Here is a 72,089-nt window from a genome sequence, read left to right as displayed (position 1 = left end):
GTCAAGTGAGCTCCACCCATATGATACCATCAGACTAAGTGGAGGTTAAGGTCTATTTCCTGTCCAATCTTTGACTCAGACAGTAGATATTTGATGTTAGAACAATAGTACTTGCATTTTCTTTGTGGTGTAAATAGCTAAGTAGCAATGTAATCAGAGAAGAAAATGCACCTCAGAGACACGGCATGTTCAAAATAGCATACTACCATAGCACACACACCAATTTTGCAGTATGCAGTATCGGTCAGTGGTGTACCGCAAATCTTAGGGAATTGCCACGAACCATAAGCCAGGGCCCCACCCATAAGTTATCATGTCACATCAAGCATTTGAATCATGGTGCCTCTGTGCAGTAACACACTGTACTGTATTCATGACACTTTGATGCAGCATGTATGCAGTATAAAAATTACAGTTACAATTTATTTTAAGGTGTCCGTGTTACAGTGAATTATACATTTAAGTACTGAGTAATACTAATTAACTACATGTACTTACTATTAGGGTTAGGGTTTGGTTCAATGTCCCTTTAAGTCATTTCACTCGGTGGCCATCTTTGAAACGCCTCTCGGGCATGCAAGTGCAGCTCCTATCTCTTTGAATGGGGAAACATCAAATTCTGCAAAGCTCTTTGCCAAGCTTTCAATTAAATTTCATATTTGAAATCACCAATGAAATCTGACAACAACTGTCTCATAAATTTTGTTTTAAACCCTCGAATCATGACAAAAATGGCATTTTTCAGACTGGATCAAGCTAATGCACATGTGCAGTCCTAAGTGTGCGTCTCTATAGGAAGTGCGCGTTTGACTGTTTCTATAGGAACCGGAGCTTCTAACGGCAGCTGCAGTGATGCGATCACTTTACCAATCAGCGATTGGCTCTTATATAGAAGGCGGGACTTATTCCGCCATGATGCACGTTGCACTTTCTCCCATTCATAATAATACGAGTGCACCGTCTTTCTATATATAAAGTCTTTGGTTTGATTTAGGGTTAGTTGCATGTAATTATGCATAACTTATATTTGTTATTATATAACATTACTATAATATTACTATAGTAATGTAACATTTGTAACAAGGACACTCAAAATAAGTTACCAAAATGACTCTAAATACAATGTTCCAAAATATTGTCTGGAAGAATACAGGCTAAGAAAGAAACAGTGAAACTATATAGAGTCTCAAGGGGTCTCAAGATCAAGACCACAAGTTTGAGACTCACTTGCCATCATGTTAACTCAATGACTAAATTTTCCCCATAGTCAATTTGTCCTTCTTTTCTCACCTTTGCATTAAGAGTCAAAAGACAGACGATTGTGTAAGGTAACAAAAACACTGGATTACAAGCAGAAAGAACCACGCCTCAGGGTAACATTCAGCTGCATGCTCTGCCGCTTAAAGGTACTTCTCTATACTGCATTTCTGGACAAGCAGATGGGCTGCCGTAACCCTGTCTAACCCTTGGATTGACCCATGTTCACATCGACCTTCAGTGGAGGATTTAGGTAATCCAGCGAGTAGATGGTTTCACTCATGACAGTGTGTGACCCACATTCATGCCTGTAATCCTTTTGTTCCTAAGTTCCTGATCTAATCCTTTGTGTCCATTTCTAGTGGGCATCATGTCCACTTACACATGTAACAAAGAATTGCAGGTTTAACTACTCTTAGGTAAAGATTTTTCAGCATATTTGGTATCATCAAAATCCCATTGTAGCAAGAACCCAGAGAGATGAGAGATTATCTCCAAAAGCTTAAAGCGTGACATCACAATGCAGCTCTACTTGAAGCTAAAAATATTTTCTCAAATAGAATCAAAAGGAACAGGAAGATCTGTAAGGCTTGGCAGCACTACACACAAAACAGTCTCAACAAATTTATGCCCCTCTTGCAATGTATAGGAGCCACTCAGTCAACAGTTTCCTCTTGATATGCATTGAGGAATTCACGCTCCACTTTTTGGCATCCAGAAGTGGTGTAACAGTTTCACATTTACATCTGCTTTTCTGCTGCTAGAGAATCCTTCTGTGGTAATAGCATGGCGCTGAACCTTTGAAATCATCCTTGTGATGGGTGGTGACAAAAGTTGAGAGAAATGGACATGCTTCCCACTGTCTGCCCAGCAGACATCTAGACTGCAAGAGTATGGGATGAAGTGGAAAGACACTGGAAGCTCAATCCCTGCAGAGTAAGGGAGCAAATCACGACCTCCAACTTAACAACATCATCACAACTCTTGATCTCAGCAGTAAGAATGCAATGTTCTGGTCTCACGAGAGATCTGGACACGCACAGTGTTTTGTTCAACTCTCAAAGAGCATCACACGTGCAAGCCGACAGCAGTGAAACAAGTCTCCTCTAGCGGTGCAAGCAAACAACATGACCAGATCTTTCAATTGAACACTTTTTGAGGTGCCGAAAACATTTTAGCAGCAACCTTGATTGCATATCTTCAAACGGATGGACAAAACTGCACTGCTATGATGCAAGACTCCTAGGAGGACACCAAAGGGGGTGCTAGGCAGATGTGAAAAGCATTTAGTGTCCCTCTGGCAGGCATGCCATTTGAGGTCACATCAGTGTAAATATAGTCCAGGAGGGGTGTGAGGAGGAAAGCTGTGTGGAGTTTGAGTGTGAAAAGGGGCCTTGGATGGGGTGCACATGGTGAATGCTGCACAAGGGTAAGTAAAGGGTAGCATATAAGGTCAGGGGCCTCTGCTACATCTCTCCCCTGCTCCATATCAGCGCTTTATTGTCTGCACATGCAGTGCATACTCTCATTGTCAGTTTGGACCACTCTGGACTATTAGTGAGCCATGCAGCAGTGGAAAAAAAAATAAATAAATAAATGAGACGTATTGATTGATACAATAATGGAAGAAGTGTCACAGCGTACCAGGAATCTGTCTTTTAAAGAAAGCGCAAAAATCAATTGATGTCAATGGATTTGCCCAAATGAAAGGACATGCTTTCTTGAAGAAACTGTCAAGGAAACTATAAGAACATTGTAATGCTTTCCACCCTAGAACACCCCTTCTTTAAAAAAAAAAAAAAAAAAGAATGAATGAAAGTGAGGGTGGCCCTCTTACAAATGACATGTTTGATATGGACTTGTGGCCTTCACTAGACCATGCCCAGGACATAACCTCTTTTGAGTAGCGCACAATGGGGAAGAATTCACAGCGGACTAGTACCCGACAGTCTGAGATACATCACAGAAGTGAGGACTCTGAAGGCCCTGATATACTTCAAACAAAATCGAAGAACAAACTGATGTGATGTGAACTCTCAGGAAAAGTTTGCTCCAGCTGCAAAACACCTTCGTACTATCATTGGTCCGTGACGATAACGTATAGGAGGAGTACGCTGAACTCTTCTCTGACTCATTTCATCTGTTGAGTCCGTCGAGGTAAGATCTCCGCGGTTGAAAACATGAACACACTGGATAGCCGGTTTATAGTAGAAAATGAAGTTGTGCTTTTGATGAAATGAGGCACTGACACTGTTTTCCATGTTTGATAATGTGAAGCTGCTTGCTTTTAAGCAATCTATTGAATAAAATGCCAAATAAATAAACGTGACGTGACTTTACTGGAGTGCTAATTTGCAGAGCTCATGCTAACATACCCATGTTGTTATGATCAGATGCTTTTCTTATGCTTTCTATAAAAAAGTGCTTGCTGTTTTCTCATTTTTGTTGTGTTTAATTTGTTACTGAGCAAAGTGCGCAGCACACATTTACATAATCATCTAAACGTCGCTCTCAGCAGTGTGGGTTGCATCAGATGTTTTACAATAATATATTGCTGCTCACGTATTTTGAACTTTGTTTTACCCCTAAACGAAGAACGAAAAAGAACTTCGCTGTGAGTATATTGGGGCCTTGAGGAGGACCACAAGGGCTAAGAGTGACATTTGGGATATTTGGAATATTTGGAATTTGAGCCGGTTATTGATGTCGATGAAAGCCTTATAAACCGTTCCTTATAAATTTAATGACTTTCAAAATGTCATGTGGTGTAACCATAAAGTAAAAATCAGGCAGTCGCACCACATGACGTTTTACAATCTGAATTAACCTTGCCTTGACAAAAAAAAGGTTAAATTATCTGATTTATTAGGAGACTTATTACACAGTCATAAGGGTCCTCTCTATGATATATTTTTTTCTGTTGTGTGTTGTACATTTCCAAAACCTGTAAACACAACATAGCTCACTGACTAGTCAGTGCAAGTAATGAAACCCTTTGTAAAGGTACCTTCCATAGATTAGCTCTACCACAGGATTTGGTTACCTGCATTTCCTTCATTGTTATTCTTCTCATAAGTGTGTGTTTCCTCCAGTGTGAGCACTGGATCGTATATTGTTTTTGGCTGTGAGTGAACACTCTGGATAAGAGCACACGCTGAATAAACGATGTATATTATAATGAAGCAGGGTGTCTGCTAATGTGCCTCGGGAGATAAGCAAGGGAACAGGAGATGGGGGAAGGGGGCAAGGGGGGCTCAAATCATCTGTCTATCCAAACCCCTCCGGTGTGGATGATAATGTGGGTTTAAGCTGCGGTGCGGGTGAGTAATGGAATTGCACTAGGGCCTGTGAACCCCTGCTGGGTAAGATCCAGACCTCTCCTTGACAGCTAGCCGGAGCTGGAAATCCAGGATACGAGATGAACAAAATCATCTCAGAGGTGGGGAAAGTGAGGTGTTGCTGGGGTAACGAGCGCAAAAGGAAATCATTAACAAGATAAAGCACCTAGTGTATGTGATAGAAAGTTCTTGTTTACAATGGGTTCTTTATTAAAACTAATAGTGGATGGAAATTTGAACAGACCTGAGCTCAGTTTAAACCCTAGTGAGCTACTGTGTCTACTGTCTACATATACCTTCTAAGGAAGCAGAAATTAAACCTGACAGACCATGCTGACCTGACTCTTTATGGGCGGCTAAAGCAGTCATTTACATTTGATCATGCTTTTCATATGAAGCGCACAGACTAACATTCACAGCTGATTCCAATAGACCACATCTGTCTAACATGTCTGGATTTCTTAGTACTCCTAAATACCTTGATTAGCTGGATCAGGTTTGTTTAAAGGGTTAGTTCACCCAAAAATGAACAATCCAGTTCCTCACCCTCATGTCATTCCAAATCCGTAGGAATCTCTGTAAGTATCTGAACCTCACATAGGCAGCAACATCATTGCACCTTTCAAGGTGCACAAAGGTAGCAAATACATCATTAAAATAGTCCATGTGAAGATTTTACCTTTCTGGGCCTTGAAAAGTGCAATTGCGTTGCTGCCTATAACTGATTCTTGAGATAAGGGACAAAACATGTTTTAGAAGTTAGTTTTTATTATTTAATAATATATTATTTTTAAACTGATATATTTGTAGACAAAAATCTCTGCTAATGAACCATGTAAGGGAAAAGGTTTTTCTGATTTTTCTTTTTTTTTTTTTTTTTTTTTTTCTAAAAATGTACATTTATTCACTTCGGAACTTGTGTCAACTCTGTCAGATGCATTAAAAACATGATATTTTAATTTGATCCATCCAACAACAGTGTAAAGTCTTCAATTATGTAATAATGGTGTTCAGTAAAGGAGCTAAGTGAAAAAAATATATATTCTACATTTTTTTTCTTGGGTTAGGGTTATTATGAACAATCCAGTTCCTAAATTCCTTAATTCTCTAACCTCCTTTTTAATATTAAACATATATAACCAATGTTCTTAGGTAAATCAGACATGATATTCAGTAGTTATATTCATGTAGTTCAGTTGATGTTTTAATATTTTAACACAATGAATTGAAAAAAAAGAATAAGACATTTCTTTCAAAATTAACAAAAACCTTCACATGACAAATACTGATGGAGTTGACAAACACTGATGGAGCTGACTAATACTCATGGAGTTGGCAAATACTGATGGTGTTGACAAATACTGACGGAGTTGACAAATACAGACGGTGTTGACAAATACTGACGTTGTTGACAAATACTGATGGAATTGACAAATACTGACGGTGTTGACAAACACTGACGAAGTTGACAAATACTGACAGAGTTGACAAACACTGACAGAGTTGACAAATACTGACGTGTTGACAAATACTGACGGTGTTGACAAATAGTGACGGAGTTGACAAACACTGACGGTGTTGACAAATACTGACGGTGTTGACAAATAGTGACGGAGTTGACAAATACTGACCGTGTTGACAAACACTGACGGAGTTGACAAACACTGACGGTGTTGACAAATACTGACGGTGTTGACAAATAGTGACGGAGTTGACAAATACTGACCGTGTTGGCAAATACTGACGGAGTTGACAACTATTGACGGAGTTGACAACTATTGACGGAGTTGACAACTATTGACGGTGTTGACAAACACTGACGGAGTTGACAAATACTGGCTGTGCTATAAAAAAGTGCTTGCTGTTTTCTCATTTTTGTTGTGTTTAATTTGTTACTGAGCAAAGTGCGCAGCACACATTTACATAATCATCTAAACGTCGCTCTCAGCAGTGTGGGTTGCATCAGATGTTTTACAATAATATATTGCTGCTCACGTATTTTGAACTTTGTTTTACCCCTAAACGAAGAACGAAAAAGAACTTCGCTGTGAGTATATTGGGGCCTTGAGGAGGACCACAAGGGCTAAGAGTGACATTTGGGATATTTGGAATATTTGGAATTTGAGCCGGTTATTGATGTTGATGAAAGCCTTATAAACCGTTCCTTATAAATTTAATGACTTTCAAAATGTCATGTGGTGTAACCATAAAGTAAAAATCAGGCAGTCGCACCACATGACGTTTTACAATCTGAATTAACCTTGCCTTGACAAAAAAAAAAAGGTTAAATTATCTGATTTATTAGGAGACTTATTACACAGTCATAAGGGTCCTCTCTATGATATATTTTTTTCTGTTGTGTGTTGTACATTTCCAAAACCTGTAAACACAACATAGCTCACTGACTAGTCAGTGCAAGTAATGAAACCCTTTGTAGATGGAGCTGACTAATACTCATGGAGTTGGCAAATACTGATGGTGTTGACAAATACTGACGGAGTTGACAAATACAGACGGTGTTGACAAATACTGACGTTGTTGACAAATACTGATGGAATTGACAAATACTGACGTTGTTGACAAACACTGACGAAGTTGACAAATACTGACGGTGTTGACAAACACTGACGGAGTTGACAAATACTGACGGTGTTGACAAACACTGACGGAGTTGACAAATACTGACGGAGTTGACAAATACTGACGGTGTTGACAAATACTGACTGTGTTGACAAATAGTGACGGAGTTGACAAATACTGACCGTGTTGACAAATACTGACGGAATTGACAAATATTGATGGTGTTGGCAAATACTGACGGAGTTGACAACTATTGACGGAGTTGACAACTATTGACGGTGTTGACAAACACTGACGGAGTTGACAAATACTGGCTGTGTTGACAAATAGTGACCGAGTTGACAAATACTGACGGTGTTGACAAATATTGACAGGTGTTGGCAAATACTGATGGAGTTGACAACTATTGACAGCGTTGACAAATACTGATGGAGTTGACAAATACTGACGGTGATGACAAATACTGACGGAGTTGACATATTGACCGTGTTGACGAATACTGACGGAGTTGGCAAATACTGACAGTGTTGACAAAGGTCCAGCTGGGGACAAATATACAGTATATGTAAACAGAATCATGAAACAACATTAGAACAGAACATTAGAAGAATTCCCCAGATGATAGAGTTGACATGTTAAAGCTGTGACCACAGAGACTTCAACACTGGTTGTATAAAATATAAAAAAATAAATAAATAAATAAAAACTTCCAGGACTATGTGTCCTACTGTGAGATCCACAATGAGCAGGAAATAGTAAGTGCTCCTCAGAGTTAAAAAATTACCATGACATTGCCTGATTTATTCAGAATTATAAAAAATCCTGACGGAGTTAACGCAAAGTGAAGACACAACTTTGATAGGCATTTTTTATGGAAAATATAATTCAAGACTTGCTTTTTGTATTGTTTGATATATTACAGATCTCTGCCTTTCAATTTAAATGTATATGTTTGAATTTGTTGCATTTTTAAACACTTTGTTTGGCAATTTTACATTGTGACCTCATGCTGAGGACAGGCTAAATTACATGTATTTTCCAAGTATAGAGCATGTATTTAATTAATACTACCAAAATTATTTTAAAATTAAAGCTATGAATGTTCTGAGTACCCAGATTTCCTTTAGATGTAACTTTTTAAGTATTTTTATTTTGATGAATTTATTTATTTTTTTAACATAAAGAGTGCTTTTGTGTGTAGGACATTTTTTCCCTTATCTCAAGAATCAGTGCTATGTGTGGTTCAGATATCTCTCAGATTTCATCAAAAATATTTTTATTTGTGTTCTGAAGACGGATGAAGGTCTTAAGGGTTTGGAACGAAATAAGGGTGAGTACTTAATGACAGAAATTACATTTTTGGATGAATTAATCCTTTAATTTAGGGTTGGAGCTAAACTCTGTAGGACAGTGGCCCTCCAGAAGCTAAGTTTGTCATTCAGCAGGTCTGCAGGGGATTGAGTATGATTCTGTATAGCCATCCATCCAAACATTCATTCATTTTTTTGTCCTATGTAGGGTTGCATGGATGCTGGAACTAATCCCAGTATCTCAGGCCAAAGGCAGGGAAACAACTTGGATGGACGAAGGCTACAAATAAAGGACTTCTGGCTCAGCCAGGACTTGAACCAGGAGACCATCTTGCAGTTTTCACTGCAACGGATTCTGGGTTTTGTTTTGTTTTTTGTTTTTTTGTTTTTTTTAGTGATGCTCATACTTTGAGTTAGAAGTTTGTTTGAAATCTTTACAAATAACTTGTCCGGTTTGTGTTACAGACATAAATTCTACCAAATACAAATAAAAACTCATATGGCTTGTTGAGGAAAGGTATGCTAGAATTACTTTGAAAGAGTAAGTCAAGCCATACCTTGTGCCAGAACATTAAAATGCTCTTTTGACTTTTTGACATTTGGCATTGACAAGCACTACTCAAGTCTTCTTCATAACATGCACAAATCTAGTTTTATTGCCGACTGTTTGGGAGCGTTTGGAAGCCTATAGTGCCAAAAAAGGTTGCAGGTGAGCAGCTCACTACATACAGAACTTTTATTTGATGCTTTTAGCCTCCACATATGAAATACTTGGGATGTCATCATCAGCCTCACTTTAAAGATGGCCATTAAAAACAGCTTTTATGCTTTATTTGACCCTAACCTTTCAACAGGATAGATCATTTACACAAGCAATCATTTTACCACTTGCTAGGTATGCCACCCTATCAACTACTGCATACCCTCTGTTAGACCACAAGACCTTATGCACTGCCAAACACATACATAGATGGATTTAGACTAGAACCTCAGAGTAAATTCTCCTTACCAGCTCTGACAAACATCACAACCTTTCCTGAATATGCTGGCCAAAGTTATTTCCCAACAAATACACCCAGACTTCTCTAAAAACGCTTTCTCTCCAATGCACAGACACTTTCTCTCTTTCTCTGGCTCAGCCTGACAAGCACTAAATAGACTTTTTATCAAGTTAGCAGAGCAACGGTGAGCTGGGAACATTTCCTTTTGTCACTGTTCATTTTTCTTTCCGTTCTGGCTCCGTAATGGAAGCCAGGGAGGTTTCTCACTTTCTGGTCTAAATGAGATATCTGGGCCTTAACACAAGCCCTGCTTTCTGACAGGCAAAGCTGGAGTTATGTTCAGATTAAGATAACATATCCCAGAACCTTCCCAGCATGCTTCTTATTTAAAGTACTTCCACCGATAAGCGAGAAAGACGTGATTCAGAGGTGGGAGATTTGAGTTGCCCTGCCGTTATTGCTGGGGTGAGATCAAATGACAAGCAGAACATTTACAGCGGTGCAAATCATATGGCTGGCAAACCAGCTTTTGACTGTTGGCATGAAGGCTGGTCCACTTTGTAGATTATTTTGGCCAAGAACTGCCTACTTAGACAGAAATACGAGTGATTTAGGGGCGCTTCATTTGAAACAGTTGATAACACCAGAAATACACTACATTGCAGTGGTGTATTGACGAATCATTTTCATCATCACTTTCGTCAACATTTTTTCACTGACGAAAACAAAACAATAACTAAATAAAAAGCAGTTTTGAATGACAGAAACTATGATGAATATCTATTGACATTTTCACCAACGAGTAAAAACAAGACAAAAATGTTAGGGAGGGGCGATTTGGGAAGTGATCCAGTCAGAAATGTCCTCCGTGCTGATCTACATAAGTCTGCATACATTTGCTGCATGTCCTGTGAAATGTTCAAAAATGTAAATGTAAAGAGACGAGCAGACATATGGATAAATGCCAAAAAGCATGACGACAAGAAAGAGAGCTCAATTCAGTCCAGTTTTCTGTGCACACACAGAAAGCCCCCTCTCAGACAGCGCACAGATATTGAATTGAGCTCTCTTTTGCATCTTTTCGAGCTTGAACGGACAAATACAGAAAATTATGTCAAAATTTTTTTACCATTTTTGGCAAGTATTCACGTAAAGTTGGGAGAATATCAGATGAAATTAAGTGAACGTAAACAGTTGAGAGAATATCGGATGTGTATCAGAGTTTTGGATCCGTGCACTTGGCCTTAAAGTGACAGTAGCCTCATAAACCTGTAGCTGTATGTCATTAATGTTAATCAAATAACAAAAGGAAAAGAGAAAATCATTCAATGTTCTTGACTGAATAACCTTAATAGCTTTAATAAGGATTGATCTGTTTAATTTATACAAATAAACATGTCTGCTTCAAAAAATGAAGAATGTTGTGCAAGTTGTTATAAAGAATGCATATATCATTAACTGAAAAGACCATGTTCTTGTTTCTTTATGAGAAGTGGATTTTATTTTACTATAAATAAAGGCATGTTATATGTCACAGCAGTTAAATCTGTCTGTATTGCATGCTCAAACCTTAATATCATTCACTTTAACAGGTTAATAGATGTTTTCTCCAGGAGTATATAATGAGTTTGGAAATTTTAGAGAAATGCTTAATTGATGCATTACAATTAAAAATCATTACATTTTACAATTCGTTCTAAAATCGTATGATATTTAGTTGACTAAAACTAGACTAAAGCTAAAACAATTCAGATGACTAAAATATGAATACAACTAAATGGCATTTTGGTCAAAAGACTATGACTAAAACTAAATCAAAATTTGCTGTCAAAATTAACACTGCCAACAAATACAAATAATCACATAGCAGTGTCATTTGAGTTACACATAAAACACTCAGGAAAATAGTGAAAATTATTTAAATAATAATTAAAATGTAATCAAAATGTCTGCCTGTACAACGTAATATGTACTTATTAAACTGTTAAACTATTATTTGACACTTATAACACGTATGTGAAAAGGACAGTTGTGTTCAAGTGCCTCAAACTAATACATCTATTTCATTTCAGAATTCAAATTTGATAATTTACTCACCCCCATGTCATCCAAGATGTTTCATGTCTTTCTTTTTTCAGTCAAAAAGAAATGAAGGTTTTTGAGGAAAACATTCCAGGATTTTTCTCCATATAGTGGACTTCACTGGGGTTCAACGGGTTCAAGGTCCAAATGTCAGTTTTATCTAGTGAAATGATCGGCCATTTTCTATAATAAATAAATAAATGATATACTTTTTAACCACAAATGCTCGTCTTGCACTGCTCTGTGATGTGCCACGCATTACGCAATTACACTGGAAAGGTCACGCGTGACGTAGGTGGAAGTACCGATCCATTGTCTACAAAGCGAATGTGCAAACACTAAGTCAAACGGACTTTACAAAAAAAAAAAAAAAGGTAAAACAACAATGTCGGACGATTTTGAAGTTGGAGGAGAAATTGAGATGGAGTTTTTCGCCCTACTGTGGTACTTCCACCTACATCACGCGGGACCTTTCCAACATGATTACGTTATGTATGGAGCATCGCAGAGCAGTGCAAGATGAGCATTTGTGGTTAAAAAGTATATAATTTTTATTTTGCATCTAATAAATTATCGATTCAAGAACGTTGTGCAAGTTTACTGCAACAATGGAGCCATGAGCTTCACATACTTCTGAAAATCCGGCGTTTAGTTGGTCCTGATAAACACTCATTGTCACAGTTGTAAACATGACGGCTTTCTTCTTCCACAAGGGGGTTTGGCGTCATGGCATTTGTTTCCAGGTGGACCATTAAAGAATGTGACACACACGTCTCCCGGACATCCTGTAGAGTTCAACCAACAAGATGAAGACTTCGAAAACCCTGAAGCGTTTCCAGTTAAGTGTGCCATATCTATCAGTTGTTCAGTCAACGGTCTGTGGGCGTGACATCTGAGGCTGAGACTACTATACCCCTATCAACCACGTCCCCTTTAACTTTAAAAAATTGTGCTTCAAAAGACAAATATTTTCATCCCCTACACACTTCTATCACACTGGGGAATTGAACACACCCCTTGTAAACACGATTTCTAAAAGCCTGTGAACCCTGACTATCAGAGGTTGCATAAAGCCAGCCAATCAGAAATGAGCTTCCAGATCAAAGACTATCAAGAAACAGGGCTTTATTTCTGAAAATCTTCCTACGCAGTATTTAAATTCAAGACAGCATTGTTGTGCAATGTTAAAAAATGCCTGAATGAGATCAGTTAGTGTGATATCTGAGTTTGATCATGTACCACAGATCATATTTAAGGAGCCCTAAGAAGATTTCTGAACGATTCTCTGAGATACCGTATTCAACTCATGGGAGATGGCAGGAGTTTTTAAGCTTCCTCTCCTCCTGTGCTCTGTCGATAAAGACACTCGGTCCCGAGTCGGTTCAGGCTCGTGTTTATTTCAACAAATGAGGATGGTACGGGCCCCTGGAGTCAGATTCATTTCCTGCAGAGCTCCCCTGTAAGCGTACACTATTGGAATTATTCTGCTCCATAAAGCACTTTAAGAAGACAATTTGTGTCTGAGTGTCTGTGTTATGATGAATACCGACAACAATGTGTTTGTCAAAACAGAGAGGCATAATTATAGACTGCCAGACAGTTACAGTAAGTCCACATCTCGCTCTTTTTTCCTCACACACGTACAAACACATAATTTAGCCACTTAGCAGTTCCACCCTATATGCATTGAGTCTGAAATGTGTTTTGGCTCAGGGGATCATGTAATTCTTTTAGCCAGTGAAACATCTTTGAACATACACACAACTTCTGAAATGCTGATTGCTATCAGAGGAGCCGCTGCAGTAGTAATGAAGCTGATCTTAATAGCTGTCAGACTCTCTTAGCTGCAGCACAGGGACTCATTTCAGTCCGAATATGCTTCACATTTGCCAGAGTTTCTCATCCCCAACAGCTGTCCAGAAGAGCAGAACAGTTGGATGTAGAACTTGGTAAACTTAGGGGGGAAAGCTGATATCAAATGCTAAGCCCAGTGTGTACATGTAACATTAAAAAAGGGGAAAAAAGGTCTTGTCTAATGTAATTAATGATGTTAAGCCAGGTGCGCACTGTACGATTTATAATAGTCCTTTACGACTGTTGCTTGTCAGATTGTATGAAAATGATCCCCGCTGTAAGCCATGTCGCACCGTGGGATCTCAGTCGTCATTAATGTCAGACTGTACGGTAGTCAAGACGCATTAAAAACAGAAGACTCACATCAATCAATCATCATCAATCCGTGACACGTTCAGTGACTGTCAGCTGCATTTACATGAAGGATAGATTTGTGGGGGAAAAAAAGACTTGTGGTGCATGGTTTGTTGTTGTCTCACTAATTGTGTCAGCAGGTTCTGAGCTCCTATTGGTTTTTTCAATTTGATGGTTGTAGGAGAAGCTACTCCTGCAGGACTGTGCCTCAAAACTTCTCATACTGGCAGTATTTCATCTGAGGACAATTATAAACACAATGGTCATTAATCAGCTGTCGGCGAACATGTCAATCAAAGACTTCAGATTTTGGCCCAGGATCAGAGGAATATTTTCGCAAGTGGTTGTACTTCCAGGACTCAAGTGGTGTGACAAGGGCAGCTATGATGCACCTTTGTGGGCATAATTCAATTTCCACTGCGGTGGTGGATGACTGGAAGTTGGTGTACTTCCAGGGTCTCATGGGGAGTGACAAGGCCGGAGAGAGTGCACCATCCTGGGCATCGTACAAGAGTTGAGTACCCTGGAGGATTTTCATCCTTAAAAAATTTCAGTCTAAATATGGACGGAAAAGGAGGTCGTCGTTGCGAGCTCCAGGACCCCGGGCATTCCTCCTCCATACCGGGGGAGGTGGCCCGTTCCTGGGCAAAGTCAGATCTGGAGGAAGGGTGGCGAAAAACTTTTAATTTTGAATTATTTTAAACAGAATTTCACACATGCTCTAGGAATGTATAACAGTATAGATGTTTCCTAGCAGTGACATGTGATAAGAAAAACAATCACCGGAGACAGCGATATGGGATGAGTGGAGTATACTATTTTTGGAGTGGTTTCTAACGTTGCGGCTGACAGCTATCTCAGGTAACCTACTTATGTGTTTAGTATACTATTAAAATGGATTAATTTGGGTTTGAATATCATTTTGAGTGACATTTTGCTTAATGCAAGTGGCATAGAATAATTTGCCTCAGATCTTGAATAAGGAAACTGGAATTTCCTTGAATAAGGACATTTTTGTTAACACTTTAGTATGGGGAACAATTCTCACTTTTAACTAGCTGTTTATTAGCCTGCATATTGGTTGTTTATTAGTACTTATAAAGCACATATTAATGCATTATTCTGCATGACCTTATTCTACATCCCTTAATCCTACCAATACCTAAACATAACTACCTTACGAACTATTTATAAGCAGTAATTAAGAGTTTATTGAGGCAAAAGTCATAGTTAATAGTGAATGTTTCCCATTTCAAAGTGTTACCAATTTTTTCCCCCTTTCAAATCTTAAAGTATGTCTTGAGACAGTATTTGAAGACATAGACAAACTCCCAAAGTGCAAGTCAAAACATTTGGTGTGATGGGCGCTTTCGAAACACTGCTTCCTGGAGCTTTGAAACCTTTGCGAATCACTTGCGTTTCCGTTAAGTCCACATTTGTCGTTTTCAGTTTTAGAAGGGTGCTCACGAGTGCCCCTTTTTTGGCTGACATGCATCCTCGATGCGTACTTTCGCAGAGCCCACGAGCTCCACAGCAGATTTTTACATCATGAAAGTGTGGATACAGAGGAAGATCGCGAGGGCTCAATTTGGAACAAAGTCACATGATTTCAGTAAATGAGGCTTCATTACATCAAAACATTTCAAAATTTCAATACTTTTGCCATTAGGGGGTGATCTCTGTGAACCCATGAACCAGTGTCTTTGTGGTTTTTATCTGATCTCGAGACATTTTTTAATGACACATTTGTATAATAAAAAGGAAGAGTTGTAGATAATAGTCTCTTACTGGCCTGTTTAAACAATCTCTCCATAAAACAAACAAACCAAGCCATACAATTAAATACATATTATACAAACACTTCACATTTGTCTTAGATGATTAATTGTGTTTAATTACACTTTCAATAAAACATTTTCAATTGGTTTGTAAAAGGTGTTATTCTGAGTTTTTTGTTGCATTTACACCGTTCCCACCAGAATGTGGCGTATCAAGCGCTTTGAAACAGTGGATCACTTTGAAAAGCAATTGGTTTATTCAAAGTTTTAAAAAGCTTTGTTTCTACGATGGATCGGATAGAAGAAATGAACCAGAGAATACTCAGAGATGGTCTTATTGGGAGATACGAGGGTCCGTGGCTCTACCATTGGAGAAAGCGTAACGCTAACTTGGATCACATGTGCCTTGATAACCAATCACATTACAGCCTTGACGTCATTGAATTTTATTCAGAGTTGTGCGACAGTCAATCACTGATTGCAGATACCATAGAAATGAATGAGACGTAAACTGAATCATACCAATCGAATCATGCAATTATCCTCAACTTCCCTTATAAAACAATTTTTTTTTTTCAGTGTAAACTCTAAAAATAGATCAATCCAAAACTAATGTTTAAGAGCAAACATGTTGAAGATTAGCCGATGGGCTGTCAGGTGGTACAGTGGTCATGTGGTACAAGTGGGAGCTCTCATAAAATTGAGAGTTTACAAGTTGTAATTACGAGTTCTACATGGCGTGAACGCACCTTATTTTCACCTCAAAGAAGGCGGAGCTCAGCACACACCTACCGATTATCACCACGGATACAGTGGTAGTTTGAAAATGTGTATCAGTTGGAGTGAACTCTTCCAGAAAGTTCGCTTTAGCAAGCCATTTCGAAACTCCAAGCAAATTCCTTTTTGGCCTAATTTTGTTCAAAATGAAGTCACTAATTTATTCTTCGATTTTGCTTGAAGTATATAAGGGCCTTAAAGGGATAGTTCACCCAAAAATGAAAATTATCCCATGATTTACTCACCCTCAAGCCATCCTAGGTGTATATGACTATCTTCTTTCAGACAAACACAATCGGAGATATATTTAAAAATATCCTTGCTCTTCCAAGCGTTATAATGGTAGTGAATGGGGGGCCAGAAAAGTTCTTCCATCCATTATAAAAAAAAAAAAAATAATCCATGTGGCTCTAGGGGGTTAATAAAGGCAAAACGAAGCAATGGGTTTTTGTAATAATATCCATATTTAAAACTTTATAAATTCAAATAACTAGCTTCCGGCAGACGACCATACGCATTCTGCGCATGTCGACTTGCGCCACAAGAGTAAACCCTGACGCGATGTATGACGCAGGATGTAGGAGTATCGTAAGCTTAGACGACTGTCACGGTTAAAACAAATAGAGCTGTGCAACAAACTCAAGCTCCTCCTCTTATATATCGAAATCTTTCGACATTTCTCTTTAAAAATGATCATTTTAGACTTATAATTCGTGACCGGTGTTTTGCTCCATCCTCTGCGCTTCCACGTTCATCATTGCGTCAGGTCAGAGGTCTGGAGCCGTATGTATTACTTTTATTATGGATGGATGAATTTACTTGGCTTCAAAATCCGAACCCTTACCCTAACCCGATTGTGTTCGTCTGAAAAAAGATCATATACACCATCAGTCATATACACCTAGGATGGCTTGAATGTGAGTAAATCATGGGATAATTGTCATTTTTGGGTGAACTAACCCTTTAACAATAAAGTATGTCAATCTATTTGAAAAAGTGTTATAGTGCATAGCAATCATTATAATTGAAATTGGAATCAATTTTTTTTTAAAAATCACGTATCATGTGCGCCGCATTTGAGTTTCTGCTGATGAAAAGTCAGTCACTTAAAAGGGTTAGTTCACCCAAAAATGAAAATCCTGTCATCATTTACTCACCCTTATGTTGCTCCAAACTTGTATGAGTTTCTTTTTTCTGTTGAACTAAAAAAGAAGATATTTTGAAGAATGGTAAAGGTAATGGTAGCCATTGACTTCTATTGTAGGAAAAATAACACTATGAAGTCAATGGCTACCATCAACTGTCTGGTTACCAACATTCTTCCAAGTTTAATTTGGGTTAGGATGTTACCTAGGTAGTAGACAGCAAGGCGGCTCACTACGTTTTGGAACTGAGCTTACAAGTACCCAAATGAACCTGTCAGTAAAGACACCCACATCTGTTCCTTAAATATATTAATAAGTCCAGAAAAATGCAGGAACCCCTCAGTTTAGGTACACAGTTGTTATGAAATGTAATCGTTAAAAAACAGTTGTAATCAAGAATGTCCAAATGCCTAAACTTCTCTACAAATTCTAATCTAAATCAATGAGATTCAAAACAATATGACATCAAAAATAAAACAGACACTGGAAGTATATATATAGAGAGATAGAGAGATATATATACTCATTTATTTAATATTTAAACAGACTAAAAAGTTGTAAATACAACTCCTGAATGAAAGGCACAGTAAAATCAGACACAGCTGATATAATACTCAACTGAAACAGAAGTACAGTACAAAAGCTGACAGTTACTTATGCACGCAAAAAAATCTCTCACGTGCCAACATCCAAAGAGGCCATCCGGTCACCGGTTTAGATTTGACAAGAGCAGAGGGATCTTCAGTGATAATGGCTGATCGACACTTATTGCTTTGACTCTTCAGGGCCTGACCGGCCAGAACTCAAACATGGAAATAAAAAGATTAAAATCTTAATTCATTTCATTCATTTGCTCTGGCAAAAGCATCAAGTTGAAAGTGATTAGCTAGCTTTCAAAATCCAGGCTCAATGGAGTGATGCTGTCAGTCAAGCGCTAGCGTACTTCATTATCTAACGCATACTCATTAGCATACTGATCTAATTCATTGGTCCACCAAGTGCAAAATCAAACCAGAGAGGGGAAAAAACAGCAGGCGGATGGCTCAAAGTTAAATGATCTTAAGTGTTAGAGACGTTTAATTAAATTTTGATTAATTCAATTGCAGAGCTGTGAAATTGAAATGTTAAGATGGATTTTAAAGATAGAAAGTTCCAGATGCATGTTCACACGTCGAGGAGTTTGATAGCGCTGCATCTCGCCATGTGCCGGTACATTATTTATAGTTAACGGCCAATTAGGGACCAGGACCTCTCTGATTTAATAGTGCCACGTAATTTGGATTCATTGTGGCCCTCTCTGGACTTTTGCTTGATTAATACAAACACAAATCTTTGTAACAAGTCTAACCACATTCATGAATCCACTCTGGGGTAATTCTGGCGGTTTGACTATGCTAAATTTTTAGCGAAAGGCTCTGCCTTTTAGTTCAGAGGTTTGAGTTACATTGAATCAGACTCTTTGGTATATGCAAAGCAATTCCAACTCATTTCCCCTCCAATCTGCTCTAATTATGTACAGATTTCCACATCCTCTCTACCATCTTAAAATTATGCTTTGTGCCAAACTCATTCTTCCTGGAATGTAAGTGAATCAATTAGGCAGAAGACGTTCACTAAAAAGTTTTGGACACAGTTAATGCTTCCCAAGCTGCCTTTCCCAGTGTCACCGCTGCCTTTATTGCAAAATAAACCATTGAATAAAAGCAATGAACCAAAGACATTTCAATAATTTAAAGATTAATGTAAGAGAAACAAAATGTACACACAACAGATTGTAGTGATGGACGATTGGTCTGAAATTGAGTTACAGAGAGACCTTTTGTCGCAAGTCTAATGGGGATCCCCAAACCCTGAAGACATCATCGGACATTGATGAGTGAACGTTGAGCATTGACAGGCATGGACGGTCATTACCTAGCGGTACCGCTTAGCTGGGTTAAGTAATCGCGCAGTTCTTTAGCTGCCTGGAAGCGGCCGTACCGCTTTTTGGGGTTGGCGCACTCGTCCAACAGGGCTTCAAGCTGGCCGTCTTTGGCTATGTGTGGCGGGGGGTCGTGAAGAAGTCCACCGGAGCTGCCCCGCCACGTAGCATATCGTGAAAGCAGGTTTTGACAGATGGCGTAATAGTTGTGGTCCACTGTGACCCGTGAACACAACATGTCTTTAGAGAAGGAAAGACAGGCCTCCTTGTCGCACTCCTCAAACTTGCTCTCGTACCAGACGTCGTAGTTCTCGGGCTTATCTAGAGGAAGATGACAGAAACAAGAGTAAAATTGCAGCAGTTGATGAAAAAGTACAGACACTGAATTTGTATGTTTTTGTAAAGAATATGACAAGTTTTAAACTAACTGGGTTAATTAATGTTTAAATAAATAAATAAATAAACTAAAATGGAATTCATATATACAATCAGGGCTTGACAATAACTTTTTTGGCTAGTGGTTTTCCAAAGTTACTAGCCACTAAACATTTTCACTGGCCACAATTTTGACATGGGGAAAAACTGCCATATAGATATTTTTAATGCTATCTTATAATTTGGCAGCAGGTATATTAGGCTTCTGTCACTTTAAGACCTGACGCACTGATCCATTATACTGTTACACATGCGTTTTCTTTCTCAACTCTTTACATTCTCTTAAAACATAACTGACTGTGTTTATGTGAATACTCACCAAGACCGGCATTTTGACATTATTTTGTGTGTATTTGACTGTTTAAGTGCAATAAGTTTAAGCTTTATGTTCATGCACTTTGGGTGTGGGCACAAAATCTGCAGAAATTAGTAAAATTTTACGCAATATGTGCAATCCCATGCCAAAATTCAAGCCCTGTGCATAATAACGATTAATTTGGATATATATCTGGTACAGTTAATGGCATCAGTTTCAGTTGGTACTACATTATTATAAAGGTTAAAATTAACTGCTTTGTATACAAACACTGAAATTACACACAAGGAAGTTTTTTAATAATAAAGTATGTTTCTACTCCAATTAGTTTTTTTTAAATATAAACATGTAAATGATAGCTGATGATTTATTCAATCGTACATTTAATATTGAAGAAAAGTTAAAATATAACATGGTGCATTTTTAGGACTCAACTGCATTCTCTACAAACCCACGCTAAATGAACAGAACCACACCTGGACAACTAGTTACCTGCCACGTCATATAATGTGAGAGCCACAGTGAACTGTATACTTATGACGGGTTTAGTTTACTCATGGAGAAGGAGAAATGATCGCCATTTTTGATGTGGTTGAGTCCTGAAAACTTGCAGGCTCGTATTAAGCAGCACCACACTAGCCATTAGCATCTGTTTTGTTTTGTGTGAAACATGACAGGAGATTAAAGGATTAGTTCACTTCAGAATTCAAATTTTCTGATAATTTACTCACTCCCATGTCATCCAAGATGTTTATGCCTTTCTTTCTTCAGTTGAAAAGAAAATGTTTTTGAGGAAAACATTCAGGATTTTTCTCCATATAGTGGACTTCACTGGGGTTCAACGGGTTGAAGGTCCAAATGTCAGTTTCAGTGCAGCTTCAAAGAGCTCTACACGATCCCAGACGAGGAATAAGGGTCTTATCTAGAGAAACAATTGGTCATTTTCTAAAAAAAAATAAAAATGTATATACTTTTTAAACCACAAATGCTCATCTTGCACTGCTCTGTGATGCGCCACGCATAATGTAATCACGTTGGAAAGGTCACATGTGACGTAGGCAGAAGTACTGCTGTAGGGCGAAAAACTCATCTCATTTTCTCCTCCAACTTCAAAATCATCCGACATCATTGTTTTACGTTTTACGCATTGAAACTGCAATTTGGACCTTCAACCCGTTGAACCCCAGTGAAGTCCACTATATGGAGAAAAATCCTGGAATGTTTTCCTCAAAAACCTTAATTTCGTTTCGACTGAAGAAAGAAAGACATAAACATCTTGGATGACATGGGGGTGAGGAAATTATCAGGAAATTTTAATTCTGAAGTGAACTAATCCTTTAAGACTGAACATAAACAGTGCATAATCGATTACATCGACACGTCGTTTCAGCCCTAAATATATTTCAAACTTTTAAAAAATAATTATTAAGATGTGCATTAAAATAAGTTATTTACTTGGTTACACTACATGACATCATTGAAATCATTCAATTAAATCTAGTATAAAAATGGTATAAACATTTTTTAAAAACAATATGAAATCAACATGAAAAAAAAAAAAAAAAAAACCTACAACCTTAAACAAGATTTTTCCTTTATGTTATTGACTCAACTGCACTCATTCTGCAACATGAAAGAACACATTACTTATAGTTTACTTAGTGTCTTTTCACAATTATATCATTAACTGGTTTTTTTTGTTTTGTTTTTTTAGGTTTGACATTTAAAAAAAAGAAAAGTCCAGTATTTTACATTTTAAAATTGAAAATTCTTGTTTTTTATAAATCATATTTGGACACACTCATTCAGTTTGAACACAATGAAAATATCAGTCAGCGGACCAAGAGAGCAATTTGTGACTTAGAAATTGCACAGAAGCAATCAGGTGGACATTTCTGAAGTACAGCATGTTCCTTCCTTAATAAAGGGACACAAATTGGCCGTTTTCTCTACCCAGAACACCGACCGCATACAACCTTCATCTCCACACTTATTTTTCAAGGACCTGGCAACCAGGACAAATAAATAACATTCTCTATGATGAGAAACTCTTTGGAGTTGCATTAATGATCAAATTGATTAGAGTGAAACAACCCAGGAGATGCCAACCCCTAATCATGTTTGAGAACCTCAATGCACTCCTGCCACTCCAATGACTCAATCTGTGTTTCCAGCATCAGATTCTGCCTCAGGCCCTAGACCACTGCCTAAACTCAATCACCGCTCGCTCAACACAGATCTGCAGACACTGAGAGCCAAGGTGAAGAGATGTCATTTACTCTGGTAGACGTCGGTCTGTGTGACTGATGCGTGATCAGACCCTGTCTTCTTACCTCTAATGCACAAATCTGTTACATCCGTCTTTGCAGCAACATCAATTTATGTATTTATTTATTTTGAAAATAGTTAAAAAGGAGTGCATTCCAATAATTTTTGCTATGGCATTGAAATTGGTACTGAGAATCGTGAAATTTTTACAGAAAAATGTATATTACGATGTTATGATGAACTATATGTCTTTCTCCACTGACGTCCTGTGTTATTCAAAGCGTTTGTGAGGATGCTGATTTTTAGAAGACAGCTGTCCGACTCTGAGATGAAGAACAGGAACATGGTTTGTGTAACATTAGCAGCACATTATTAGCTGTTTGATAACGTAATCAAGCAAAAGGCTAATCATATTAATTACCGTTATGTAAAAAACGATACCATTGTGCAGTGTTTACCTCAGTAAGTTGACCGCGTGGATCTCTGAGCTCGTGCGAGTGAGTGGAGGCGGGGCTAATTAGCATATTCAAAGATCTGCGCATAGTAAATGAGGCAAGGTACACCCTTACAGTTACATTCAAGCTATTTTAAGGCATGAAGACATTTTTTTCCACAGGAAATGTGTCATTTTGGTGATCAAAGATGAGTTTTAATAAAATTATTGACTACAGGGGGACTTTAAACAAAAACATCTGCCTGGTTTGGCAAAGTATTTCAAAGTATTTAGATTACATTACTCACCTTGAATTACATTTTAAAAGTAACACTCAACCCAGGTACATATTGTAGGGTCACTATGTTTTTCAATAGATGTTTATAATAATAATAATAATAATAATAATAATAAATGAATAAATAAAAAGCTTAGCATTCCATATATTTATTTATCCTTTATATTATTCCTCCATTAAATTTAAATGAATTGATCTGCTATATTATATTTATTTTATTTGTATTTATTTATTTATCAATTAATTTATATTGATTTTTGAATTTATTACATTTGCTTTTTTATTCGTTGTATGCTGGTTCTTCTGTTTCTTATGTTTTTTTCTAAATCCAGTTTAAATGCCAACTTATTGATAAATCACGATTTTACAGTTGATTGTGAATAGCAGTCATTGTAATCAGACTCAGCAGGAAGTTTAGCATTGAATCAAGAATTTGACGTAGAAACATTTCGACAGCTGTGCAACTAGACTGCGACCAAAAAGACCCTTTGTTATGAACAATTGATGGTACAAAAGGCCAGTCAATTAGGCTGCAAGTTCACCAGTGCAGTATTTAAAGAGCACAAAGCAACATTGATCCGCAGATCCGTAATGAAATTATCTGCAGTGCTTTGGAGAGAGCCCAGCAGAAGTCTTGGAAACAGAATGTTTGTCTAGACCAGCGATGCAGGGAAAGCCACAGCCTAAAATGAATTTCGATCTGAAGCATGGCTCCGCTCCACTGACGCTTACAATCACATTTGTCTCCTTGGCCTGCTAAAGATGATCTAGTAGCTTCCTTCCAGCCTGGCAATGGGCGGATGTCTTGTCCAGACATAATACAGCACATATTAGGATGATGTGTTTGTAAAGACAAAAAGGACAAGGGAGGAGAGGGAGGGGATTCAGAGGACGAGAACAACCTGAATTCGGGCTAGATAATTGCTCTGAATGCAGGTCATTCTCTATTTATTTTTAATAATGTTCAAGTTTAAACTAAACTAAAAGTTTTCTGTCGATAAAGGTATCCAAACAGTTGCTCATCTGTCTAATAAAGCACATAGGCCCGGTTTCACAGACAGGGCTTAGATTAAGCCAGGATTAGGGCTTAGTTTAATTAGGACATTTAAGTAGCTTTTATAAATGTGCCTTAGAAAAGAAAAAAATAGGGATGCACCGATACCGATACCAGTATCGGTCCCGGGCCCGATACCAAGCTCATGTACTCGTACTCGTAAAAATACCCCCGATACCAAAGACTGATACCTCACGTGACGTAACTGAAAGAATTGTCCGTGCACAGAGACACCGGCGGCAGCAGCAGAAACAATGTCAGCCTCAGAGTTGTGGAAATACTTCAAAATTAATGATGACAACACACACATTGCGAACTGCATGCTCTCAATCACAATTCGTTATCGATTAGTGAAGGCGGGATAGGCGGAATCGCGCTGAATGACACAGACCAGAAGCGCTCACTCTGCGATCCCAGTTCTCTCAGACAGCGTGCGATCAGTTCTCCTCGTGCCTGAATGGTCAAAAGCACACATAATTGTCAAAATGTCCATCGTGTGGAGTATCTCACGTAAATACAGTCGGTTATGGCTTAAGTGGACGTAAACATTTGGGTGAAAACAGGATGTCTGTCAGTATCCATGGATTTGGTCTTAAAGGGACCATAGCCTATACTGCATTGTCATTAATATATTGTCATTAATGTTAATAAAACAACAAAATATGTTAAATAAATGTATACATGGTAAATAAACCCACTGTATCTGAAAAACAAGTTTTTTAATTTGTATCTCTATAGTATTTGTTGTATTGTTTGTAATTTGTTTGTAAATTTCTTTTTATATTACAACAATTATTGGTAATTCTGCCCTTTGAAGGTTATTGGACACTGAAAATTTTTAAACTTAAAGAACAAAAATATTACTTTTTTCATTAGAATAATAATAAAGAAGCTGTCCTACATTCATTAGTCTCACTGTGTTGTGCTTGGAAAACTGCAACAAAAAAAAAAAAAAAAAAAAAAAAAAAAAAAAAAAAAAGAGAGAGAGAGAAATTAATAAATGTATAGGTATCGGCAAGTACTAGAAAAAAGTATCGGTACTCATACTCTGTCCTTAAAAAATGGTATCGGTGCATCACTAAAAAAAAAAAAACATTACTGATGCACATCTTGAGACAAAACAATGGCACTGACATATTTTAAGATATGTCAGCACAAGTTCATTTCAGTTAAAACAAGCCTGTGAAACCAGGGGAATATATATTAAAGTGTTATTGATGTTTCCATTGTTTCTACGGAAGTAAAAACGGAAATCGAGGGTAACGTGGATATGACGCCATTGACGCAATGACACGGGCCGTCACACTGGTTAAAATTGCTGATTTCTCTGGATTTAAACGTTGTTGAAAACATCCAAAAATCGTACATATTGTGCCTTTAACTAAATCTAGCCAGTGTTGCTTCTCAGGTTTATCTTGTTTCAAGGTTTTTTTTTTATCAATTGTCTTTCTATTAGGGTTGTGCAAAACAACCAATTATCATAATCGACTAGTCAGTGTTGAGGGAGCCCTGTATAATTAATTAGGCTGCGTCAGATCCACAAAACCCCATTCAGACACGTTTCTTCAGGGATATATGGAAACTAAGCGCAGCCCTTCAATAGGGTAATTCAACAAATAAGCAGGCAAAATAACTTTAACCATTTATTGTACAAAACTATCAAAGTCCTCTCAAGAACGACTCGTATTGAGATCGGCACATTGTGGCTGCAGAATGATGCACTTCAATAATCTCAGACTCACTGAGTGATCAAAAGAGACGATCTGAAGTCTGACATTGAGTGTCTTCATTTATTGTTTTAGGTGGTGTATGGTGTTTTAATGGCTGTAGCGGTGCTGCTTTAAATTAGATTAAGTAAGAGATGAGAGAGCTTTACCATGTAGACTACAGCACAGCCTACTATCAGCAGACAAAACTCTTTGAGAGAAATTGCGTTACTTAATTATTTAAGAACTATGTCTCTGTAAAGAAGCACCAACACTAAAATATAAACTCACTAATCGATCACACTAATCGAATAGTCGATACTGCACATCCCTTTACTATCCCTACTAAAGTATAATTGTGTAAATAATTGTGCCTGATAACAGCTGCATGATCTAGAATTTTATGTTAGCAAAGCTAAATGGTCAAAATGTACTATATCTGCTGCTGAAAACCCCACTGAGTGTATAACACTGTGTCCTAACCAGTAGTAACGCGATAAAGGGTATTTTTCCATGTTAAAGGGTTAGTTCACCCAAAAATGAAAATTCTGTCATTAATTACTCACCCTCATGTCGTTCCACACCCGTAAGACCTTCGTTCATCTTCAGAACACAAATTAAGATATTTTTGATAAAATCTGATGGCTCATTGAGGCCTCCACTGACAGCAAGATAATTAACACTTTCAATGGCCAGAAAGGTAGTAAAGACATATTTAAAACAGTTCATGTGACTACAGTGGTTCAACCTTAAATGTTATGAAGTGACGACAATACTTTTTGTGTGCCAAAAAAACAAAATAATGACTTTATTCAACAATATCTAGTGATGGGCGATTTCAAAACACTGCTTCATGAAGCTTCGAAGCTTTACAAATGTTTTGTTTCGAATCAGTGGTTCGGATATATTATATATTATATATATATATATATATATATATATAAATAAAATGCTATACTATACAAATATATTTATATATAATCAAATGTATACAAATTTATTTGATTCATTTAAAAATACCTGTGACAGAATAAAGAACATAGACAAAACATACTTTGTCTTGTATTAACTTCCGCCTCTATTTGTGCCTGAACAGACGCATACACGCAAAATAATATTCTTCTCAGCAAGTATTCATGTAAACGCAGTCACATATGGCTTACATGAATGTAAACAATTGAGAAAGAAAAAGGATGCATATCATTGTATTGGATCCGTGCATTTGGTCTTAAAGTGACAGCAGCCTAATATTCCTGCTGCTGTCTGATGTAAATGAAACAACAAATTACAAAGAGAAAATCAATTTTATAGCTTTTACAAAGATTAATTATATTTAATTTATATAATGAAGACTATGTAGTGTTTTTTTTCTTTTACATTTGATTATTTATTTAATCATTTGATTATTTCTGTACCTGAATAGCCTAGCACTGTTTATTTCATTTGTATGTTTGTTCTATTGTATTTATGTAATGCTTGCAATTTGTTTATCTTCTATGCAGATTCACTCCCCTACAAAATCACCTCAATCACTCTAGAATGATTCATTCTTTCAAATAGAACCGTTTTCATATCGCAATATATATTGCAATGTCAGTTTTTTTCCCCAATACCGTGCAGTCCTAGTGCGTACACACCTGTTGTGAATCCAGTGAACACTTAGCATGAGAATGTTTTCTATTCACATAAATAATTACCTTTAAGTTTTGTAATTGTGAATGAAACCCACTGTCCTTAAGCTAGCTTGTAAAAACAGTGCTTTAGTACTTCTTCAAAGCTGAGCTAAAACAATTTAAATTCATCCTCGCGGAGCTGTTTGACTGGTAAAAGGGGACACCCTCCCCTCGAGGGCTCGCTCCCACTTCAATGACAGAGCTTCTTCTGTGAGGCTTTTGGCACCGCGACAAGTCGCCATTGAAGAAAGAACCAACTGGCGTCACTCTGTCCTCACGTGTGAGTCTCTCGCACACACACACACCCGCACATAGACACGTATTTTATCTGTGGCTTTCAGGAATAAAATCTTGTTCCCTGAATGGTGTTCTATCTGCTGTCGGGAATCTCCCCTGAGATTCTGGTCACAAAACACAAAGGCACATGTCTCTATGTGCTGGTGACGTGCTCGATATTCACGTGCTGGGTATATAACAGCACTTTCTGCGTCATTCTGAGTCCTACAGGTGTTTAGCAGGGTTTATAATGTACCTTGAGTAAATGAACATCAGCACAACTGGTCACTACTTGGTCATTACATGCAAAAATGAATGAGAAATTCTTTCTTTGTGTTCCCCCCATTACTTGTCACAGCACTTACATATTGTTGGTTTGATTGCTTCTATTGTTTTCCTCATTTGTAAGTTGCTTTGGATAAAAGTGTCTGTTAAATGTACATGTAAATGAGTATTAAAAAAAATTAATTAATTAAAAAAAAAAGGCATTTATTTGAAAAAAAAAAAAAAAAAAACTGTCATTTTAGTATTAATTTTATACTATTAAGAGTATTTATTAATATTTAGAGTTTTATTTTTAGATTTATTTTTAATTTAAAATTTAGTGATGTGCTTTTGTTATTTTTATTAGTTTTTGTACATTTTAATATTTATATTTAGCTTTTTATTTCAGTTTTAGTAATTTTAGTACTTAAATGTATTTTATTTCAGTTAGTTGCCGGGACAATATTTCTAATACTTTCTGTTAAAAGTTTTAAAGTTTAAGTTTTTCACCTAATATTTATATATTTTATTTTATTTCCGCTTTATTCCAATTAAAGGATTAGTTCACTTCAGATTTAAAATTTCCTGATAATTTACTCACCCTCATTTCATCCAAGATGTTCATGTCTTTCTTTCTTCAGTGTAAAAGAAATGAAGGTTGAGGAAAACATTCCAGGATTTTTCTCCATATAGTGGACTTCACTGGGGTTCAATGGATTGAAGGTCCAAATGTCAGTTTCAGTGCAGCTTCAAAGAGCTCTACATGATCCCAGACGAGGAATAAGGGTCTTATCTAGAGAAACAATCTGCCATTTTTTCGCATATACTTTTTAACCACAAATGCTCGTCTTGCTCTGCTCTGCGATGCGCCACGCATTACATAATCATGTTGGAAAGGTCATGCGTGACATAGGCGGAAGTACCACGGTAGGGCAAAAAACTACATCTCATTCAGAGCAGTGCAAGACGAGCATTTGTGGTTAAAAATAAAAAATAAAATATTTATTTTTTTTAGAAAATGACTGATGGTTTCTCTAGATAAGACTCTTATTCCTTGTCTGGGATCATGTGGAGCTCTTTGAAGCTGCACTGAAACTGTAATTTGGACCTTCAACCCGTTGAACCCCAGTGAAGTCCACTATATGGAGAAAAATCCTGGAATGTTTTCCTCAAAAACCTTCATTTCTTTTCGACTGAAGAAAGAAAGACATGAACATCTTGGATGACATGGGAGTGAGTAAATTATCAGGAAATTCTCATTCTGAAGTGAACTAATCCTTTAAAAAAATATATTTTTAGTAGTTCCAAACTTGTATGGTATGCATCTCTTTTTTTCTTTCTTTTTTTTTTTTTTTTGTGGAACACAAATGATTTTATTTTGAAAAATGTTGTTGTGGACCCCAGAAACTTTCATTGTAAGGACAAAAAACTATTAAAACATTTTTAAAATGACCATTTTGTGTTCTGCAGAAGAAAGTTAGTCATACAGGGGAACAACATAAGAGTGAATAAATGACAGAATTTTAATTTTATCATTTTATAGGTATCATTTCATGTATACAGTTATTCACAGGGATGAACAACACCACAAAAGTATCATAGAAGTAGTCTTTATGGGTCTGTGCACTATATTCCAAGTCTTTGTATGTAGAACAAACCAAAATCCTGATCCATGGTTAAAGAAAGTCTATTTGATTCGTCGCACAGAATCACTCTGACAGATTCATCTCAAAATCAACTCAGAGATCTAGTGGCAGCAGTTAACATCTCAATGGAGAGAATCACTTAAAATGTTGGTTTGTTCATCACACAAAGCAATCGTATGACCTCAGAAAACTTGGAATTTAGCACACTAGCCATATAGACTACTTTTATGGTATGTCTATGGTGTTTTTGGGTGCTTTTTTAATTCTAGAACGCTCCAGTCCACATTAATTGCAATTGCATGGGGAAAAACAATCAATAGATTCAATAAAATGTCTCCTTTTGTATTGCACAAAAGAAAGAAAAAGTCATATGAGTTTGGAACAACATGAGGGTTTGTATATGATGGTGACACTTTAGTATGGGGAACAATTCTCAGTTTTAACTAGTTGCTTATTACTAGAATATTGGCTGTTTATTAGTACTTATAAAGCACATATTAATGCCTTATTCTGCATGACCTTATTCTACATCCCTTAATCCTACCCCATACCTAAACTTAAACGCTACAACAACTACCTAACTATTAAGTTTATTGAGGAAAAAGTCATAGTTAATAGTAAATGTGTGTTCCTCATACTAAAGTGTTACCTATATGACTACAGAATTTATCAGTTCAAATATTCATTTTTGTTCACACATTATGTGTATTGTATACATTTTTGAGGGAGCAAATTTGCCAGCAGGATGCAGTTGTCACTGTGGTAAATCAACAAACTCTGTGTGCAGATAATGAGATTTACTGTACATGTAAGAAAGGGCAAAATCTATTTACTTACTCTGTTTGATCAGCCTCTTGTCGGCCACCACAACATTCTCCGCATCCACCACAATGACCTTCCCGTCCCGCGGGCCCACAGCGAAGTTATCGAAGCTGACGTCCAGCAGGTAGAGAGCAAAATCGAAGTCGTTGTTGGTAAGCTGCTCGGCAATGTCCATCAGCTGCTTGGCCAGGTCTACTCTCTTTTCCCAGGGAGCATTGAAGAAACTCCACAGCTCCTCGCCCACGTAGTTCACTGCCACCATTCGCCCGCAAGCGCCCAGGTACTTCGCAAACGGCCAGCCTTCGTCTGAAGGGAAACTCTGAGAAAAGCACACAAGGGAACAATTTGGAGTTTGTGCTCAATAACAGTTAAAAGACCCTACTGAGTGAGTTTTCGAAATTCCCATCGTACCCCTTCAACAAACGTCAAGTTCAAATGAAAACGTTTCTTCGGCCAAACTAAGTTGGCTACTCCATATGAACTTTTATCGAACGACAGTAAATTGGACTATGGGGAATTGTGATTGGTATCAACGCTGATGGCAACGCTTCTGGTGTCCAGACGATGGAATTGAAATGTTTTGAGATGAAAGCTAACAGCTCTGGTAGGAGGGCTACTTGAAGAGGGGGAAAAACACAACATCAATTGCATGCAAAACAGCAGGTTATTATTTTAATATGATGCTTGTTTTGTCTGACTCACATAGAGGCAGGAAAATCGTGGATGCTGGGGAGGCATCTGTCAGTTTTGACTTTACATTGCTAGCCTCTTCAGATATAAACAAATGAGGCAAGTAAAGCAGCTGTACCCCAGTAACTGGGTTGGTCTCTAAGGGCCTTGAGTGGGCACGTCTCATTACAGCTTCTCTGTCTATTCCATCTACAGCGGCATGGAAGAGCAGAGTCAATTCGATATGAAAGAGCACAAATTAGAGCTAAATAAAAGGAAAAACCAAATACATTCACTGTCCAGGACACACAATCTGTTTTATTCAATCAGAGTGCCACTCTATTCTAATGATTCATATTTGAAATGTACAAAACCTTCGTCTCGTTTTGCTCTGGGAACTTACAGTTGATATTCAGCAATAATTTCACCTGCTTTTTTTCCCAGAGCTCCTCAAATGACTCACACGAGCTTCATTGATATTGACAGACAGCGCTGCGCAAGGGAAAAAAGGCGTACAACTGCAATTGGATTCCCTTTTATTTCACAGTCAGAGAAATTTAATAGTCTAGTTTAATCTGCCTCAGAATCTGGTTAAAGTTTAATGTAGAGTCTCATTAATATTTCACTATACACATATTATTTAAAAACATACAATCAGTAAAAGGACACAGAATAAAACGGCTGGAGTTTAGTCTGAGAGCTTTTTTGTTACACACTTCGTAATGAAGAACAGGAGAACACAAATGGAGCATTCAGAATAGCATACTACCATAGTATGTGTGTCATTTTTGCAGTATGAAGTGTGTTTTGCACAATATCTTAATTGTCTTTTTGCATGCAATACCCAGATAAGTTAATACTGAAGTTTGGGGTGATGGCAGTACCCACAAGATGCAGCTGGATCTCAATAATAGTGTCCAAGTTACGACGCTCAATGTTTAATGCAAAGGGAAATATTTTCTTTTACAAAAATCGCTTTAAGGACTACAACAAGCTTCTTCCCGGGTTGGTGGCATCACTAACCCTAAAATTTACACAAACCCCACCCCTGAGAACACGCAACAAGGGGGCGGGGCCATGTCGGGCTGCTTTAGAGAAGAGGAAGAGTTGTTGTAGTAGAGTGTTGTTGTCATGCCGTCATTTTACGCCGGACTGCTTCACAAACGAGGGTCAATTCAACACTGGATTTGCACAAAAGATTAACATGACGGCACATGCTAGTCGACGAGTTGAATCAACTCCACAGCAACTACATAAATTTATCCACTAACCGTTCAGAAACGTCCAGTTTCAATCTAAAAGTTGTAACTTCTTCCTGAGTCTCTCCATCAGTGTCGACTCCGGTTTGAACAATGTAAGTCTGAATACCGTTACTGACAATCCTCATTTTGGCTGCGTGAGATTCTCCAGCTTTGTTGTTGTTGAGCAACCGAAGCGTGAGCTGTTAAAGCTCCGCCCTCTTCTGGAAAGGGGGGCGGGGAGCAGCAGCTCATTTGCATTTAAAGGGACACACACAAAAATGGTGTGTTTTTGCTCACACCCAAATAGGGGCAAATTTGACAAGCTATAATAAATGATCTGTGGGGTATTTTGTGCTGAAACTTCACAGACACATTCTGGGGACACCAGAGACTTGTATTACATATTGTAAAAGGGGAATAATAGGACACTTTAATAGATAAAATAATTTTGACTCACTATTTGATTGTCCAAGTCACATACTACCATGTCCAATCGTGTCCAAAATCTTTGATGTTTTACTGCATTGTGTCAATTTCCACAAAATTGCAAAAATGCTGAATATTCATAATTATTTGTCGCTGAAATAAACAACATAATGAGGTCTATGTAGCCCACTACTGTATGAACCAGTCTTGTGACCAAATGACCAAACACATTACATTTCACTCGCTCTTACAGTAACAGTGTTATTGTCCTCCATCAGTTCTTTCTTGTCAACCCCCTTCTTCATCTTCCTCTCCATCTGTCGTTCTATCAGCAGTGTACACGCAGAAGCTAGACAGCTTTGATGTTGCATTAAGCCTTTGACTCTTTAGCCGTGGCCTCTAAGAAGGGACAGATGAGATAAGACTCAAACTACCAGGCCGCGCTCCAGTTAGACCAACAAATCCACACGGTAAACAAAACACACACTCCCCTCTAATCAGAGCTAAACTGTGCCAACAATTTGTACAAATCCAATTTGTTCCAAAGCACTATAAAATGGAGAGTGCAATAATAACAATATTATCCCACTCTCATATTAGTAATTAGTGCGAAGCAGAGCGGAAGCGGGCATGCAGTCTGCGAGTAAGGGCGGTCAATACTCTAAGAGGACTGGGTCAATCAGCAGAGAACAGCCCAGCCTCAAAGCGCTGCTCACTCCCAGCACACTTCCTGTGTTTGTTCGATCAGGGGCTCTCCAGAAGGAAGGGGGAGAAATCCACGGAGAGCGGAGGAATATACCTCCCAAACCTCAAAGAGAAGGATTTGAATAGAGAAACAGCAGGCCAATAGCTTTTGTGTTGGGCTTTGTTGAAGTCTTGCTCTGTTAATGAGGGTTAAGGGTGGCCTTTACCAAAGAAAGACATGCGTAAGGAGGCCCGGAGGCTGTTTGGCATTACAGCATATACAGGCGCATTTACATAGCTTAGTTCATGCAGCAGCAGCTGTCAGTCTGGGACTCGTTAAATTGATCAAAAGTGACAGTAAAGATTTGCGCCTGGAATAAAGATTTTAAATAAATGTTCTTTTTAACTTTCTATTCATCAAAGAATCCTGGAAAAAATGTATCATAGTTTTCACAAAAATATTAAAGGATTAGTTCACTTTGGAATTAAAATTTCCTGACAATTTACTCACCACCATGTCATCCAAGATGTTTATGTCGTAATTTATTTTTGACTGAAGAAAGAAAGGTTTTTGAGGAAAACATTTCAGGATTTTTTTCCATATATTGGACTTCAGCGGTTACCAACAGGTTGAAGGTCCAAATTGCAGTTTCAGTGCAGCTTCAAAGAGCAAAATCTGTCATTTTCTTGAAAAAAAAAAAAAAATTATATTATATACACACACACTCTTTTTAACCACAAATGCTCGTCTTGCACTGCTCTGCGATGTGCCACACATTACAAAATCACGTTGGAAAGGTCATGCGTGACGTAGGTGGAAGAACCGATCCAGTGTCTACAAAGCGAACGTGCAAAGTCAAACACCCTTTACAAAAAAAAAAGAAAAAAAGAAAAAAAAAAAAAAAAAAAAGTAAAACAACGATGTCGGCCACTTATGAAGTTGGAGGAGAAAATTAGATGGAGTTTTTCGCCCTACCGTGGTACTTCTGCCTACATTACACGTGACCTTTCCAACATGATTACATAATGTGTGGCGCATCACAGAGCAGTGCAAGACGAGCATTTGTGGTTAGAAAATGACCAATCGTTCTGGTAAATAAGACCCTTATTCCTCGTCTGGGATCGTGTAGAGCCCTTTGAAGCTGCACTGAAACTGACATTTGAAGCCCACTATATGGAGAAAAATCCTGGAACGTTTTCCTCAAAAACCTTAATTTCTTAATTTCTTTACGACATGAACATCTTGGATGACATGGGGTGAGTAAATTATGAGGAAATTTTAATTCTGAAGTGAACTAATCCTTTAAGCAGCATAACTGTGTTCAACACTGATAATAAGAAAATGTTTCTTAAACACCAAATCAGCATAACAGAATAATTTCTGAAGGATCATGTGACACTGAATACAGAAGTAATGGCTGCTGAAAATTCAGTTTTGCCATCACAGGAACAAATTACATTTTAAAATATATTCAAATAGAAAACATTTTAAATCGTAAAATTTTACAATATTACTTTTTACAGTATTTTTGATTGAATAAAAGGCATAATCAATCATGACAACTCTCAAAGTAGTTTTGGTATGTTAATCAATGTAAATGTATTGGGTCTTGATTGACTAGATCTGCTATGCATGCTGCTTCAGAGCAAGTATAGACTTGCGGTAACACTTTAGTATAGGGAACACATATTCACTATTAACTACGACTTTTCCCCCTCAATAAACTCCTAATTTACTGCTTATTAATAGTTAGTAAGCTAGTTGTTAAGTTTAGGTATTGGGTAGGATTAAGAATGTAAAATAAGGTCATACAGAATAAGGCATTAATATGTGCTTTATAATGACTAATAAACAGCCAATATTCAATATGCATGCTAATACGCAACTAGTTAAAAGACCCTAAAATTAAGTGTTACCAGACTTGCTACTGCCATTATATACACATATAAGATAGTATAAGATATTTTGCTGCTGCATGAACAGACATTCATAAATCCCATAGCAAATCTTGGCAGGTGGAGCTGGGGGAGGTGGAGGGTTTCAGAAGAACTATTATCTGATTATATATATATATATATATATATATATATATATATATATATATATATATATATATATATATATATATATATATATATTAGATAGATAGATAGATAGATAGATAAATAGTCTATATCTATCTAACAAGACTATTTAAATATTGAGCAAGCAATCTCATTGGCTGCTTAATCAGCAAAGGTCAATCAGCTTGTGTCACAAGGTAATGGTGACATAGCTTGCATATTGCATGTAAAGTTTCATGACTGAACTAGATATTATTATTAATATTATAAGAGCTGTTGGTAGAATGATGTTATGACTAAAAATTATTCTCTCTTATCTTAAATGTTGCCATTGTCATGAAGATTAGCATGTTTTTCTCTCTGCTGGGTATCAGAATCAATGTTTGGTACAAACTTCTCTTTGATACACTGTGTCAAAATAATAGTGAATACTGTATAGTTAAAAATAATGAAAAAATACAGATTCAAAACAATATTTACAGTCTTTCATTTTCACAATTCATCCATTATTGAGTGATGCCCCTAGGAAACATTGAAATAATTGGGGAATAATTTAGAAAAAAGTTCAAGTAATTAATCGTGTTCAGTCCATGAAGAGCTGAAAAATGCTCTGCTTATTTGACGTTCCCCCAGTGCACTTAAAACTCTAATCCAGTATCCAGGAGTTATTAACGTTACCGATGAGGCGTTGAAGTGGCAAAATAAATTGGAAACTGGGGTCTCATTTAACGTTGACTAAACTTTAATATTAATAAAACGAGGTGCTTGGGTGGAAATCTTTCCCTTTATCTTTTTTAAGAAGCATGCAGCATGCTTATGAGAGAGAGAGAGAGAGAGAGAGACATTCAGAAGTGCTGAGGGAGCACAACTCCACCTGAAGCGATACAGTGGCCGCTCAGAATCAGTGCAAAATTTCCATTCTTATCCATACAATAACAAGTTCCTTTCTCACCTCTGATGTAGTTTATGTTAAAAAGAACCAAATTCAATCTTAAAAAAATAATCTTATTTTTCTGAAATTCGCTTGAACGTTTAGTCAAGGTTTCTCACCAAAAAGAAGTGTAAAAGACTTCAGGTTGTTTTTGCTACTGTACCTTTAACACATCAGTATGTAAATAAGCTCCATACTAGGGATTAGAGGATGACAGATTGATCGTTTTGCCAATTAATCAGCACCGATTGGTTATTGGCAAAAATCCACACCAACAGTTTTGCCTGTGTTGCGTCCATTGCTGGAGCGGCTGAGAAGGGTCCATTGTCATACAGTACGAGAGCGGCCTCTAGAGGTGAAATCACTGATGCCTTGTGGAGTTTGTTTTGACCATAGACTGTAAAAAAAAAAAAAAAAAAAAGATGGACGCCGCAATGCCGCTTCCTTCCATTGTAATGAACTGAACGTAAAACATTCGACGATGGGCATTGACATGTTACGCAAAAACGTCAGTTTGGAGCCTGGGCATGCGCAGAAGGAATCGTCAGTGGAGCCTGGAGGTGGAGTCGCGGTATCAAACTTCTACCCAGACGACTGCATCATCAAGATCAGATCACCTATCTGTTTTATTATCTATTGTTTATTATATTTTTTCTTTTCCTCCTTCCTTTTTCATTTGGCTTAATAACATCTGGCAAAGAGGAATTTACATTTATTTGAATGTTTATTAATGTACATTGCTCGTTTTCAAATAAATTACTAGTGATAACTAGTTCAAAACAACATATCATAATTGATGTATTTTAAATATATAAATTATACACAATTTGAAAAATTCTACCTGTAAAATAATATTCTGTTTCTAGAGCAATAATATTGTTGAAACAGCAAATTCAGTAGATAAACTCAATAACATGCCACAAGAAACAACTCTAAAATGTCAGAAACGGTCCTGCCATTTTAAATCATGTTCATCTAACGTTACAGGAGATCGATTGATGTAGACAGTGCTCTATAATTTATTAGAGTAGGCTATCATTAGTTTTGTCCTGCTAATTTTTATTTTATACCCATAAAAATAATTTGTAGGCTAACTGCCAGATAACGATCACCTGCTTTTTCCCGTCATGGCTAACGTTAGGCATGTTATCTTATCTTAAAAGCTAATAACCTTTATTAATTAGCTTATAAAGCATTTAACGTTACTGAAAAAAGCTCAGTGATCCATCAGATCCTGTAGGTCGGTTAGTACAGTTTACTGCTGAACAACTCATTTTGTCTGTGTGAAATAACACATAAATCGAAAATTAATAGTTATATATCTTCAATCTCCCCTCAAAGCTCCGACAGTTCTCAGAGAAGCTGTCAATCACAACTGTCAATCATAACAACACACCCTGTTTCTATAGCATCAAATTGCTAGCTAAAATCAAACTCATCACAAAAACGAACAACTGAACACATATCAGCGTGATAACAACTACCTTAAATGACCAAAACCATCTTTCGGAAAATTTTATTGGAAGTGTAATTTATTTTTTTATTTTGACTGAAGTCTCGTTCGTTTGCATGGAGAGTGCGGGGTTTATGACTTGTACTGCATCCAGCCACCAGGGGGCGATCAAAGAGCCCGCAGCTTCACTTTTCAGGACGTATGAGTCACACCCGGTTTTGACACGTGAGACTGTGCACTGCACACATCGGGACACTTCAGAAAAGGATTTAAAACTTAGTCAACGAAATGGTATGTAAACAGTATACTACAGTACATGTTGTCATACCATTATAAAGCAATTACTTTGTTGACTAGATGCTGTGTTAGTGGAGAAAGAACAGCAGTACGTTTTCCGTCAAGGCTGAAAGGACGCTAACATTAGTACCTAAAACAATGTGACAAAAAAAAAAAAAAGTCAGACCCAAATGTTTAATGTCACGATTGTTACCATCTATTTGCATTAGTTTATATCCAGCTGGTCACTTATGCATTCATTATCCAGTGAATTTGCATATTTAAAGCTAGTGATATGAGAAAGAAAATTGATATGTTCATGCTACTGACATTATAAAAAAAAAAAAAAGAAAAAAAAAAAGTCAGGAACGCATCCGATTTCAGTTCTTTTTTTAATCCTCATTTTGTTATTTAGATTACATAATCATCAAGTGTTCTAAAATAGAATTAGAATAAATTTTCCGTCAAAAGTATTGCAGTCATGGATAAGAAAAAAATAATAACTGTGAAACAAAAATTTAAGAACGCATTTAAAAATATAATTTTACTACCTTTCTGGACCTGCAAAGTGGTCATTAAATTGCTGTCTATGAAGGGATCAGAGGGCTGGGATTTCATCAAAAATATTTTAATTTGTGTTCTGAAGATGAATGAAGGTCTTACAGGTGTGGAACGACATGAGGATGAGTAATGACAGAATTTTCATTTTTTTGTGAACTAACCCTTTAAGTATTTGTGACTAATGTAAATAGTTTATTTTGGCTAAATGTCAGACGTTAAATTAATGAACCTGTAAATGTTAAAACCAAGAAGATAAAAAAGAGAGAACATAAAGAAGAGAGAATGAGACCAAGTGCCCAGCGGATCTCTAGAGAATCTCACCCTGCTCAAAATGAAACAGCCTCAGACAAATGGCTTTTCTCCAGAGGAGAGGATGAAAAGAGTAAACCTGCAGTTTTTACAATGTCACGCCCTTCCCAACAGCACCTCACACGAGAGCAAGTCTGTTGTGTGCGTTTGTGCTTGTAAGAGTGAACTACATATCTGTTGGTCAGATAATTATTTGGTAACACTACATGTGCAGAGTCAGATGGTGGAAATCACAATGAATGATCAACAATAAAGATGGGAAAATGTGTGAGCAAAATTAACTAGTGGCAGTGCATGTGTATTTATATCTTGCAGACTAAAAAACATTTAGGTTTCTATGACATTTATTCTTTTATATGTGTGTTGTTTAATGAGCTTCTGAGTTGTTGTTTTTCCATAGTGCATAACGTTTATGGTTATATTCCCATCTCTAAATTCACAAAGGTATTTCCATTTTGCAAAAAGGTTCATCCTGACAGCAAGCGAATTCCTATTAAACATCAAAGACTTCATAAAATGAGTGAGAGCATATGATGCATTAACCACAGACTTCAACAGAGAAAGGGAGCGCAATAATTTGGCCTAAAATATTCATTTTGATAAAATATTTGTTGGTTTAAAATCCTAGGCTACATGTAATGAAAGTAATTATATTTTTATGAGAACAGTAACTATAGTTGGATTACAACATGTAATGAAATATAAATGTAAGAATTTCCACACATTTCCTGAAGAAACAAATGACAGCCAGTAATGAACACTCTACCTCTGACATGTTCATTATTTTGTGACCGTTTTTCTTACAGAAAATACAGAATATAAAATCCGATTATTCAAAGGAATAATCTAAATATTATTCGATTACCCAAATAAATGTTAGTTACAGTACTTCACATAGCTCATGCATTTTCTAGATGTTTGCTACAAGACACCTGAGAATCAATGATGTTGATGATATTGCTGCTATTAAGTATTTTAATAATACATATTATATATGCATGTAAAAGCGTTACTAAAAATTATCAGATTTATGGCGGGGCTAGTGAAAAATGTCCTTATTGATGAGCCAGGTTGACTTTTTCCTTAAAACATCAATGGCATGTTAGACTAAGTAATGCATTTTTAAATTCAAGTACATTTTCTAAACATATGTAGATAACCATTATGTTGGCATTTGTTTTGTCACACATTTATTTTGATACTTAAATATATAATTGTCTTAAAAAAGAATCTGAAATAGTATTTTAAATACAGTTGTTGTTAACATCCTGGACGGACATAGTGTAGTTGAGAATAGTCACTTAAATCACAATTCCCGTGGAACTCCAATTATGATGCTGTTGTGATATTACATAATGTATTCATTGTTTAACAAGGTTTGCTTAAGCAGTTAAACAAGAGGGATTGCTGGACAGCTAGATGTAAACTCATCATGATTGGCTCTCAGATTCGGCTAGAGAGTGCGTACCGAAGTTCAAGACTGCCTCGTGATATGTGACTAACATGCCTTTTAATTATTCCGTATGAAATGCAAATATAGGTAAAATGTCAAAGGTGAAATTGGCTGGAAATATCCTCTGATGTTTAATTTAACAGTACGGCACGAACATCATTACGATGTTCTTAGTGCTTCATCTTGTCCTGAACTGGATCAGTCAGAATTAATTTGTTTGCCCAGTAAAATGTTCATCACAAACTTGTTACTGGCTTGTCTGGTTTTCTTGTAATGTTGCAGTTCTATCGACCACCTGCTTACCCAATAAACAACACCAACACATGATAGAGTCCCAGTACTTTATCTTTCTAGCTTTAACCTCCTCCTGTTTCACCCAGAGTTCATTATTAAACACACTTCTATAAACAAACATTCATGCCAACGGTAGATGATCTTCTGTTGCAGATCCCGCTGGAAAAACAGGTGCACAATATGTATCGGTACTAGGGATGGGCACAAGTATTCGATCATGAAAACGATAATCGCTGTGACTTTAAAACATATGTATCTTTTATCTAATTGGTTATTGCGGCATGTTGGGTGGTACCTGGGGTCTGATTGGTTAATGTTAGGACAGCATGTCGTCCAGAAACTACAGACAGTAGAACTAAAGTGAAACTGTGGCTTTGAAAGCACGCAGTGATGCCTGGAATCACTTTGACGATGAAACTACTAAAGTGTATGATGTGCCAATCTGCTATACATAACATTATAATGAGAACACCATTGTAATAGATGTTGTAAATTCTTTGTGCTTTAGTTGCCCATGTTTTAGAGTTGTTGTTACGGGAAGAGCTCAACAGGAGTTATACATTCAGACAAACACATCAAGTTCATTTGCACATTTGCAGCATTTGTGCAGATGCAAGTTGTAATTGACCTGCGACTCGACTTGGACTTGTGAACTAACAACTCGAGACTAGACTTGGACTTGTGAACAACCGACTTGCGACTCGACCTGGACTTGCGAACAACCGACCTGCGACTCAACCTGGACTTGCGAACAACCGACTTGCGACTCGACTTGGACTTGTGAACAACCGACTTGCGACTCGACTTGGACTTGTGAACAACCGATCTGCGACTCGACTTGGACTTTTGAACAACCAACCTGCGACCCGACTTGGACTTGCGAACTAACCGACCTGCGACTCGACTTGGACTTGCGAACAACCGACTTGCGACTCGACTTGCACTTGCGAACAACCGACTTTGCAACTCGACCCGGACTTGTGAACAACCGACCAGCGACTCGACTTGGACTTTTGAACAACCGGCCTGCGACTCGACTTGGAACTGAAGAGAGACTTGTGAAAAACACAAGTCATTTTGGTACGCATTCCCGATTTCATTCTCTCTTTACTACCGCACACGAAAGCATCAGCTGTCAGAGTCTTGCTCGCTGTCCATTTTTCAAGTAGTACATGTTCCCCCACAAAAACATTGATGGTGCATTAATAACAACAAGAAGTTATTCTCTCGTCGTATTTTCATCAACAGCATGTTTTAATTAAAATAGTTTCATTATCGTAATGACGCACATAATCCCTAGCTCATAGTAGTAAAACGTCTACTATAATACAATGAAATATTAATGATATTTATAATACACAATTTGTAATACACAGATACTTTTAATAGCCATCAATGCAGAAATATGCTTTTTGCCAGCAGAAGTGTAGTTACGACAGCTACCACCTACTTGGGTTGTGGGATAAGTTCAATATTCAGAATTAGGGTGTCATTACCTTGGCATCAAAATGATTGCGTTTACCAAAATAGATGTTAGCTGCAGCCCTAAACTGAAGCTTAAACAGTCTCATTACAGACAACAGTAATTAGCATCCATCCCTCCCAGTGTTTCACGTGTAACTTTCACTAACCGCCTTTCTCATGTAAAACGCTTTGCCAGGGTGTGGTGAAATTCTCCACATTTTCTCCAGTCGTCAATCCCAGAGATCTACAACAGACATGTCAGGACAAGTGTCTAGCACTGATTCAGATGAAGAGTGACGGAAAGCTACAGTAAATGAAAAAAAAAAAAAAAAAAAAACAATGTGTTGCCTGTGAAACATATTACACAGTCTGATAAGCCAATTTAAAGGGCTGTTGAGGAAGAACTAAACATAAGTTGTTTTGTTCTTCACATTAAACGGCTGCCCTTTTCCCTCAAACCCCGTCGTTGACCTACAGTCCGCCACGCAGGCGTGGAAGCAGAACAGCCCCCGTCTGGCATTTTGCTTGGCCATTAAATTTTAAAACCGAGTCAGTCTACAGAGAGAACTCGTCCCTGCAGGGTGCAGTGCTTATTCTACTGCTTGGCAGACTTTTCTACAACCCTTCCCCCAAAATCTCCCTCTCTGCATCTCATCTTGAGCTACAGACCACCAATCCACCAGCTGAGGACAAGAACGAGTGAAGAGAGAGATAAAGGTTTAGTTCTGTATACTCAGTCTGCTGGGTGAACAAGCACAAGCAACTGAGGTTTTAGAAGTTCATGTAAGACAGTTAAAATTATATAAGAATGACACAATGGGTGATGCTCACTTGCTGGGCGTAACTCATTTATTTTAAAGCACATTAATTTGATTAGTTAAATAAAAATATATACCTTTTTAAAACTACAAATGTTCGCCTTGGTACAGCTCTGCAGTGCGTGTCCACAAAAAGGTTGTTCACGACCTTCCCAATGTGCATACATGATACCTGTTTTTACAAGTGTGGAGAATAAGCGTGGTCCACACGTTGACTAGTCATTGCTGTATATTAGTATTTCTGTCAGTTTATTGTTTAACCCTCTGGGTCAGCGAAATGTGCTGGCATGATCACTTGAATTAGATGGAGAAAAATCCTGGAATATTTTCCTCAAAAACCTTAATTTCTCTTCGGCTGAAGAAAGAAAGTCATACACATCTTGGATGGCCTGGGGGTGAGTAAATAATCAGAAAATTTCATTTTTGGGTGAACTATTCTTTTAACTGAAGATATACTCTCTGAAAATAATGCAGTTTTGCTCCTTGTGTACTTTTAGGTAATCTAAATATTGTAAATAAGATGCATTACCTACATAGTATGCAAAAAATCATAATGGTATATGAAAGAGAGGCACGGATAGCTTCTGCAGACACATCAATGTTTTCAAACTCTGGTGCTCATGGTAGATCTGTCTTTAAATTAATTCCTCTATGAAAAATCTGAACAGGATTATTACCCAACTGTAATGGTTTATAGCAGAGGTGGACAGAGGTGACCCTTGAGATCCACTTTCCTGAAGAGTTTAACAATCTAATCAAGGTCATCAGGATTCTCGTTCCACTGACTTTGATTCTTACACATGCGAACGCTTGGGACCGGAACTGCAAACGTATCACATTTTGGAGCGTTCTCACCTGGGAATTCGTATCACGTGAAATGTCTGACCAAAGACTGAATCATCTCTCTCTTGGCAGAAGTACCAGTACTTCGGTACCAAGTCAGTACTGAAATTTTGAAAATGTGACGATACAAGCATTTCTGTAGTACCGGAAGTACTGAGTACCGGGTATATTCGGTACCCACTGATAGGCCTGTGCCAGTATTTTACGTGAATATTACAAGACTGAAGCACAACGCTTTGTTTGCATAAGAATTAATAGGTTAGCAATTAAATGTTAAATCGCAGCCATGGAAACATTTGGATTCATGCCCAATGAGAGAGGTACAGCTTCGTCGGCTTTGTTTTGCGAATCGCAATCTGGTCACCCGATTATCAGCGAATTTAACAATATTCCATTAGTTATTCCACTGGACATAGAATCAGGTGTTTCTTTACCCAAATCGTCACTCACGTCTCACCCATTTTCACAGGGAATTATAAACGTTTCTTCCTTTGGTTTGCTTTTAATTAGACCTATTATATTCACGTTTGTAAAATAGAAAAAACACTGTAGGACAGAAACCTTTTCGCTTGCACGTCAAATTATATTTAACACAGTTTGTGCTTGTTATTAGACTTGATAAGGCGTGTCGAGTTTATTTGTATAGCGTGTTTCACACATGCCGGTGATTTTAGTTTTGCTTTCTCTGGCAGCGCAAAATCAAACATAGCCTGAATGTCTTGCCACTGCAGAAGACAAAACTCACTCTTCAGATTACCATCATGGTCTCATCTATAAATAATAAACTCATTTAATTTAATATTTTTAAAAAAAAATAGTTAAATAACATAGTAAAATAGTTCCAAAAGATTTTGCTGTGGTACCGAAATTGGTAGGCCTACAAAAACTGTAAAATTTTTAATGATATTGGTACAGACTACTGAAATTTTGGTACTGTGACAACCCTACTTTAAATGTTATAAAAAAGAAACTGCAGAGTGTGATGTCACATTATGACCGTTCCAGTGTCCGTACAAATTTCGCAGGCTCAAAGTCTAGTGTGACCGCCGCTTTACTAGAAAGTCACAGGCAGGTGAATTTGATCAGGGTTGGAGCTAAACTCTGCAAGAAGTTGCCCAGCCCTAGTCAATACTATGCATTCAGAAAACAATGCGCAAACGCAGTGGCTTAAACATCATCAGCTCATTGGCAATTGACTGGTTATGACTGAAACCCTTTCATGTTGTTTTTTAAGCTCTAAAAAAGACCCTGCCCTCATTTGACTCCACAATCCAGAGGGAGCTTTCGGAAGTAGCGTTTGCCACTTTTTCTCCAGCTGAACTCACAAAATATGTCAGGTGCAGGGAGGAGTGTCTCGACAAGCGCCCGTTCTGAAGGCAAGTGCTGCACCCTTGACTGCGTTAACCCCACAGGCCTGTCATGTCCTGTTGTCAAGCTGGCTGAGCAGGCAGAGCCTATGCTAACGCGGGGGCTGTTAACAAAGTACCATGCTCCTGGCTAAATTTGAGCAAGGTCACCTAAACCAGGCTCTACATCTATCGAACATGACCTCATGCATCACAGCTTCACAGACAGAAGATAAAATGCAGGGAACGTTGGCTCATGAAAGTGTGAATTAATAACCGTCTCTGCAAAGAATGTGGGTCATAGAATCTCTTCAACCGTCTCGAGAAATCAGCAGAGAACAAAGCATAATGCTGTTTTAAAGGTTACAATTTGGCTGGTTGAAAAAGGAAAATTTTATGGTTTATGTGAGTAGTGTAAAATAAACACAATGGTTGGCTTCAGCATTTCATGGCAGGACTGTGGGCCTTTTAAAACAAAGGCCTTACATATCGCATGCTATTCATTATTTCTGGCCATCATATTGCTTTCTAAAAATATTTATTCCTTTGGGAGGAATTGCTTTCCACGTGACTTGCAGCACCATAATTTCGGCGGACAGAAAAGGAGAGCGTGTTGTGGGCCAACCTTACAACAGCGCTGAGGATTGGTTTCCACTGACTAAAACAGGCCGGTTTCACACACAGCTGAGAGAAAAGGCCGCTTTAGTGCCAGAAACCTCACAGTAGATTGGAAACTAAAGCAGTGGTGAATTGCGTCATGGCATTTTACAAAAATACAAAGTAGGAGTGAGAAGTTTTGTGAGAGAAAAACAAGTTCTGCTAGAATTCATTTGCAGAAAAGGAGGCGATTATGGATGGTAGCACATGAAGGCACCAGGGCACCAGAGCTATGTCATTATGTTTATTCCGCCATGCTCACTCTCTGCGTAATTCATAAACGTGCATTTATTATGCACAGTACAGGCAGATGACTGAACACCACTACTGACAGTTTCTGACATTTTTAGTGCATGAGACTGTCCTGTTTTGTTGTTGCCAGTATGCCGGAGCATAGCTCTTGAAGCTCCGCCCTCTTCTTGAAAGGGGGCTGGGAGCACCAGCTCATTTGCATTTAAAGGGACACAGACAAAAACGGCACGTTTTTGTTCATTCCCAAAAAGTGACAATTTTAACATGCTATAAAAATTATCTGTAGAGTATTTTGAGCTAAAACTTCACACACACTCTGGGGACTAGGGCTTGGACAATAAATCGACGCACCACTCGTTTCTGAGATTTTCCGAATGCATCGTGATTCTCTCGAATTGATTCTGAGCTTAGTTTTTAACAGCAGATGGCGCTCTAGGCTAGTTTTTAACTGCACGCTCATACGCTCACGAAGAAGAGCGCTCGTGCATTCGTCTGAGTCTGAGAATGTACTTGCATCTCAGAATGCTTGTATGATGTGAGATTAATTTAAACTGCCCACTGCAAACACCCTTGTAATTCGCCCTTTTCAAACTTTATGAATGATTATTTAATAGAAGGTTCAAGTGGTGCGTGTAAGCAAATAGAGTACGGCCTTTTCTAAAGCATGCAGTGCCATCTGCTGTTAAAAACTAAGCTCAGAATCGATTCAAGAGAGAATCGTAATGCATTTGGAAAATCTCAGAATCATTCCAGAATCATTTCTCGATTCGCGATGCATCGATTTATTGTCCCAGCCCTACTGGGGACATCAGAGACTTATTTTACATCTTGTAAAAAGGGGCATAATAGGTGCCCTTTAAGAAGTAGCTTCCTTGTAGTTTACCCATTATGAAACTGTTTGCCAAGCTTCTAAAGCAGCTTCCACAAGTTTGTATATGAATGAATTATTAAATATGTTAATTCTGATCTGATAACATCACTGTGCCGTCACTGTACCACAACAGTAGGTTTTGTAAAGAAAGAAGCTTCTACTTGAAACAACAACGAAACTCTAGCCTTATAAAACCAAAAAAGCATCTTTTCCGGCTTGGTATACACTCTTCATAGCTGCCATCAATTCTTTATGAGCTGGTGCAAAACCACTCATTTCCTTCTATTCCTGAAACATTATGGTGTTTCTTGTTTAAGGAACAGCCAAAGGCACTAAGCCACCCTTCAGGGTCTCCCGGAAGCTCCCTGGTGCTCTGAGAGTTCAGGTTATCCAGTACTTCCAGGGGGAAGGATTCCCCATGCCAACAGTTCACAAGTTCAGCACAGAATTAACTATTTATGAGCATTGAAAAACATGCAGGAACAGCTCAAACAGAATAATGATGGGGCTAAACAGAGATAGACGGAAGGAGAAGATGTCCTGGAAGTGGACCTGGGGATTGGATTAAAAATCACAGGGTGCTTTGAACTGATATGTAATGGCATTATGAACTTGATGTAATTATCTAGATAGCAGAAAGAGGGGCACTGCAGAAGCAGCAACAGAGAATGAGAAACAAACAGATAGACAAAGGAGGAGGGTGCTGAATGACAGGGACCACACACACAACTAATCAGATTTTATAGATTGGGATGATCTCCCCTTTGTCTAGCAAACGCCAGAGGGTGTCAGGAACTTGTGATAGATTAGAGGTCAGCAAGACACTGGATGTCTTCACAGGGCTTGTGTTACTTTGTTGTTCTGGGCATTTACCAGCTGCGGTCAATGACAACTGAAATTGAAATTGATCGCCCAATTGTAAATCAGTATTGAAAAGTGGTCAGATAGTGGCCCTTATTATCAATGGCATGTCAAAATGGGAAGTAGCATGGTCCATCAGAAAAGAATACACTGATATGAAGGCCAAAACAGTCCAATGACAGTGAGGTACCTTTTAACTGTGCTGATAGGAAATCAGACTATTCTGCAAGGCAGATTTCGTGATACCTTCAAACTCTGTCCTCAAGCATAGTTTTCAGTTTTTAAATAATTAAAATTCTTTAAAATAAGCATCAAGGCAAGACAAATCCATCAAATTTGGACTATAAGGCTGCGATTAAACACTTCCCAATTGAGGTACTCCCAGATTACAGGGGCAGGACTTCAAACTTGAGAATTGTGGCTTACAAAATAAGATGCAGCCAGGAATGGAAACATAGAGGCAGGGAAAGTAGCACACCCTACAATTTACAGCAGCATTTTTTTAGCCTATTTGCAGCCCACCAAACTGACAGGTTCCATTCCGCTGGCAGAATTATCAAGGGCAATTCAAGAGCATACGTTATGATCTGGCTTTTATAACACAGACGATATATTACAAGCCTAGGGAGTCTGTCAGAAAGAGATGGGTTAGTAGACAACCAGAAATAAACCTACCTGAAGCACTAGGGGCTCCGGATTGAAAGCCAAGGTCATCAACAGCTGCATCCGTTCTGTGTCTTTAAGGTTCTTGAGAAGGAAGCTTCCAGAGTCCTTTGTCTCAGCGTACCTCCTGACTATTCTGTCCAGCAGTCTTTGGGAGGGACAATGAACAAGATCTGACCAGCCTTCCACAACGTCTGGAGTTAGGAGTCTGACATCCCCATTAAGTCGGGCAAACTCAGTCTTGTACATGGCCTGGATGAGATCGCAACGAGGCCGACCTGTTGCCCGCTTGCAAATCTTCTGGTCAATATCGGTAAGTTCTTGGTTGGAACCCAACCGCTTGAGTACAATCCTCCGCGTACCCTCACGAGGCTCCCCGTACTGGGCGAAGAAAACGTTTTTCACATTGAAGACATCCAGGAAGCGAAGGCGACCCCATGTCTCGAAAGATATTTGTCCATTCATGAACTTGCGACACCAACTGGTGCCAAAGCAGGCTGGGCACTTGTTGAGGTTGATGAACCTTCGGTCGGTGAGTTCGTTCTTTTGGAAGGAGGCAAAGAGGTTGTGCGTGTTCATCAGCAAGATGACAAACAGCCCCACGACAAAGAGAAGCTTCAGACACCGGTACAAACGGCCAAGCTTGAGAGGGAGGAAGCGCAGCATGTTCGTGCACTGGCCAGGCAGGGCAGGGGTAAAGGGTAAAGGGGGAAAGGGCAATGAATTGTGTCAGGGACAGGACTCAATGGATCCCCATCACTGGTGCTGACTCATCACCTGGACTTCCCATAGGGGGAGAAACAAGCAGAGTCCCCCCTTGCAAGTGCTCGCTGGGCTAAGACATTCTCATAGCCATTGCTCTGGAGTGCACCATGCCAATGCACTTAAAAGCTTGCCTGCAAAAAAGCACACAGAAACATCAAACATATTACATTAAGTTGCATTTTACCAAGGCTAGAGTACAGAACAAAAAAAAAAAACAAGACAATTTCCTATTACAGACAACGTTACACTATTTGAAAAGCTACTTTCCTTTTCTCCTAACCTGAAGTTTCTCCTTTCCCAAGATATAAACCTCTAAGCAAAAACAACACACAATCTTGGTTCAAAATGTTTAACAAATTGGAAATGTTCAAGTCATTTGAGCGAATGCATTGCTTTCCGAACTGTAACGAGATGGATTTCTGCCAGACCAATAAACGGCGAGACGCTCTGTACCAGACTGTGCTGGCTCATATTTCCCTCAGAATAACTCCTAACAACTACGGATAAAAATAACGTGATTTTAAAAATATCAGTGTTTAAAAAGTGAGCAAACATTAAGAAAGAAAGCCTCTTTGAAACAATGTTAAAGAAATAGTCTATAATGCTGCTCGTCAACAATAAAAGCAAATGCTCTAACACCTGCAAATCAAGTTAGACTCTTTCTACTTTCAAACAGATGCGCTCCTCTGTGTATTACCAGAAGAGTCGTGCTGAGCGTAGTTTAACCTTTGATCAGAGTTGCCCTGGTAAGTTTTAAATCTCTCTTTGAAGATTTCTCTTTGAAAAAGCCTGGTGTCACCAAGGTAATGTGGGGAGGTAAAAACAACGCTGTATAGAGCACCATGTGAATGTATCTAATGCAGGATGTCACTGATAATGATGAAGCACATCAACAGCCGTGCAAATCAGGCATATGACACAGACACCTGCAAGTGGTGCTATGCTAATACTCAGTCACTATTATGCTATGGTAAAACAGGCTGTTACATTACATTACCACCCAAGTGCAGTTTCCATGCCGGAAATCAGACCCTTAGCACCAAATTCTTTATATGGCCGCTTACCATGCAAATGGGCCATTTTCAATTAAAGCTCATTACACCATGCCTATTAAAAGCAATGGCTTTCAAGAGCTCTGCTCATTAGTAGACGAGTCAGTGTGATTAGCAAGCATGTTGACGAATTTCTGTGCATTTTAATTGACCTAGTGAGATCTGGGTTGCTGGGGGGTGGAAGAGAAAATCTACACCAGAAATTATAACTTATATCAGTTCTGAAGCATCCTTATCAGACAGCAGTGTTTAAGGGCAAATCTCTCTAAACCATGTCCTGGTCATATTTCTACTCAAAATCAAAGACACTAAGACACAAATAAATTATAATTTGCACTGGTTAGCGCCAATAGGATTGGCATTTTGACAATTAAGAACATTTTCTCTGCAAATTCTCACTGCCTGGATGTTTAACTTTTGATGTTATGTATTTGCAAATCTCATTAAAAGTTAAAGTAATGCCATGCAAAACATTTTCTGCCAATGTGAAACATTTTAATAGTGCTAAAAATAGGCTTCATTTTTATGGAACAAAATGTGTTTTTTTTTGTTTTTTATCCACCAAGATCCCATGAAATTATTTGAAAAGCACAGTTTCTTTCCTTGCTGAGAGGGACATATTGAAGCCAAAAGGCTTTACTGCATCACAGCCATGAACCACAAGTACAATCTTGTGTTTTGGACATGTGGTATATATTCACATTCCATGGGCATGGACATTGGACGGATATAACTGCAGACTATGAGGAGAACAAAACATAACTGGAGGGAAAGATTGATTTAGTACGCAAATAGTAGCAATTAAGGGGTGGACACCTGGGAAGTAACTCATCTGGAATGCAGCGAAAGGAAGAGGCTAACACAGATCTTGATAAGAAGAATGTGCATACTGCTTATTACAGAGGATGAGATTTACTGAACGTTCATAAAACAACTGAACACGATATGATCTCTGCGTGCCATTTAACAGAACGACATCCCCGGTTTTTCACTCACTGAGCAGAGACAAAGATAAACTGTGTGCATTTTTCTTCAGGAAAAATGAGGCAGTCAAGGAAAGCCATGCACTATGTGATGCACCGCCGTTGGTTTGAGTACAGATTGGCAGAGCGAAAGCAAACAAGCTTCACTGCACGGGCTGACTGCTTCACACCGAACCAGATTAAAGAGTTCTCGCTCCAGCAGTCAGGTCTATGTCCACCCACAGTCACAGAAACTCAATCATAATATTTCAAGAGGCAGGGGCCTCTTTTAAATGAATGACATGTTGAAAGGTTTGGTGGGGAAAACTAAAGCATTTCGCAAAGGTTCCTGCTGATTCTTTCACTTTGACATTTATAGGGCTCATTTCAGACTTCAGTAGAATAAGCCTGTGGGGGTATGATTCAGATCAAGTCTCACACAAACCGAAAATGACAGCAGAATTTGATTTTACTTCTCTCAAACATCCTTACAAGCCTTCCAAATGGTTTATGTCACTCTGGTAAATGACCAACTTCTCATATTTCAAGCTGAATGCCACTAAAAGCCTTTAACATGCTAACACACAAAAATAATCCCAAACCGTGGGTATGTGTTCCCCAGTGGGTTCTTCTATAATTCCAAGTGGAGATTTATCTTGCTTTGTTAAACCCATAAAACAGAAAAGTGCAAATTTAAAATAAACTAAATCACAATTATCATTTTTTTTTTGTAGTTAAAGGGTTAGTTTACCCAAAAATGAAAATTTTGTCATTAATTACTCGCCCTCATATTGTTCCAAACCCATAAAACATTTGTTCATCTTCAAAACACAAATGAAGATCTTTTTGATGAAATCTGAGAGCTGAGAACTACCACTTTTCAAGGCCCAGAAAGGTAGTAAAGACATCATTAAAGTATTCAATGTGACTCCAGTGATTTAACTTCAATTTTATGAAGCAACACGAGTGCCTTGCTTGTGCAAAAAAAAAAAAAAAAAATGACCACTTCATTTACAAAATGTTAATCTCCAACACTCGTTCACGATAGCATCGTGACACATGCGTGACGTGTTGACACGAGAGCAGACGTTGTTACGTGAATGCACGTTGGAGATTAATATTTTGTAAATAAAGTGGTAAATTATGTTTTGTTGTTTTGCGCAAACAAAGCACTCGTGTCACTTCATAAAACTGAGGTTAAACCACTAGAGTCACATGGATTACTTTAATGATGCCTTCAGTCTAAAAAGTAATTCAGGGGATCCGTTACCACAACTTAAATTAAATGGTTGCAAGTTAAAAATTCTAATTTATTGTTTTAATTAAACCTTTTAAGTTGCAAACATTATTTTGTAGAGTTCTGTTGACATAATAATGTTGGTCATTACATCAACTTAATATCGTCTGTAATTTAAACTCAAATTTCTGCGTTAATAGGCTATTTTTTTTAAATTACATTGTAGTAATTTAATGAAATTATGTCCTGATAACTTCGGAAATTAGGCAGAGGGTTTCTAGCATGCTTTGCATAGGACTGGATAAAGAGAATAATGGTTCCAGGGCTACAACTCTACTAGTTGGAGCGACTTAATTTTTTTGAGTAATCGACTTAATTTGTAGCATAAACACATTTTTAAGTTCCTCTAAAACAATAAGGATTGATGGTTGAATGTAAATTCACTCAAAGTTGACATAACTCAAAAAAAAATGATGCAAACTGTTGCGTTATTTATTTTTTGTTGTTGTTGTTATGTTTTAGAGTGACCTTTCTCGGGCTTGAAAGTGGTTGCGTAAGCTGTCAATGGAGGGACAGAAATCTCTCGGATTTCATCAAAAAGAAATCTTCATTTGTGTTCCGAAGATAAACAAAAGTCTTACAGCTTTTGAACAAAATGAGGGCGAGTAATTAATGACAGAATTTTCATTTTTGGGTGAAAACTAACCCGTTAAGGCATAAAGTTTAATGCAATGTCAAAACTGACCCTAATCGCTGCATAATATTATTCCAAATGTATGTAATGGACACTTTACAATCCAATCAATTCTCAATGGATAAGATGATGTCCCATAGGACATGGATTAGCCTGTTGCATACTGAAATTGGTAAATTACTAAAGTAGAGTAAGTTACACATAGCAAATCACATTGCCACAGTTACAAATGTTAATTCACAATGACTTTAAGGCAACAACAAAAACTACATGACTTGCGCATACCCTATATAAAGACATTGTGCAGCTTTTTCAGTGAAAAACAATGCTAAATGATTTTCTCATTTCTGGTTTGGTTAATTAAGGTGAAACTGAGCCATACTAATGGGGCTTTGGAGGCACACAAGACAACAACAGTTTGGGAAACAATGATCAGCCCATTCACAAACAGACACTCATCTTCACTGATGAAATGTTTGTTTCCAACAAACCTCATCCTGCCCACGGGCCTCTGTTTTGAATTACCACTCCATTACCCATAAAGTATCTCCTCCCACCGCTCAGGCGGGATAGGAAAGTAGGAAGCCCAGGCCTGAGGGCCACCGAACACCACTTAACACCAAAAAGCACCTCAGAGTGTGCCAAAACAAAGGTTGAACAGTATCTTAGAACAGTCAGCGCACATAAACAAACTGGCTCCGAGGAGGAACTCTGAGAACAGATAATGAGCCAGCACTGGATTTTTGCTCCCGATATATGCTACATTGTGAATCCAGTGATGAATATATTTATTTTCCCCTTGAAGTCAGTGTAAAATCCAAATTGACTCTTTACTTTTTAAATCACATTCCTGGTTATATTGTGAATGATGCATCAGTGCATATTATTCCCAGTAAAATGAATGCTTCTCTTCAGAATCATAATGAGGCCCCGCCCTCTTAAACTTTTTTGGCTGACATCACTAAACCCTCTTACTTTTTAAAACCCCTCCTTTCTCCAATCACCTCGACCTATTCTGGTATAGAACACCCTCTTTTTCACATTCCAATTAAATCCAAGTGGATAGCTTTTATTTTTACTTAATATTGAGTTTCATTCTCAGAAAAATATAATAACTGATTGCAAATGCCATTTCATGTTGATCAAGTTTCCTAAAGACTATAGCGTCACAATACTTCATTGTTTTGCTAGTTGAGACAAGCAATAAGTGTTAAAACAGATGTCTTAAGACAGGTAGAACTCGTTTAAAATGTCCATGAACCAGTTCATTTCAATGAATCAAATCAAAATTTTAAAAACATAATGTTGACTAAAGTCACTTAGCAGAGTTTTTCACATTTAAATGTTTTAGAAAAAGATATGTAGGTGGGTCAATGATGTGACTGGTCATTTTCTTTTTTCTCCAAAGGCCTTAATAATAATAAAAAACAAAGATATGACATCCAAAGTACGTAAGCAAGGTAGTACAACTAGATCTCTTTTATTGAATCCAAAAGGTTTTAATTATATTTTGCTACGTATTTTAAAGATTCTGAAGCGTCAAAAAGGTCATTCGGTTTAACCGTCCAAAGGCTAATACAGCCATTTCATTTGTGATTAAAATATCTAAAAATGTAATAAATGTATATATTTTTTACTCTGGCATGATTTTATAACATCATATATCAACATAATTTTAATACTATTTTCGCACTATGTGTAGAAGTCGTTGCTTTGTTATGAGGAAGAATGTCCGGAAAAATGAATTTCACTGATGTCATTTGGAGTAACCAATATGAAGGGACCATTTTGGATGAAGTCATGCGGTCAATATCATGTGACATCATTCAGACACCTGCAAAGGACCACATGGTCGTGAAGCAAAGTAACTAACTCTCTTTTCACTATCTGAAAAAATCATGTTTTCACCTGCTCATACGCATGTCCCGAAACATCAGGTCATTCGGTACAACCACTATAAATCATGGAAAATGTTGTAATATTTTAAAAAATTGTACTAAATATAAAATGTTTGACTGTCCTTTTGCTAGCTAGCTAGATATCAGCCTGTTAGCATTGTTTGAAGATATTGTCATTCGGTATAACCAAAAGTGTCATTCGGTAAAACTGAAATTTTGTTCATCTTGTAAAAAAAAAAAATTACAAAAGCAGTGTTAATTGATTATAAAAAACACAAAATCTCATTGCTAACACTTAATAAATCTTCCAAATGAATTATATCTCCATTATATTTTTTTTTACAGTTTTAAAAAACGTATATATATCAATGACCCAGGTTATTGCTGTTTATTATGACGCTGGTACATATACACGTAGTTGAGTTAGGTTAAATTATTATGATTATTATTATTCATTATTATAGGTGCATTGATGACTTGTTCATAGTAAAATCAATAACATGCATTCAGAAATGTTCATTACATGATGACATTTTGAATATACATGTTAACAATGCTGTTTAACTGAAATCATGGTTCCTCTGACTGAAGAGGAAACAAATATCATCTTTTTTACTCATTTAAGAACAAATAAATAGAGATATAATGTTGAATACCGCTAAAATGCTGAAGTATGAAAACATTTTTTTTTTTTTTTCCCCAGACAATCCCTAATCCATATTACTTTGAGTCCAAGTTTGAGACTGTACTGAGTGCATTTTGTTAACTTTATTCCCATTACATTAAGCATTTCACAATGGCCTTGTCATTAGCTTCGCACATGCTGAGCTGCAGGCGCTCGGGTGAAGAACTGCAGTTGCCAAGGTTATCGACTGCAGGAGTCAATAATGTTTGATCACAAAAACAGTCATCCACAACTGAGCCGCCTCAGTCCAGCAACCCGCGCAGACAATGATGAATGGAAACAAATTCCTTTCACACACTAACAAATAAAAACCACTCTAAATTACTGATTAACCACATTCTTATTCAAAAATGACACCTGAATCTTAAACTCAATGACGTGGTTATGACACCTCTAGCTTCTCTAAAGGCTTTCGTTCTTGATATTTTGAAGCAACTCCCAGAGAAATAACACTAATCCAAATGTAAGCAAGTTCTTTAGGCAAATGACTGTATTGTATAGAGACAATCGAACAAATGCTACAGTTTAATCCAACACAATGTGTGCCTTGTGTTCACAATTACCCTTTTTTCTGTCAGCCACCAACATGAAGTCTTCACTTCATTAGGAGGGTGCATGAAAACACACATTTATAAAAGCTTGATGTCTTGTTTTTCATACTATTGGGGGTTACGCAAGATGCATATCTTTAGAAATAAGGCTTAATAAAATGTATAACAATGAGTTTGATGTTGTGAGCTGCAATTTATCATACAGGTGTGGCTTTCTCACTCTGTGCCCTGACAAATGAATGATCAAGTTACAATAGAAATTCTCAAACAGAGGCTTTTAGGGAAAAAATTAATAAATAACATGCACAAGATATAATATATATATATATTACACATACATATACACATACATACACACACACACATACATACATATATACATATACATACATATATATACACATATATATATATAAAACACATGCTATACTGCAATTTAAACTATTTTAAACAGCATTTTGTTTGACAGCCTTGTTTATTAATACTTTTTGTCAAGACTACTGTTAATTTGTCAGACTGCAGGATCACTTAAAACTAACTAGTTAAGTTAAAAGACATTTAAAAACCATGTTAAAACTTGAAATTAAGAACTGTTACAGCCTAAAATCTTTATACTCTTGTCCCGTTTAACAGGATAAACGCAACATTTACCCATACGTTTGAAAAGTCCTGGCTTGATCGATAAGTGTATGGGTGTTAATGCTTAGTAAATCACATTATAATCCAGAGATCTTTCAGACTGCACTGAGGTCAGCAGCTGAATCCTATCATGTTATTTCAAGTGTCAGATCAGTGCCAAGAAATCTGAAACCTACTTCATGATCTCCTGAGCTGTGCTGTTTCTGAATACAAGATGAGAGCAAGACATGATAGGTACATCAGTTTCTCTGTGTTATAAGTCTTCAATTAGACTGAGTTTTACATAAACCTTACACATTTATTTTTATTAAAAACATATTTTCATTCTGTGTAACAAGAAAAGAAAAAAGACAGAAATTTTATTTTACAACATGAGCTCCTGCATCTTTAAACCAATGTATTTCTATGACTTTTCAGGCGTTTGTGATGTATTGGCATTGGAGATTACACACTTCTAGTCGACATGTATACACTATATTGCAATACTAAATCACAAAAGAAGAAATTCCCATGTCTTTTCCAGGACATTTTTTTAGGTTTTCCATGACTTGAAGATAGAAAATGAAGATTGTGTAAAGAAACAAGAGTTTTTGTATTAATTAAATTCGCTACAACTAAGAAACGAAACGCAAACTGACTGGACGCTAGACGTTTCAACAGGACAATGAAGGGGGAAAAAGCTGGAAACAAACCTGAGAGAGTTTCTTCAGTCAGTCCTGCAGGAGCGAGTCTCTGGATCGGTTACTCTGAATCATTGTTCAGGCTGGAGCGCTCGCGCTGCTGTTACTCTGTAGCGCGCGTGAAACGCTCCGATAAAAGACAAACCAAAAACATTGTATCCCAGACGCTCAGCGGCTCACATACTCACATCAGACAAACTCAGATGCTCTTTCCATTAGGAGATCAGCCAGTTAGCAACCTAGCGAGAGACAAAAACAGTGGTCAAGCCTCTAATTCTCAATCTCTTATATGAATCAGTCGTTTATATGTGCAAGACTTCTGAATCTTATCCCGATCTACTGAGAGCAAGAGTTTGATCGAGCACGGTCTCCACACACACACACACACACACTGCTGCTGCTGATCTCCAGCACTAATAACGATCCAAAGCGACCGACTCTTTCCAACATCGACCAGGCAGTATTTACGACGTCCTTCATCGCTTTACGTTATTGGTTTGAGGGCGTTGTCATGGCGCCCGCTCCCGCCTCCCCTTACGCGCAGCACTGTCCTCGTTTTCCTTGATAGGTGAATATCGCTTTACTCTAGTCTAGTCTAAATAAATTAATAAAATGTAGTATTATAAACAATACAAAATAAAAACATAAAATAAAAAACAATAAGCCGATATTAATATAATACAATTAATTATGGAGAAGATTAATTTAGGGATTAGAAAGAAAGAAAGAAAGAAAGAAAGAAAGAAAGAAAGAAAGAAAGAAAGAAAGAAAGATAGCATATTTTGGATCTATTGAGGGATATGGATGACACGAAATGACAGTTCTTGTTTTTATGGAATATTGCTATGTTTATTATAAATTATTTTTACATGCACTTTTTTTTTTTTTTTTTTTAAATTCATGTACCCTCGTATTCTTTAATCAAAATGACTTCCTTTCTCTCCGACATCTCTTCTCTTCTCCTTAAGACAAGCTGTCAGTCACGTGAGATCACCATCCAATCAATTCCCAGTGGACAAAATCAAGCCCCGCCCTACATTTTTTCTTGTTCGAGAAGCCGTTTCACTCAGATTTACGTCACAATAGCGAAGAAAAGACTATCGTAACTTCGTTTTCATGCAACTTTAATGAAATAAAATAGTTTTGTGTGTGTGTGTGTGTGTGTGTGTGTGTGTGTGTGTGTGTGTGTGTGTGTGTCATTGGGGTTATGGGTTGGATTGCGAAGAAACGGGAGCTTCTTTTGGCAAATCACCCAACAGAGTGTCACTTCTGAGTTGTGCCCTGGAATACATTTTCTCACAAATGGTGTCTGTAAAAGCATGTGGCCATATTCCTTAAGGACGACTGTGGGCCAAAGCCTGGAGAGCCAGTGGCTGATCTGGACATGTTCCCAAAAACACACAATCATCTACTGAAACAGGGGAAGAGGAGAAGAACCTGCACTGAATTATTAATGATATTACAAGCAACAAGCATATTTTGTCCCTGTATGATGCTGTTAAAACAATTTAATCTTAAAAACATAATAGACAAATGTTTTGGCTTGGAATTACACACAGGAACATATGATGTCAATACTCCACAATAAATGTCACTTCTGTGAATAAATAAATAAAAATAAAATATAAAATACCTTTGGAATGGAAGTAGTGAGAAGGTATACAGATGGTGGTTCCACTGATGAAAGTTTATGTTAAAATGATCATGAATGACAGGGACATAATTACATCAACAAGGTTTTAAAATGCCAACCAAAGGAAATCCTTCTACAGTACCGATGAGGGAAAATGTTTGCATGTGCTGCCACCTAGTGGCACATGAATAAAAAATTATTTTTCCCTGACATTTTTATGTGGGTGTACATCTATATTGTATTAAAAATGTGGACACACAATATTTGATCTATCTATGTATCATGATAGATAGATAGATAGATAGATAGATAGATAGATAGATAGATAGATAGATAGATAGATAGATAGATAGATAGATAGACAGACAGACAGACAGACAGACAGACAGACAGACAGATAGATAGATAGATAGATAGATAGATAGAACACAGAAGATAATAGCAGCACCTACCACAAGAATAATCTTTTCTTGAAGGTTTTCCTGAGCTGTCTGAATACGCTGCAGCAGATTGTGGACAAATGATATCAGTGGAACCAATGATTCAGATGTTACCCTTTTAAACTGCACATTTTCCAAATATGGAATCCTGAGAGGTCTGTATTGAAAATACATTATTTCACTTGCTGGCATTTTTCCTGTGCCACTTATTAACTTTTGCTCTTTCTCGTCTCTCTTCTTTTTGATAACATCATTAGGAGAGGTATGTTAATGTCAAGAGCCTGTTAATATCAAATGTTAGTATAATACTAAATGCAAAAATATTCTCTTCACAAGCGATATTTACTTTAATTACATGTTAACTGCAGTAAAATCAAAATGTATTATAGTTTAAATTGATATTAAACGCACTTTAGAGTGCTTTTTGACCCACTTAATTGGGACATCTTTACTTAATTTCAAAATTCTGTTATCTTTGAAATATGGTTAAAGTTTACTGCAGAATACTGACAATCATTTATGTAAACTAAAATGTACTTGTATGTCATGCATTTAAATATACTTAATTACACATTTGTAATGATGAAGTTGCAATTTAGTTCATTAAAAATTCTAATTATATATATATATATCAAATTAATATATATATAAGTTTATGCTTACATTACTCTATTCACAATATTTTAGTTTTATAAATATAATTATGTAATATTTTTTATGTTTTTTTTTTGTTTGTTTTTTGTTTTTTCATAATTTAACATTCAAAGTCTTTGTCTAGAACAAGGATTAAAATTAAAAGGCATTTGAAATAAAATGTAAAAATAAATTATGAAAGAACAAAGTTCACATAAAAAAAAATTGAAAGGTTTTTTAACCATGCTTTCATAGTTTATTTTTCCATTTTATTTCAAATGCCTTTTAATTTAATTTAATAAATATAATCACGAGTTTATCTTTGACTTCGGGCACTTTTATGCCCTGAAGGTGATTTTTATCAAAACTAACCGGTTTCAACATTTTTCATTTGGCTAGTTATGCACTGAAAAAAATGATTTTTGATGCTGTTCACTTTATTTAAACAACTTATTTTGATTCAACGCCATCGTATCAGGTTTCTGGTTTAAATGTGATTGATTCATGTTAAATTGACTTGAAACGATTACTCTTTGACTTAACTTGATGTTTTCATATTGGAATAACATGTTTTAATCAAGTAAACCCAACCAGGACTCAATCAAACAGGATTTTCACTTCCCATCATGCCATCAAAGGGGCTGAACTAGGAGTGTAAATGTTGAAATAAAGTGTTATTTTAAGCAGTTTTTGGGAAGATGAGAAAATGGAAAGACTTTTTAATGTTTACTGTTCTATTATGTTGGTATTTAAAAGTTTCTGTTAATTAATAGTTTTAGGGTTACCATTGTGGTGAATTGTTGCACTTGTGCTTGGGTTGAGGACCTGCTAACAAACTTTCAAATTACTTTAATAAGAAAGTAATCACTGTGCTCTGGGTTGCATTTCCCAAAAGCATTGTAAGCCTATGTTGATTGTGAAACCATTGCCACCAATGGACTTATGATCAATTTAGGCTTTACAATGTTTTTGGTTAAGGCAATATAGGATGCATCCAGTATCACATCTAGATTTCTAACACAGAACATCACAAAAGTTATATAAATCACAAGAATTAATTGTAAAAATCAATGTATATGAAAACAATTTATTTATTGCTTTTTATTTATTTTATTTTAAATGAACACAATTGATTCTAGTTAATTTAACATGGTTGAATCTATTGGATTTTACTTGTCTCAGTCATGTGGAACCACTGTCCATGATTGAATTGAGTAAGTTGGACAGAACTATTTTACATAGATTCTTCCTTAGTCAGTTGTTTTGTCACAACTCATAGAGTAAAAATAAACCTTTAATGTTAATAAAAACTAAGTTGGTTGTGTTGACCCAACGTAAGTACATTAAACTGGAATAACAGAATTGCATAATGCTGAAATAAAGCAACTTAATCATGATTATTTTATGTTCGTTCAAAGAGTTATTTTTTTGAGTGTGGAGTATTGGAGATAAACTCATACAGTACATGATTATAAGTCAAATTTTTATCCTGAATAAACGCACCCATCCAGTTCATGAATCAACACTGAAAAATTCCACATCATCTGCGCTTTCTTTCAATAAAAATGTAAATGTTTCCCATTCAGAGCTCTTCAGAATCGAGCAGTTTTACGGTCGTGATGTAAACTCATTCTCACAGTTTAAGGTGCGTTGCTCACTTCCCTTCACTGGCCTCTCTAACAAGGGCTGAGTGTTCAGGTCAGCTGGTTCAAAGCGCTCTCAAAGACGCCACCAATTACTCAGAACGAATGCTTAGCCCCAGTAAGCACGCTTCATTTAAGCTTTTATTGCGGGAGACTGAGGAGGAACAATGAACTTGGCATATTCTAAACGACAGCATTAAAATCTTCATTAATCGTCTGCTTTTCTCTCACGTTGGGGTATGGGGGTTGGGGGAGCTGCTATTAGGTGTGTCCTGGCTGCTTAAATCTTGAAGTCATTAGGCCTAAAGACAGGAAAAGTGGGATTTTATCACATCATCAACACCACTGTATGCAGGGCGTAATATTTGGTAACTGATTAAATTTACCTTGATTTGAAAGGACAATTAAGCAAACCTCTCATGATACAGTGTGCTTTCTAAAACAGTAAAACTGTAAAACACATGTATTATAGCCATATTCTGCTCAGAAATTGTAAAGGACCTTCCAATATATCTAAGCTTCCAATTCTCATTGTGTATTGAATACGTGTATACTTAATTAGTAACATAAACACAATACACTCTAAATACACTATAAAAATAATGTGTTGGCTCAACAAACAGAGTTTGCATCAATTTTTTTTTTGAGTTATGAGAACTTTGAGTGAATTTACATTCCACCAACAAGCTAAATTGAGTTAGAGGAACTTAATTAGTAACATAAACACAAATTCTTAAGTTGATTACTCAAAAAAAAAAAAAATTTTAAGTTCCTCCAACTACCTTGTAGCTCTGGAACCAGTTAATCGTATCTATTTCAGTTCAAATCAACAGCTATCAAAGCGTATGCTAACACAACTTATTTGACATGTATTTGAACAAGTAAGATATTACTCGTCACTGGCATTAGCGCAGTCATTGCTTAGAGTTAATGTAGTGTTTACCTTTGTTGGACCAGTTCGAAGGAAGAGACAAAAGCCTGAGGTGGAGATGAGAATATCAATGTTCTTTGTTGTTGATCAGTAGAGATGAGCCGAGTGGAAGCAGAAAAGAAGAAGAAAAGTCTCTCGATCTTTATATAGTATGGGTGTTAGTCAAGCAGACAGTTCTTGGTTCCTGTTCTTTGCCTCTGACAGCAAAACAGGAAACAGGTCTTACAAATTGCATTGTCTGAAAAGGGACCCTATAGCCCTTTAGCCCTTTAGTAAGATAGAGGAAAAATAAAATAGATGTAGAAAAATAGTACATTCCCACACCTTCATGTATCAGTGGAAACCACAAAAACTTACAGAAACTCTTTTAACCCTCTGGTCCTCTTCGTTTAGGGGGTCATATTTGGCTTCTTCTGTTTATTTTGCACCAAAAGTTTCTCTGAGTTTTTGTATTTTTTTCATTTTTTCCATTCATTTCCTATGTCAGTCATTTTTGACCGCAAAGGAGTGTGAGTATTTTTTACGACCCTTTAACATATCCAAATCATGTCCATGATTTTTTTGTGTTCACATAGCTAATGTGACAAAAGTCACCAAGTTTCATCCCATTCTGATGAAGCAAAAAAAATAAATAAATAAATAAATTTCAAAACGTATATATATATATATATATATATATATATATATATATATATATATATACATAATTCTCAAAATAATTCTCAGAAAAACTGACCAGCATGGGTTTGGAGCAACATGAACATGAGCATATAACAGAATTTTCATTTTTTTTGGTGAACTCTTCCTTTAGGAATGATTGTGTTTGTTGTTTATTGGTCATTGGAATGGTTTGTTTTGGGCTCTGTGCCATATGGATCACAGTAATTGTGAAAAGTTTGTGTTTAATTGAATAACGTTTGTGTGCTAATATTATCCATTTGCGCTTCTGGCAGCTGTTACGCTTTCGGCGGCTGACTGCACACAGGCCTGAAGGAAATGGGATGCTGCATGTCCAGATTAGTGTTTCTCCCCACAGGACAATCCCTTTCCCCGAATCAGACAGCCCATTCATGCCTGTCTTGCCAGTTTCATTTAACCACACCAAATTATTAGTATAACAATTTTTAGCAAATTGTGATGAGCTTTGAGCAAGGCTTGTATTATTATTATTTTTGTATTAATGCCAGGTTCCATACACCCAAAGAAACAACGTTAACTGTACTTCTGCGGATAAGCTTTCATGATGTTTCATGTTCAGTAGTGGACAGTGGAGTCATAGGGCCCTATCATACACCCGGTGCGATGCGACGCCAGATGCAAGTGTTTTTTGCAATAGTAGCAGTTATCATTTTCACGTGTTTAAATAGCAAATGTACTCGCACCCATCTGTTCGCCCATTGGCGTCCTGGTCTGAAAACGAGGTGTGTTCAGGCGCATTGCTGGCGTGTTGCTATTTTGAGGGACTGAAAACGACTGAACAATCTCATATTACCTCTATTACCAAATCTGCATTCTTTCATCTACGTCGCATTGCCCAACTCCGTCCCTTCATCAGTAACAAAGACGCTGAAACTGTCATCCATGCATTTGTCTCATCACGCCTTGATTACTGTAATGCCCTTTTCATTGGTCTACCTGCCAGCTCCATTTCCAGATTACAATACATTCAAAACTCTGCTGCTAGAATACTTACCCATACCAAGTGTTCTGCTCATATCACCCCAATTTTGTATGATCTCCACTGGCTTCCGGTTGCCTATCGTATTAAATTCAAAATTCTCCTGCTCGCTTTTAAATCTTTGCATGGCTTGGCTCCCCCTTATCTCTGTAATATGCTCATCCCCTACACTCCGGCTCGCTCACTACGTTCCTCCGACTCTCGGGGGGTCAATTTAAGCCAGCCATATAGGGCAAACATTTAACCCAATCGCTGGGTTTGTCCATTTTCAACCCAACTTGGGTTGTTTTTAACCCAGCATTTTTTAGTTATTTTAAGTTGTAATAGTATTGTCACAAATATGGCTCCCGCGCCTCCTCCTCCTCCGCACCACCGGAGGGAGCCGTCACCTGAATATTGTCTTTCACCCATTCGGACTAAGTTTCCCATAGGCCCTCATTCCTGGGACTGATTGCACACGCACCTGCACCACATCACACTCACACTATTTAAGCCACACACGCACACACACATTGTGAAGTCTTGATTTGCCCCGGTGATCATTTCTGAGTGTTTTCTTGTGGATTGTTATTCTGTTACCGTTTGGACTGTTTATCTCCTGTGATTCTCTGCCGCCTGCCCTGATCTCTGCCTGTGACCCGACTCTGTTTGATTGCCGCCTGCCACGTCCATTGCCTGTCCCTGTTTATGTCTTTGCCTTTTGCCCCTGTCTGCATTGATCATTATCTTAATAAAAGCTGCAAATGGATCCCCATTCTGTTGACCCATCATTACAAGTATTTCACAATATTGCTTATTTATTGTATATTTGGTCAAATAAATGAAGCCTTTGTGAGCCCAAACTCTTGACTGGTAATATAATATTAAATTCATAAATACTAAATACATGCTCAGGTTTGCATAAAATCTTATGTGTCCTGCAAGACATTCTGGAAGAATTTTTAAATATATATATATGTATTTTTATTATACACAATAAACATTTATTACATTTATTACACTTATACAAGTCATGTCCTCCAATGCATTCTCTCTTTCTGCACTTGAATAATAGAGACTTTAATGGTTTTTAATGGGACCATCTGTTCTGAGGGCATTCCTCTGACTGACTCTAATGAACACATATAAACCCTCCAGTGCAGAGCTGCACATCTAATTGGATCTGAATCCAGACTGTCTGACCAAAGCGTTTGGATAAATTTTGTCACTGTGTTCAATATAGCTATTAAATAAGGAAAAATGAAAAGTCAGTTTCAAAGAAGAGAAGAAGAGAGAGATTAGATTGTCTTAATGGTATACTGTAAATGTGTGGGTTTCACATAAAGGGATATTACAGAAAAACACATTAAACTTTTGTACAATGTTTAAGTACAACATAATATCTTCTGAAGCCATAGCTTTGTGTGAGGAACAGATTTAAAGAGGACCTCTTATGCCCCTTTTCACAAGATGTAATATAAGTCTCTGGTGTCCCCAGAATGTGTCTGTGAAGTTTCAGCTCAAAATACATCACAGATCATTTATTATAGCTTCCAGAAGAGGGCGGAGCTTTAACAGCTCGCGCTTCAGTTGCTCAACAACAACAAAGCTGGAGAATCTCACGCAGCCAAAATGAGGATTGTCAGTAACGGTGTTCAGCCTTACATTGTTCAAACCGGAGTCGACACTGATGGAGAGACTCAGGAAGAAGTTACAACTTTTAGAATGAAACTGGATGTTTCTGAATGGTTAGTGGATAAATTTATGTAGTTGCTGTGGAGTTGATTCAACTCATCCACTAGCATGTGCCGTCATGTTAATCTTTTGTGCAAAACCTGTATGGACACCCACTATACATAGTCTACCTGTTTGCCAAACAGAGCCATACACACTCGCTAAAGTTTATGATTGCTATCAAATGCTGTGAATGGTCTAATATTTTTTTCCAAAATATCGCTCGGACAGAAACTCTCCTTTTTTAGCAATCGAGCTTGCCAGGGTCAACTTGCAGACTATCCAACCTAACGAGACTCTAAAATAGTGTTCAGTGCTCGTCTGTGCAGCCAACGACAGAACAGTTAGCATGCTTTGCTCGAACTTTTGCCATGGTGTTAGAACTGGTACACCATTGTCGCTTGTGAAAACAAAATGGTGGCGCTATGGGAGGAAACGTGCAGATTAAGGGGCGGTAATATTATAATAAGATCCCCTTAAGGGGAGCAAAATCTGAGCAGCTCATTTTTTCACATGCTTTCAGAGAAAGGCTTGCCAAAACAACGTTACTGGGTTGTTCTTTTTCACATTTTCTGGGTTGGTAGATGCACTGTGGACCCAATTATAGCACTTAAACACGGAAAAAGTCAGATTTTCAAGTTTGACAGCAACGGTGTCCAATCTCTCCATAGATTTGTGTGGAAAAGAGCTGCTCAGACATTCTAAGTAAACATCTGCCATGTGTTCATTATACAAAAAATATACATGAAAGTAAGTAGGTGATAATAATTTTTGTTTTTGGATGAACAGTCCCTTTAAATATTATAAAACCCAGAAAACGTAACTTATATTTTCCATGTTGGTTTCTATCTTAGTTTCTGATCGTGTTTTACTTTTTAATATTTCATTACAAGAAATGTTTTTTTTATTTTATTTATTTTTTTTTTAAAGCACAAGATTTATTTAATTTCTTGATTTATTTATTTCATTTAATTTTACTTCAATTCAAACAGTGCTTTATAGTAAAAAGTACAGTGTTTTTTGTTTTTTTTTTGTTTGTTTTGTTTTGGTAACACTTTAGTTTAGGGTTGAATTCTCACTATCAACTAGTTGTTTATTAGCAGCATATTACTAGTATATTGGCTGTTTATTAGTACTTATAAAGCACATATTAATGCCTTATTCTGCATGACCACACTATAAAAAATATTTTCATGATTTATCACAACATTTTTTCAACTTAAATAATTCAACTTAAATAATTAATGTGGTTTAGATAACATATTTTGAGTTTCTGTTGATTAAACCAATCGCCTTCATTGAATTAACTCAAATTTTTAATTTCAATGAACTCAAAATTTTAAAGCAACCAGGTTACTTTAAGTTAAACCAACAATTCTTTTTTACAGTGCATATTCTACATCCCTTAATCCTACCCAATACCTAAACTTAACTACTACCTTACTAACTATTAATAAGCAGTATTTTAGGAGTCGAGGCAAAAGTTGTAGTTAAAATAAGTCATAAGAGGCATTGGTCCCTTCAGGGACTCAGTACATTTGAAATTGTTCATCCCTCTGTGAAATAACAAGCTTTCTCCAGAACTCTGATTATATCTGACAAACGTCACACAGAATAGACAGCAGACACACAAGGTCAGTTGTCAAAATTGCACAAAAGACCACAAATGGCAATGCCTCTGATAAGATAAGAGAAAAGAGAGGATGTTGCAGGACAAAAAATGGACTACCAAGCTGTGCGAGATGACTTCAGATTGCTGTCATTCATGTATTGTCACATTTTTCAGCGTATGAACATCTTTCTTATGCGCCTCATACTGTTTGTGGAAGTGCCAGTCATGTTACAGATTCTGTCATTCAAAAAAAAAAAATTGTCCTCCTGAAGATACAACATGTACTGTAGGTCATTTACATAACATCCTGATTTATACATAATGTGCCAATTATAGTTTTAAATATTAGATTTTTACATTTTACAAATGTCAGTTTGTTACATGTAGTTGCCAAGGCATTCAGACAGTTAGTTAATAAAGTGTTTAATTTGTTTTCAAATACACTTTTCAATGCTTGATTCTGAGTTCCACAACACTATTCATGATGAAGTTATCAATGACATTATTGTTCATGCTGTCATGTTGGACATGTAGATGCTTTGGGTGTTCATTTACATCTTTCACTAGATGGCGCTAGTAATCTGCAATATTCTGCTCCAGTACAGCTGTGCACCTGATCATTGAAATGAAACCTTGCATCTTTTTTTTAAGTGTTTATTTGTGAGTAATATAGCCAATGAGAATGCAGTGGTGTTGGAAATATGTCAAATTAGAATAACTGGTCACTTAAATATTAAATTTTGGCAGACTTTAACTTTTGGTCTTTATCAGGGAACCCTATCCTTCTCTCGTGTTGGCTAGCAGAAGTCGGGGAGCAGAGAGTTCTGTGGTAGTCAGGGATGACTTATTAATTACTCGAGGAATAATAAGTCATTATTATTTTTAGAGTGTATTATTATTATTATTATTATTATTATTATTATTTAGAGTATAACTTTATTATTACTAGAGTATAATATAAATATAAATGATATAAAAAAATCATATTATATTATATTATAATATATTATATTATACATATATTGATGAATCAAGAAAAATCTTTGGTAACACTTACAATAAGATCTCATTTTATAACATTAGTTAATGTATTAACTAACATGAACTAGGATTGAGCAATACATTTGTTACAGTATTTATTAATCTTTGTTGATGTTAGTTAATAAAAATCCAGCTGTTCACTGATTGTTCATGTTAGTTCACAGTGCATTAACTAATGTTAACAAATGATTTTAACGTATTAGTAAATGCTGAAATTAGCATTAACTAAGATTAATAAATGCTGTTAAAGTATTGTTAAATTATAATGTCACTTTTTTAACTTTTTTAACTTTAGTTAGTGTGTAATGTTGCTGTTTGAGCATAAACAACATCTGCAAAGTTACGACGCTCAAAGTTCAATGCAGAGGGAGATATTTTCTTTTACAGAAATCGCTTTTTAAGGACTACAACAAACGGCTGGGAGGGACTACAACGAGCTTCTTCCCAGGTTAGTGACATACAAACCCTAAAATTTACATAAACCCCGCCCCTGAGAACACACAATAAAGGGGGTGAGGCCATGTTGGGCTGCTTTAGAGAAGAGGAAGAGTTGTTGTAGTAGAGTGTTGTTGCCATGCCGTCATTTTATGCCGGACTGCTTCACAAACGAGGGTCAATTCAATGCTGGATTTGCACAAAAGGTTAACATGACAGCACATGCTAGTCGATGAGCTGAATCAACTCCACAGCAACTACATAAATTTATCCAATAACCATTCAGAAACATCTAAAAGTTGTAACTTCTTCCTGAGTCTCTCCATCAGTGTCGACTCCGGTTTGAACAATGTAAGGCTGAACACCGTTACTGACAATCCTCATTTTGGCTGCGTGAGATTCTCCAGCTTTGTTGTTGTTGAGCGACCGAAGCGCGAGCTGTTAAAGCTCCGCCCTCTTCTGGAAAGGGGACCGGGAGCAGCAGCTCATTTGCATTTAAAGGGACACACACAAAAATGGTGTGTTTTTGTTCACACCCAAATAGGGACAAATTTGACAAGCTATAATAAATGATCTGTGGGGTATTTTGTGCTGAAACTTCACAGACACATTCTGGGGACACAAGAGACTTATATTTCTAAATATATCTTGTGAAAAGGGGAATTATAGTTCCCCTTTAATTCTTAGTTCATGTTAATTAAAGTAGTCAACTAATGAAATCTTATTGTAAAGCATTACCAAATCTTTATCTAAACCCTTGAAATAATGTCCATACAATATTTTAAAGAATCAGTCTTTCAACAGCCATTCATTAATGTTCACTTTTAACAAAGTTTAAATTTAAATGCATCGAAGCTATATAGAAGAAGAAAAACACTGAACCTGGAAGAGAGAAAAAAAGTGATTTTCTTCCTCAAAACCAGTTTGTATTGTTTCCCTCAGGCAGAGAGTTACCTTTACTGGTCATGCTCTGAATACTTGTCATCACTCTACACTATAGAAGAAATGTAGTGCGTCCCTTGTACAGAGGTCTCTAATTAAGAGAAGTAAATGTAAACCTTCACTGCCAACATCCTGTCATTGCATACAGTTTTGCAAATCAATAATTTGTGTTTGTGTATACACAGTGCAATAATGTATAATTCAGCAGTTAAATATTACTGGGTGACTATTGCAGTGAAACTTCTCATTGCACCGCATTTTCTTATGATCTTTTTGATCTAAATATAGGATATAATGATTTTTCTAGCCAGTATCTGTTCACACTGCAGCAGTGCTGCAGACTCATGTTCCTCATAAGAACCATTTATCATCATTACCAGAGTTCTTTGGGGGTCTGACAGATTCCTGAATCATTAATGTGAAAACACTGACAATAGCACAGACTGTGAGAGTTTTTCTCTGTGCTGTTATTATGGTTAAATGAATTTGAAATTGAACATGGATATCTTTTTTGAAAATATTTGTCTAGCCCAAGGTCAAAAATTTAATGAGACATGATGCATAAAAATATGAGATGGCAGGAAAAATACCATATTTCAATGGTTTTATGTTCGCTCACAAAAGTTTTTTGGGAAACTCAATTCTCACTTTTAAGTAGTTGCTTATTATCTTGCATATTGGCTGTTTATTAGTACTTATAAAGCACATATTAATGCCTTATTCTGCATGACCATATTCTACATCCCTTAATCCTACCCAATACCTGAACTTAAGCTTCTGCTTGTCGACTTGCACAGGATTCATATGCAGGGAGTTGCTTGGCCACGGATCCAAAATTTCAATGTAATGATCTCCGAGCCACTTCATTATCATTCTTGCCTCGTGACATTAGGGGCTCTCGCACCGGAGGAACCTTTTTATAGTTCCTAGAACTAATGGCGGAAGTACCCACTTTTTGGCATGTTCGCACTGCAGGAACTGGGATCGAACTTAGTTCTAGGAACACCTTTCAGGGGAACTACACTACCCAGCCTGCAGGGTTATAGTAACCAACTGCTGATTTGCCAAACTGGAATAAACTGGATTGGTAATGGTCATTATTTCTCCTGTCCTGAGAGGTGATCTTCCTGAATAACTTTAAGGTACACTTGTGTACGCTGTACAGACAAAAACACATTTGTAGTTTTGACATTTTTTAACAATTACATTTACTGTTGTTTGCTCCGATAACATCATTTCGCCTGCATTGCAGACCGAGTGAGAGATGCGACGCGGCCATATTGAAGTATCATCTCCCGTTAAACGAGTGTCATGACAATGATCATGACATATTTTGACACAACCAGGGTTAAAATCAGCTACCACTGCCGTACTTACAATGTGAACATCTCCGTTGATTATTACGGGAGCGACGCTCATGCCACGCACTGAACAGAAGGTGAGACTGTAATGTACAGAGGAGACATAAAGCTGTTATTTAAAGCTGAGTGTACATCATGAA

The 72,089-nt window shown here is 37.2% G+C and overlaps 1 protein-coding gene across 5 annotated transcripts; it reads right to left on the bottom strand.

Annotated features, from left to right (window-relative positions):
- Positions 1-17,974: 17,974 nt before the first annotated feature.
- Positions 17,975-63,316, bottom strand: dipk2ab (divergent protein kinase domain 2Ab). Of its 5 annotated transcripts, XM_051882073.1 has the most exons (5): positions 63,180-63,283; positions 57,900-58,126; positions 48,737-49,620; positions 30,604-30,907; positions 17,975-19,718 (listed from the first exon to the last, which is right to left on the bottom strand). In XM_051882073.1, the coding sequence occupies exons 3-5, from the start codon at positions 49,388-49,390 to the stop codon at positions 19,387-19,389; spliced, it is 1,290 nt and encodes a 429-aa protein (XP_051738033.1). In that variant the 5' UTR covers positions 49,391-49,620; positions 57,900-58,126; positions 63,180-63,283; the 3' UTR covers positions 17,975-19,386. The 5 variants fall into 5 exon arrangements, with proteins under 5 accessions (XP_051738033.1, XP_051738035.1, XP_051738032.1 ...); XM_051882075.1 differs by lacking the exon at positions 57,900-58,126 and having other exon boundaries at positions 63,180-63,316; XM_051882072.1 differs by lacking the exon at positions 63,180-63,283 and having other exon boundaries at positions 57,900-60,391.
- Positions 63,317-72,089: the final 8,773 nt, after the last annotated feature.

This window comes from Ctenopharyngodon idella, chromosome 23, assembly GCF_019924925.1.
Source record: "Ctenopharyngodon idella isolate HZGC_01 chromosome 23, HZGC01, whole genome shotgun sequence".
NCBI classification, from domain to species: Eukaryota; Metazoa; Chordata; class Actinopteri; order Cypriniformes; family Xenocyprididae; genus Ctenopharyngodon; species Ctenopharyngodon idella.
Note: the sequence above shows the minus strand (reverse complement) of the source record. Positions and strands in the feature narration are given on the sequence as shown.

Excerpts from the sequence above, each read along its gene's own strand:
- dipk2ab (XM_051882075.1), bottom strand. The coding sequence starts at position 49,390 with ATGCTGCGCTTCCTCCCTCTCAAGCTTGGCCGTTTGTACCGGTGTCTG. Across the intron at positions 30,908-48,736 it reads CGGAGCCCCTAGTGCTTCAG|AGTTTCCCTTCAGACGAAGG; the intron begins GTAGGTTTATTT and ends TGCTTTTCTCAG. Across the intron at positions 19,719-30,603 it reads CAAGAGGCTGATCAAACAGA|ATAAGCCCGAGAACTACGAC; the intron begins GTAAGTAAATAG and ends ATCTTCCTCTAG.